The sequence below is a fragment of the Passer domesticus genome, chromosome 3 (assembly GCF_036417665.1).
Source record: "Passer domesticus isolate bPasDom1 chromosome 3, bPasDom1.hap1, whole genome shotgun sequence".
NCBI classification, from domain to species: domain Eukaryota; kingdom Metazoa; phylum Chordata; class Aves; order Passeriformes; family Passeridae; genus Passer; species Passer domesticus.
In genome coordinates, this window is record NC_087476.1 from 56,385,854 (window position 1) to 56,439,072 (window position 53,219).

Sequence of the window (53,219 nt, forward strand, 5' to 3'; positions counted from 1 at the left end):
GCTAGTATAAGTGCCACTTACAGCAAGGAGGTAACTGTTCAACAGAGCTGGCATGAGTTATCACGCTGTACATCATCAGAGAGGTGTGAGAAGGCACAGCTGAGTTTACTGTTTCACCTGATAAACTAAGCCCTGGAGCAAAGGATTCCCTCCCTGGCTGACTTCTTGCTCATTCCCTGATGGCTGCCAGCCTGGGAGATGTCTCATAATTAACCTGCAGTATCAAGGTCATTTCCATGGAACATCCATGACACTGGTTGCTCCTGGTTACTTCCTCTTCAAACACGAATACTTTAATGCAGTCTTCCACTGAGACACCACAGTATTACAACACAGCTGCACAAAACTCTCCAGCCAGCCTTCATTGTGGGCTGCCTCAGGGGGCCATCCAGCTTTCTTCTCTCCCCACTATACTTTCCCATAGTCTACCTTGCACAGGATTTTATCTGATAGAAAGTTAATCCTGTAAAAATAGAAAACTTCAGATAATGAAGCATTTGCTTCAGTCTAAAGAGTGATTTCCTTTTACAGGAACCTGAAGCTACAGCTGAACAACAACATAATGAAAATGCATCTTCATTCCGCCTCACTGCTGTAATTACTGAACAAAAACCATGTGCAGTGTCCTAAAGTTCAGTTACCTTGGTTTTACTGCCCTCTTACTGATAGTCCCAAGCAGCCCACAATTCCATGCTGCAGACTGTCCAAGCACAGGAAACACCCTCCCCACATCTCCATCTCCTCTTCATTTTCCAAACAAGAGATTGCAAAATAAAGGCATAGGAGAACTAAACCATGTAGTAAGGAAGTGACAGAAATGGCCTCTGTGCCTTCTCTGTCTGACGTCAAACAGCATCAGGTAAGTTAGAACCTCAAGAAGATCCACATCCTTGGCATCTCAGTCATACTAGTGAAGGCAGCCATGCAGCCAAGTTAGAGTTGCATGGAAGAATGGACACCAGGAAGAGGAGAAGGCAAGGAGAAGACAACCAATTTTGTAAACTATATAGGTATAGAATAAAATTGCAGCACAACCGATAAACTTACAAGTCAGGTGCCAAATCACCTTATTTGCATTCCACGTTTATGTGATCATAGCTACTTGCTTATATTTGCACATTTGCCAAATATATATCTAAAGATGCAATCTTCAAAACATGTCCTAGTCTAAACAGGAAAAGCTCAGGCTGACAAAGCAGTCAAAACTTTGAAATGATAAGGGTTCATCTCTTCATCAGCAAAAATAATTTTCCCAACATCCAAGAATGACTGCACTATTCTAAGGAGTATGTGCTAGAAAAAGTTACACCTTGAAAAGAGCAAGCATGTGGAGACAGGCCGTGGTAGTGTGTGCTTGCAGACATTTTGTTTTGAATTTCTCCAGACCTTTAAGGTTATGCTGAAAAAAACATAAGCTTAATCAAAATTCAAGCAAAATCAGGGTTTATAAAGATTTTCTTCATAACTTGCCGATGTGATCAGCTATTCAGAAAAAAAATAAATCAGCATCTGTTGTGATACAGCCATCCAGAGCCTGAAAGAACTGTCAGAGCGAAGACATCACACCACTCTACCCCACTTTGGCTGTGTGATTGTAATGACTCAGAGCCTGAAGCCCATAAAGAACAAAACCAGCCTTAAGGCACTCTGTAAAAATGCTGGCGATCCCGTGCAGAGTATCTGAACTATGGTAAATCAGAGTCCTGGTTTCCAAAGCCATGCCTGGCTCGCCTGTGTTCACCCGAAGGCGGGGATCGGTGTCTGTAGGAAGCCACAGGGTGGCAGCGCTGCCCCACGCCGGAGTGGGAGAGACAAAGCATGTCCTCGCAGCCGATTCGGAGAACTTGAAATCCCTATTTTTGACAAGCGAACCTAGTCATGCATTTCAAGGATTAAACTGAATCTAGCAGAAGAAAACACGCCAACTCTAAAGAATTCAAAATTTAAATTTCATAGTGTTCCTTCCTTTTATCCTAATTAAATTTTCCTACCACATCATATAAGCGAAGTACATAATTACAGAATCTCAGTTTCAGAAAATTTTCAATTCAGTGAATACTCTGCAGTACACCCATATAAATATACAATTATGTAATTTTCATATGGAGACCAATATTCTTTCTAAACTTGAAGTCAACTTGACATCTGTTTCATTCCTCAGCCTGGGTAGTGAGTCCTTAATGGGCCACCTTGCAGGCACATTCCTGGGCTCCCATGTGAAGCACAACAGCTTTTCCAAGAGAAAATGTAACTGTAGCTGAAAGGTAGCGCATCACAGGCTCTACTCCCTACAGACAGCACAGGTGGGACAGTGCCAGGTTTAGAGGACTGTCCTGGACAGAGAGAACCAGTGCTATCCAGGCACCCACACTGTGTCCACATGTCCCATTCTGTCTGTTCTGTTCCCCTAAGTGTGCACCATGCAGTGACCAGATTCCTGCTGCAGTGCAACATGCATGCACGGAGCAGCAATCGCTGCAGCGAGCCCTGCTGGCTCCTGTCAGGCCAAGGCTGACCGCTCGGGCCACTCAGAGTGTGGGCAGCGGCCAGGCCAGAGACCAGGGGGCTGCGGCAAGCTGAGGAGGGGCCAAGGCCCACAGCAATGCCTGGTGCGTGTTCACAGAGTCTGAGCCGAAAACTGCATCAGCCCTCCAGCGGCTCCGCTGGCAAAGGCGCTGCCTCGGACGTGGTCGAGCTGGAGCCTTTTATCAGTTCTACAAGCTTTAGGACACGAGACAATGGCAGAAAATGATGCACAGGAAGTTCCAGCTGAACGTGAGGAAGAACTTCTTTACTGTGCGGCTGATCGCGCACTGGAACAGATTGTCCAGAGAGGCTGTGGAGTCTCCCTCACCGGAGATACTCAAGAACCGTCCGGACACAGTTCTGTGCCCTGTGCTCTGGGACGACCCTGCTTGAGCAGGGAGGTCGGACCAGATGACCCACCGCGGTCCCTTCCGCCGTGCCGCGCTCTGCGAGCCGCGCGGAGCCGCTCACGGCGGGCCCGTCCCGGGGCGCACCGCGGCTCCGGGGGCGGCGGACGACAGCGGAAGCGCCGCAAGCGCGGCCCCCTCCGTCCCCTCCTCCCTCCCTCCCTCCCGCCGCCGCCACTTCCGGCGGCCGCTCTAGCCGCGCCGCGTCTATGCCCGCGGCGCTGGGGCATGTTTATTGTCGCGGCGAGTCGGCCCAGCACCCGGAACGCCGCCGGGCCACCGGCACCCACTGACCGGCACCGCGCCCTGCCCCGCCCCGCCCCGACCGCCGCCCGCCCGCCCGCACGGTAACGGCCGCCGCCCGCCGACGGGCCGCGCTCCTCCTCCCCCTCGCCGCCGTCTCGGGTCCGCGGGCCCGGCCGCAGCCGCCGCCGCCGTTGAGCCCCCGCGTCCCGTCCCTCTCCGCCGCCCCTGCCCGGCCGAGGTGAGGGAGGCGACGCGGGCCTCGCCGCGGCCCTGCCGCTGCCTCCCGCCGCGGTGCCGATCGCGGCCGGGCAGCAGGGCGTGCGCGGCCGGGGCCGCCGGGGCAGGGAGAGGGAGGAAGGGGCAGGGCATCCCGCGGGGCACGGCCCGTTCCCCGGCCGGCCCGCGCCCGGCCCCCGGGGCTTTGTGGCGGCCCCGTGCCCTGCGGCGGCCAGTGCCCGCGCCAGCCGGCGCTGCCGAGCGGCGGAGCTCGGCGTGGCCTGGCCGCCCCGCTGCCTGCGCTTTGTTTGTGCCGTGCTGGCCGCTGAACTTTCGGGCTGGGGTTGAGGGGGGACAAGAAATAGTTGTTGGCCAGAGCGTTGTGACGCTGGCGCATTATAGGGCTTTCAGAGAGATTCCCAGCAGCGGGAATAGGAAGGGTACTCGTGCTTCTTTAGCTGGGGCGCGCAAATGGTAAAAATGTTTGACTGGGAGGGGGTGAGAGGCTTAGCCGTAAAATATTTTGTTACAGCTAAACATTTTTAATTTTCTTACAACGTTTTATCATGTTGGAATGGCCGCCGAACTTGTTGGTTCAGACTTTTGTCGTACTTACAATGATTTTCCACATATTATAAAGACCAAAAGGTTTCTTCTTAATACCTGTCATTTAAGTATTCCTGGATGTTCTAAGGGAAAGATGGCACAAACTTGAGTTCAAGTGCATCTTGCTCTGAATATAACCTCAACCTTTTGATGAGAGAAAGATTTGAGGAAAATGGCGTGTAATGAATTATTTAAAATATGCTTTCTTGCCTTGCTCTGTATACTTTTTGGTTTTATTCTTGCAAATGGATTTGTGTTGGACAACGCTACAGAGATGCAGTGGGCTTATCCAAGAGGAGGATTGATGTCCTATTTGCTTATGGTATAGCTGGTATTATCACTCTGTGCATGGATCTAATTGAACAAATCCCTGCTTTGATACTGGCTTTGCACATATTTGAAATTTTTCTCCCCCAAAATATAAATAATCATGACTCTGCAAATCCTGAAAGGTGAGAATAGTAACTTCAAGATGGCCTTTTGCTTTAGGCATGGTTTAACTTGCCATTGCAACAGAAAGTAAAAGCATGCACCACTCGCTCAGTGCCTGGAATGAACAAAGTTGTTAGGAGCTGAGGATGTTCTGCAGACAGTAGTAACTATGTTGCTTTGTTTTCAGGGAGTCATTCACCAGCCGCTGTGACCTTACTGTGTCTAAGGATTCCAGCAGATTTCAGAGGTGTGTCACCTCCAGCTTTCCGTATGGACCTGTTTCCTGAGGGGCTGAACACAAATCTTTAAAATTATATCTTCAGTGGGAGGATGTAATCATCTCTCCCCATTCCTAGGAGGCTTTATTTATTCTCCATTCTCATATGGAAACGTCCTGTAGAGGTTCATATTAACTTCTTTAAAGATGCCTTTCAGGCATTAGTTTGATAAATGTCTACTGACACAGTAGTGGCCCATATCCCTTCAGCTGGGCTGTTGGAATTGTTTGTGGAGTTGGTCAGTTTGTGAACTGCTTTGGAGAAAGGTTAAAAATAACCAGTAAAAGTTGCTTATACTTAGGCTGATGGTGAAAAAGGTGTTTATTAAACTGTTCTGACATTAACATAACCATTGTTGTATATCCCCCATCTACCTTTATAGTTCTGAGTTTGTTGGATCAAAGGTAGTCAAGAGCTTAAAATAATACTTTGTTTATATACCCCATCCCAAGTGCCTTTCCTTTTTCTTTGATGATGGTACTGTGGCTGGTTTGGAACTTTCTGCTGGCTTTTTTAAGATTGTAAGATTTCCGTGCAGGGTGTTTTGTCTTCACGTGTGTTTATAGAGTATCTAAAATAGTACGTCTATGATTCTAACAGTGGATATAGAGGTAATGCTTTAAGAACTTGAGTGTTCATTCCTCCCTCCAAAGTATTTCTTATTCTGTAGAGTTTCTCTAGTTTCAGTGTAGGATACATTACAGTGTCAAATATCCTTGCATTAGCTTTTGTTGTTGTTTTTATTTTTGTGTTATCATGCTTAATCTACCTACTTCTTTTTTTCCTTCTTTTTTTTTTGTCTTAGGGTAATATTCCAGATATATCCTGAAATCTATGTTGAAAAGAAAGAACAGTCCTCTAAAATTTCCCTGATAAAACAAAACAATTCAAACTTCTGCAGAGAGGTATTTCAGCTTGTTTCCTCTGTTGGGATAGATTGTGTTAAGCTGGAGAAAAACAGTTTGAAATCAAAGTTAGCTAGTTTCTTGTGTTTGAGAAAGTCAAATGAAGTACATAATCTAAAAGAAATGCTGTAAATGTAGACAAATTATTTTCAAATTTAGCCTATTATTAAATTAGCATTAGCTGGCAAAACATAATTTGAGAAATGAGATTTAGACTGCCAAAAATCTACAGTTCAGATGAGAGAACCTTCAAAGGACAAAATTAATCAACAAAACCTAAGCTGAGCTGAACTTAAGCATTTGCAAATCCAGAACTGGAAAGAACCTGTTGTTTGGTTTCTATTCAACCTCTCTGTTCTGCAAGTGTAACTGCATAAGTATGGAATATAAATAGGCTTATAAGGAAGGAGCACTGTTTTCCCCATTTTGCAGAAAAGATATGGAAATGCAGAAATTCAGGTTTTGGGAAATAACAGTCAGTGCTACGGTAGTGTGTATGAAGAGCAGAGAATACAAGAGACAGCTGGGAAAGAGGAGGATCAGAATGTTCCAGCTGGTCATGCTTGCTGGAGATATGCGTAAATAAGAGCAACATCATTCTTTCTTGGACATTGTTAGACCTTTTTTGCAAATATGTTCTTCAGATGATATTTTTTCACGTAGTCCATGTATTTTTATTTTTTAAGAAAGTTTAAGTTGCTTTTGTTCTCGTGGTTCTTCTGAATTTGAAGTTATTCAAGGCTTCCAAAAGAAAGGTAACAGGACGTCGTCTCTGTAGATTGTTTTTTCCTTTGTTGTAAGTAAGGTGTGAGACATTAATATGAATTCTTAAGTCAAAGATTATGATATGTTAACACTTGCTTACTGCTTGATCACAAGTATCCAAGCCTCAAAACATTTTGATTTATCCAGTCTTTCCAAACCATGCCTTGGAAGAGTTCAAACATTTTATTTGTATGTTTAATAGGAATGGGTGTGTTCACAATCATTGACAAAATATATACAATTTCGAATTAAAAAGCCCCTCCCTTAGTATCTGTTGTCTTGAGCTTTCAGAACATGGCTAATTAAAATGGAGGCACACCACTGTAATCTGTGTAATTTTTCTTCTCTTAATATCTATGCAAGTAGATTGTACTTCTAACCAAGATACGTTGTAATTGCTGGAAACATCCTTACTGACAGCTCCACAGCCGCCTTTTTGCCTTAATAATAGATCTTTTCCTTTTAAATTGTAATTTTCCTCTCTTTTCAACCACTTTTGTCTTTGTTCTGAATGAGCATGTGACTTTTCTCCCTGGATCTTTTTAAGATAAGCCATGTTTTATGGGGACATTATCATACAATACTATGGTTTGCTTAGATGTTAATAACCTTTCGATGGTGTTATGCTCGACACTGATGTTCTTCCAGAATGTAGAGGCTGAGTGTGCCAGCAAATGCTTGCTGATAATTGGGAGATACTGCTGACTGGAGGTGACTTGTTGACAATCTTTCCTGGATTCCAGTATGAGCAAGGAGTTGGAGCCAGGGTGGAAAACAAATGCCTCTCTGAAGATGCCATGGGTTCCAGCTCCGTGCTGGCCCTGCCTGCATGCCATTCAAAATCTGCACATGTGCTATCTTTGGATCTGGTGCCATAAATTACTTTCCCAATCTGTAGTAGTCCATCAAAACCAGATGGGATAAGTAATTTCTAACTTTGAGGATTCATGTAATTTTTGATTCAATAAAAAAGATTTAAAAAGGGATCAGGGAGTACTAATTAGTTACTGTTTGTTCTCTTCTTTGCCTGCATTCCCTCCACCCCCACACATAACCTTTGGTTTTTATGTTTTCCTCTTGCTGTTTCTTCATCTCCTCTGTATTATCATCCATCTTGCCTTTTCTTATATTGGACAAGCCAACAATTACAGAATAATTCTTTCAGCAGGGAACAAGCTGCAGAGTGTAAGCAGTAACCACCACAGCAGCAGACGCAGTACATGAGCACATCTGCTGGGTAGTTTGTTACTTCTGTGTTGTCAGTGAGTCCTAGTCAAAAGATGCACCTTGAGGTCTCCATTACCTACTATGTCATGATGTTTAGGAAGGCAAGTCAGATGAAAATACTGATAATAGCATTAATGTTCTGTCTTGAAGATTTTTAATCTAGAACATAAGGGTAAAATATTCAAAGTGATATAAATACATCATAGTCTGTTAGGTATGTTACTGTTCTTGATGCACAGTGTCCTGCTTCTTCCATGGCAATGACCATGTAGAGCATTTCACATATGTGACAGTTTTTCTTTGGTTTTTTTTCTTTACTCTCCTTTATTTTGGATGAAATACTGCTAAAATATATAAAGTCCTTTCCACTGATACCATACCAATGATCTTGCTCTTGTCCCCTCTCATTTCTTCACCTGACCTCTATTTGAGATGCCTGCTGTCTTGGCTTGGTATGGTTACAGAAGAGATGTCGGGTGTTCTTGGGCTGGGATGAGTGGTAGCCCAGCTGCTGATGTTAGGATTCTCTTTCCCAGCTGAGGTGTGTGTGAGGAGTGTCGCCTCTGATGAGCATGGGCAGCCTGGATGCTTCCTGGGTGCCGTAGGTTTGCAGTGCATGCAAATCCTGTGCCTTCACAGTTAGCCATGCTTTTCCTCAGGAACATTCCATCTCACTCTGCCTGTGCAATGCCTTCCTGTGGGCAGTGCAGTCAGCCAGGCTACTGCTACCAGGACATTTTGTGTAGTTTGCTTTGAGCTATTATTGGGACAGACAGGCCAAGAGTGCTGGATGAAGATGGGAAAGCTGTGGTAGCAAGCTGTCTACAGACTGCAGTTTGTGTAACTGGTGTTAGTTCAAAGTTACTCATAGGCTTATCCATTCCAACACAAATGTCAGACTGTTCAGAATTATCAACTTCAGCAGTCAGAGAAGTGTATTTTCCTGAGGTGTCTAATGACATCCTCAAACGAGCTGAGGAAAGATTATCCACTGGAGCTATGGAAGAAGTTTCAGTAATCTTTACAGTGTCTTAATATACTTGGTAAGAATTGTAACCTATTTAACTGGCAATTTAAAAAACTCTTGTATATGTGTGTGTATATGCACTTCATTTCTCTTAAGTCTGGCAACATGGCTTTGAACAAGTTAAGTCCTATTTTCTAGCACAAAGGATACAGACCTCCCCCTCCCCTCACATTGTTAAATGAGTCAGAGTGTAGTGACTCTGCTTCTTGTATCTTTTAAGGGGCAAATGTATACAATGGCATTAACAGGCAATTATCTATTGGTATGTTTAATTTTATAATTTTTGCTTCTCAGGATGTGATCTTCGTGGTGAGCTGGTGGGAAAATTGAGTTATAAATCACCCCAATGGATGCGGACAGTGATGTTGCACTGGACATTTTAATCACAAATGTAGTGTGTGTTTTTAGAACAAGATGTCATTTAAACTTGAGGAAGATTGCATTAGAGGGAGCAAATGTGATATACAAGCGTGATGTTGGGGTAAGAGATTCAGCATACCTCAATTTATCTGTTTTTAGAAATGTTCCTTAAGCTAAACATTCTTCTGCTTAATACCTGTGAATGATGGATAGAGAAAAGCAGAATTTTCTTTCTCTATTTCTCTTGCTGTAGGTATTTATTAATGTATTTACAATACATTACTTGTACAGAAATGGGAGTGATGAAATGCTGTCTCAGGAGACAGCACTTGGTGAGGTGAATATTTGGTACAAGGTATGTGATGAGGCTTCTTATACTCAGGGTCTGTTTTGCCTCCCAAAATTTGATAGCTTTGTCAAGAAAATATATCTTAATACAGAGTCAGCAATGTCAAATCACTGTAATAAGAAAAAAAATCAGCATGGTGCTTGTAGTTTTCAACTTTTTATTCCGTGAAAAATACCTTCATTTAATATATTTTGTGTACACTGAATCATTGGCTATTTCATGCTTATTTTGCTCTTCTCAAGAGCTGGATTTTTTAATTAGTGAAAGAGATGAAGGAGCAGTTCAATCCTATCAAAACTAAAGGGAGTTTTAGTGTAACTTTAGTTGATTTGGGTAACAAGCAATTTTTTTTTTTAGTGTGAAATTTAATTACTGCTAATGACCAATTTTTCTATTTTTCTTTTTTAGAAGGTTTTAATGAAACTTAGGAAACCTAGGATTACGGCCACAATTTGGTCCTCAGGAAAAGTTATTTGCACAGGAGCCACAAGGTGAGTTCATGAAGATTCTTTCTCTAGCTCTAAATCTTTATGTATTTTAAAATACAACATTGTAAATGAAGAAGAGGTAGTACTTACTGCTGCTTAAATTGGCCCACACTGGAACACATGTAGATCCTTGTCAACCACGTATTTGGAGGGAAGTTTTCTGTGTGAAGGTTTTGTGTGAGACAGTGTTCAAATCTTAAACAACATCAGTTTAGCCTTCTTGTGAGAGCAGCAAGGCAAACTGCCTTGTTAAGAAAATCCTAAAGAGATTTGAGAAGCCTTTAAGAATTCTGTGTGTTTAACTAGAAGTTGAGACTTGGGAAGGGATGACCTTTCCCGAGGATATCTCTTTATTTTTTCACAAAACCCCACCTGAATTTAATCAAGTTTTACAGTGTTGAGGGACTGGAAAGAAGCAAAAGCAGACTCTCAGTTCAGAGACATCTCACACTCACTAAACTCTTAAGAGCTGAATTACTTTTAAGATATGTCTGCATTTTGAAGTGAGGATAAGGTAAAGTAAATTAGTAAATTTGCATACTTTGTGTCTGATCTCTGTTCCAAAATTAAAGAGGATTGTTCCTGATGTTAACTCCAGACTACCCATGATCATATTTATCTTTTAAGGGTACTGAAAATCATGTATGATTAAAACATGTCTCTCACTTCAGCTTGAGCCAAGTGCCAAGATATTCTGCAAATAGGGCATGAAGGACTCCATTGGAATGTCTGTCTAGTTAAAATGTAATACTTACAGTAGGATGAAGTGAAGGCTGTCCATGAGATCATGGTTGATGTACTACATTATATAATGGTTCATTTTGTAGTCTGAGTAGCTATTGTGGTGTGTGTGTGTGTGTGCACAACTATATACTCTATTTCTGTTAATGCTAGGTCCTTTTTTTTCCTCCTTTATAGTGAAGAAGAAGCTAAATTCGGTGCCAGACGACTAGCTCGTAGTCTACAGAAACTAGGTTTTCAGGTAATTCTGATTGAAAAGGACTTGCATGACTCAAGCAATGCTAGCAGTTTATTTTTTAGAAAGAAACAAAGAAGAGGGAGCATAATGATTTAGCAGTTAACGTGTTTTCACTCAAATGGCCCTTTTGTGTTGGAATACATTTTCCAGATGCTGGTTAAAGAGAAGCTGTTTTGCTTTGTGGATTTGAGTTTTGTTTGGCAGCTCAGAGCAGTGCTTCTTCACTGGATAATGAACAACAAAATTAGTTTAATGTATGAACAGATGTGTCTTAGATAGAATTTACAATATCTCAAAAGATTTATTTGGAAAATGCTGAAACTTTACTGTAACTTGAGCATAATTTTCACTCATTTCTAATCGAATAGCAAATACATTTCCATCCGAATAAGGGCAAGTTTGAGCTTCTTAAATTGAAAAGTGCTCCTGCACTGTCATGCTGCACAGCTGGAAATATGCCAAATAAAATACTTAGGACAGGAAACACCCTCTTTTATCTGGGTTTGGGTTAACATTACCAGTCAGAAACACCACGTGCATTTCATGGTAAGGGTTGAAAAACAGCAACATGAACCACTTAAAATTACATGATTTGGTGCTCTAAAACTTCCTGATAGTCTGTTGTGCTGTTTACACACAGGTTCAATTTAGGGACAGACAATGAAATAGACACAGTAGCTGTCATTTTCAGGGAAAGACTACTTTTGATTATACTACATAAAGGTAGTGGTGCCAGCCTATGCTGGTAATGCTGCATCAGACCCCAGCAAAAGTGTGACACTCCTACTGTCACAAATGTGTACTTTGAACCCAGCCCTTTAAAGTTGGAATGGAATGTTAAGTCAGTGAGGTGCACAGTACTTCCAGTGTGGACACACCAAGTTTTCTCATAAAGTGAGCAGTTTGTATTTTGAAGATAAAGTTGATTTAAGGCTGAGTTGCTTCTTTCTAGCTATCTTTCCAACTATCTTTCTAATATCTTTCTGAGAAGTGTAGATTGAAAAAGAATGGCCATTTAAAGTTCAGGCAACCTCAGAAAATGAACAAAAGTTTTCCCAGTGACATTGCCAACACTGACCTGTCAGAAGTGTGGTTTCTTTGTATAGCATTTATCTGTTGGCTGTTTTGTTGTCATTGAAAGTGTCTGTGGTAGAGAATAACTGAAAGTTATTCAAATAGTTTGAGTTGGGTTTCAGAAAGTTACAGAGTAGAAAACCAGTTTCCTCTACTGGCTGCTGGACATTTAAAGCAAAACAGTTGTCACCTATTTTTTATTCTTAGCTTTAAAGCAAATGGTATATAGCAACAAGGCATTAAAGAGGTTTGCAACAATATTTAAGCTTTTTCTCTGCTTACTTTGATGCTCCATGAGCTGTTAAATTTAGTTTGTTTTCAGTGGGGAGGTGTTTAGTACAACAGTTTGCATTGTTTCTGTGTCTCATCCTTAAACTGTACTATAACCATACTGCTGTAGTGACCATGATACAACTGTGAGGTATCTAGTTCAGCAGATACTCCACCACAGAAGGATAATGTAAATGTTCTGAGTCCATTAAGTACTCTTTAGATGCCTGTTAGAAGAGCATCAGTCTCAGGATTCTAACTTGACTCATCAAAATATTCATAGTAGCCTTGTCTTTTTTATTTTTGCAACCCATGCATCTGACTTGCTGTAAATTTCTAATGTCCTCTTTTCCCATCTCTTTTGAAAAGGTAATTTTCACAGATTTTAAAGTTGTGAATGTTTTAGCAGTGTGCAACATGCCCTTTGAGATAAGATTGCCAGAATTTACGAAGAATAACAGACCTCATGCGAGGTATGTAGGATTTTAAAGAATTTTAGTCCTGGAATACTTCTTAAGCTTTTATTTTTCAGTTCTAGATCTGTCTTTTTTACTTTTCATTTTGTTTTCTAGTTATGAACCAGAACTTCATCCTGCCGTGTGTTACAGAATAAAATCTCTCAGAGCTACCTTACAGATTTTTTCCACAGGCAGTATCACAGTTACAGGTATTTTAATGTCAAAAAATAAATATTTAACTTGTTGGGAATATTTAACTTCAGAGCCAGTAGGTTTGGGAAAGCAAAATTTTTAAAACAGTCAAACAGTTATGTTGAAAGGATTTAGTTTCCCCGTGCTAGCACCTAGTTTGTTTTTGAGCAAAAGTGCCAGAAGAGTTGTAAAGCAAGTATTATTATTGGTAGGTTCAAAAAATTAGTTAGACTGAATGTACACAGTCTGGTTTTTTTAATGGATCCAAAAGTAAGGTAGCACTTAAGAATGCAGATAATTATTGTTTATTTAACTATTTGAATTTTCTTACGTTTTTCTTCTGTTTGCAGAGATGTTAACTGCGCTGCATTTAGTATTAACATCCCTTTCATAAATACCTATTTCCAAGCTGCAGATTTATGGAAACTCATAGGATAGTATAGCATTTTGTATAGTATAACATAAATGAAGCTGACCAATATTTACAGTTCTTCAGACTTGTGCTCTCTTCTGTTAAAGCTCAGCTGAGAACCACCATTGAATCACAGGCATTAGTGATTTTTCCCATGTAATCAGAGACATGGTTTTCCTGGGTCTTGGAGAAGCCAGTCATTTTTTTCTTCTCTCTTCATCATTTTCATTTTTCATTCTCTTTTCTGTTTGCTTGTGAGATGTCCACCACCAGTGTCCAGATACAAGAAGTCAGTTTTTCAGAGCATACATGTTAAAATGCTATATAACCAAAAAAATCATTTTGTATCACTTTAGCAGGAATTATGTCTTGCAGTTGTTAGAGCTCAGCTACTGGTTCAGAAGCTGGATAAAGATTTCTTTTTACATCTTAATTCAAATGCCTGTGTTTATGCAGAACATTTCCCACAAGATATTGGAAGCAGTGTTTTCTAAAGAAGACAAACTTCCATCAGATTCAGTAATCTAAAAATGAAGGGCTAAAAAGTATTTCAAGATTGCAGAGTATGTTTGGAAGAGTGCAACTGGTCTAGCCTAAACTAGAAACTAAATTTAAAATAAATAAGAAGCAGTATCACTGCAGTAATAAAAAGCTCTCAGCATGTCTTGTCAGACTCCTAATGAGATTCAGCTTCTCTCTAAGATTCTTATTACTTCATTGCTTACAAAATCACTTCCATATTTTTAGAATTTTCCTTTCAAATAGGAAGGCAAGTATGGTAAACATAGGAGTTTCATATCCTTCTAGTTTAGTTGTTGCAGTGAGCTTGAAAAATTAACTCAGACCTCTGTTGATTTTTCTAGGCTTCTGCTTTGCCTCTCTTCTAGAGGAAAAAATGTCCTGAGTCTTATGCTTCTTATTCGAAAAATTATTTAAATTACTTTTCAGCCGTAGTGCACTCCTTCTCAAATGTGTTCAGATGAAGTTTCCTTTAAAGATTCATGTTTCTGTAGTACTAGTACTTATAATACTTGCCTCTGAATTTTGAGATACATAATTAGAAAGGTTACAAAAAACCCTGGAAGGTGAGTTCTTTTCATGAGACAAGTATAAAAAGATTTTGTTACTTTCTTAAAAGATAATAAAAATCACTAGCGTGTAACAGAAAGAAGTATTGTTTCTTTGACTCCAAGATGAAAAATGAGGGGGTTGTTTAGGGGGGTTTGTTGTTTTGTTTTGTTTTTTCCTTCTCTTATATGCCCTGGAATGATGATCCCATTTTTACATCTCTTCAGCCTTAGAGGGAGTAGCATTTTTTTGCTGGAACTATTTGCCTACTCAAAATCTCACTATTTGAAGGCTGCTTCTTCTTTCCTGACAACTTTCTAATAGCAGCCAAATTTAAGGAGGGTGCAGTATCTACCCAGAAGACAGGTATCTTTCACTAGGCTTGTTTTATCTGGGTGCTTCACTCAACCAGTTTGAAAATATAGGAAGAATCCTATTCTTGTCCATTTGCTTTCTGACTGAGCACGTAAAACAATAATTACTTAAGTATCTTATACTTAAGTTATTGTTTTTGGGAGTAATTTTGAAGAGTTCTCTATACTTGGAAAAAGCTTTTGCAGTCTAAAGTGGGGTTACAGAAACCCTGCGTTCCTACTCATCAAAGCATGTGAGAAATTGCTGTTCTCTTTTACCTGCGTCACCAAGCTTCTATCCAGATATCTTCCAGCATGCTCACTTATTTGCAATCTTAATTTTTCATTGTGTGGTCTGATACCACCAGTAAGCATTGCTAGGTCATTTTTCCTTTTCTTTGTCTGGATACTGACAGATCATATCATGTTAGATAACATTCATATGCTTCATCCTGAGATGATAAAACCCTTCCCTGGCTTGCAGGTTTTGTCCTCAGATCAATGATGAAGCTATTTGCAAAACCTGGGATAGAAAGTAATAGTGTGTAATTTTCAAACCTATAATAACCTTGCTTGAAATGTACTTCAGCTAAATCCAGCATTATTTAACAGTAGCTTTTGTTGGTAGGTTTTTAAAGCAAGAGCGATAAGTGGCTAGGCTTGAAGAAATACAAATTCCTAGAAGATTGACATAAGTAAAAGAACTAATTTTACCTCTGCCACTCAGCCTCTTCTCTGGGCTGTTTAAGCCAATAAATTGAAAATCAGCCAAGCTGTTATGAAATTAAATGACAGTATTATTTAATCGTAATCTGTCCATTGACAAATGTAGAGCATCTTGCAGATTTACAAGAAAAGACTTTCACATGAAAAGTGATCAGAGAAAGTTTGTTAAGTTAGGAGAAATGGGGGAAAACTTGTTATTGTCTGTGGTATGAAGTTGTGATTGCTAATAATATTAAGGTTTTTTTAAAGGTACTGTGGTTATTTTAATTTCTGATTCCCTGAATTTTCTCTTCCTACTGCCTTTTTTTTTTTAAACTGTGTCTTAGGGCCAAACGTAAAGGCTGTTGCCAGTGCTGTGGAACAGATTTACCCATTCGTGTTTGAAAGCAGGAAATAAATTTTGTAATTCACCACTTGATGGTTAGGTTCCCTAACCGAGCACCTTCAAAGACTGCTGCACATTGGACTAAAAGCAAAAAGGAAAACTGGACCAACCATAGCAGAGGAATACAGACTCTTTTACTTGCTCATGGCCACAGTTTAGACTCCAGTTCTTTTGGATTTTCCTCTTAACAGTGCTGTATTGTAAAAACAGAAGTTTACAAGATATGAAATTGCTGCTTTTAAAAAGACATTCTATTTATTTTTGCAGTAATTTCTGTGTATTCATAAGCAAAGCTGTCACGATGTGCACTACCTTTAAGACATTTTTTTTTAGCTTGAGCTTGTGTTTTATTTGTGAATAGTCTTTTACATTTTTGTATGCTGAATATTGGGCACCAAAGAAGCTGTAAAAGTTATCTTTTTCACCTGATGAATGTGCACAAATAAAAGTTTGGAAAATATTTCTCTTCATACCTGTTCTGTTATATTCCTTCCCTTTTTATATTACAATTAAAATTGTATAGTTGCGAATTAATTTGAAACAATGTAAGAATAGTCTTTTGCTGATACCTTCTGTTTCTGTTTGTAGTATGTGTAAAACTTTGTGCTTGGGCTAGATTGAAATCTATAGTAGTTACGTATGTTTATCTGAGGATGAAATTTGGTTTGTTCCCAGTTCTCTTAACTACATGCCAGACTTGAAGTATTTTCTTGTTGTTACATGAAGAGAAGACATTTCTAAATATAAAGGTCTACAGCAAGTGTTTTCCTGTAGATGAATTGTAGAATATGCTGAGTTGGAAGGGAGCCATCAGGATCACCGAGTCCAACTCCTGGCCCTGGGCATGACACCCCAAGAGTCACACCCTGTGCCTGAGAGCATTGTCCAAACGCTTCTGGAACTCTGTCAGGCTGGTGCTGTCACCACTTCCCTGGGGAGCCTGTTCCAGTGCCCAACCACCCTCTGGGTGAAAAACTTTTTCCTGATACCTATCCTAAACCTCTGACTCAGCTTCACGCTGTTTCCTCAAGTCCTCTCACTGGTCACGAGAGTGAAGAGATTGGTACCTGCCCTTCTGCTTCCCCTCGTGAGGATGTTGAAGACCACAATGAGGTCTCTCCTCAGTTTCCTCTTCTCCAAGCTGAACAAACCAAGTGACCTCAGCCCCTCATAAGGCTTCCCCTCCAGACCCTTCACCTTGTGACCCTCCCTTGGACGCTGTCTGATAGCTTAATTACGTTATCAACTTATGAAGCTACTGTAGAAAAAACAACTGCCTTGTCCACCTACTCAATGCAAAAGAAAAAAATTTAAATGTGAACTTCAGGAAAATTGTTGTGCTTCAACTGGAGAAGATGTTGTGGTCACTCTAATGCAGCCCCAGCCTATTGTTGAATGATTAACACAGACCTTTTCTACACTCTTCTTACTGTATACTGTTTTGATGACAGGAGCTGCCAACAAGCAGTGAAGCTTGATTCTGGCATGTATTATTATTGGTATTAATCTTGGACTTGGAAGCCAGTAGATGTTTCTCTCAGTAAGTGCACATTTGAAGCAGAAGAGAGGTGAATGCTTAAAAGTAACTGCAAATGCTACTTTTAAAAAGATACAATAAATATGTATAAATGTATGTATGTCTTTTTTCCCTATCTCACTGAAGAGAAATGTAACGCTGCTCTTGCATGCTGCAGATAATGTTCAGTCCTAGGGGGTGTTAAAAATAGTAAACTGAGCTGTTACTGTACCAGAAATCACAGCTTCCAAAGAAAGGTGGAAGAACAGCTGGAGGAAGCAAATGCCTGGCATGACGGATTTCATCTGCCTGATGGGGTGATGTAGGACTTGGGGTGGTCTGTAGTGATTTTGTGCAGAAAGTATGTAAAGGAAGGAGTAGTATGGGAAATGCTGCACCAAATCCTCTCAGAACAAAAAGAAACAAAACTTTGCCATAAGCTGTAAGTGGTATGTTCATAAAGGCCTTTTGGAACTCTGTAGGTGTCAGAGAATGGTTTGGGTTAGAAGGGGCCTTCAGGATCATTTAGTTCCAACCTTCTGCCATGGGCAGGGACACCTTCCACTACACCAGGCTGCTCAAAGCCCCATCCAACCTGGCCTTGAACACATCCAAGGATGGGGCATCCAGAACTCCAATCTGTTCCAGTGCCTCACCATCCTCACAGTAAAGAATTTACACCTAATCTAAACTTACCCTCTTCTAGTTATAGGTTACCTTCGGGTAGTGGCAAGTTGCAGTTAGGTCTTCTCTTTTCCAGATGAACAATTCCAATTCTCTCAGCCTTTCCTCACAGGACCTTTCATCATCTTGCTGGCCTCTTCTGGATTCATTCCAGCAGGTCTGTGTCCTTCCTGTGCTGGGACCCCAGAGCTGGATGCAGCACTGCAGGTGGGGTCTCATCAGGGCAGAGGGACAGAATCCCTCATCCTGCTGGCCACGCTGCTTTGGATGCAGCCCAGGATACAACTGGCTCTCTGGGATCCAAGTGCACATTGCTGGGTCATGTCCAGCCTCTCACCCACCAGAATCCCACAAGTCCTTCTGGGCATGGCTGCTCTTGGTCTGTTGATTCTCAGCCTGTGTTGATACCAGGGGTTGCCTGGACCCCGGTGCAGCACCTTGTTAAACCTTTATTAAACCATATGAGATTTGCATGGGCCCGCTTCTTGAGCTTCGAAGAGAGCTTATAACCATGAAATTATGAGGTTGAATTCAATACAGCATGCTATATGTAGCAAAGCTTGCTACACCTAAGTTTTCCAGTTTGTGTCAAATAATGTGGAACTTGGCACTCCTGACATAAATAAGGATTTTTGTGCATAGTCAAAGAGCAATGAACAAACCACCATTAGGGAACACTAGTTATTATTATTATTACAATTTTAAAAAGGGAAAAGCAGAAGGTATTTGAACAATGAATAAAATTGTAATGGGTTTTGAGGGACAAAGTGTAGTTCCAAACTGATGAATGAGGATTTGGCCATTACAAACTACAATAGCTGTTGTAGATTAGGCTTGCCTCTTTGAATCAAATTACAAAGCTCTTGAGTGCTACCAGTGAATATCTGGAGCTTTTATGAAGCATATGTGTCTCCTAAATTTATCTGTGGAGAAAGAGGAACATTTTGCTTTGTTAGTACTGTCACGTAGTGTGAAATCTGTCTCTTAGAACAAAAATGAAAGCTAATAATGAGCTGCAATGTATTAAAATGGGCACTGGTTCTTTTGAAGTGCTGCCTAGATCCATGCTAGCAGTTTGAAGCCTTTGTAACAATCCATAACAGAGCCAAAAAGCACACTACTAAACTTGCAGGGTAGTATTGAAGAGAATAACAGCAAATAAAAGATCCCTTGAAATGTGTGCCCACCTGTCCTTCTAGCTCTAAGGGAGCCTCAGACTATGAAAACTACATTTTAAAACCTCTGATGATGAAGGGCATCTCCTGGTGTATGCTTATTCTCAGGGATATCACTCTTTTCCCTACTGCTCTGAATAGGTCCCCACCTCAGTTTGGAATAGGCTTTGCTGCTGATGCTTTCTCCTGTGCGCACACACAGCCCCCCTTTCCCATCATCACCAGTTAGCATTTGCTCCTTTGCTGTGTTGTGCTGACTCCACCCAGGCTCTACCAGCACCTGCATGCTCAGTAGGAGATCCAGGCCAGTGTGTCCCAGCAGGATGGCTCTCACCTCCAGTGTGGGGAGCAGTGTTTTGGATAGACTTACCTGTCAATCAATCATCTCTTCCTCAGTGGCCATGTTCCCTAGAGCACTGTTCATCTGTCCCTGGTTTCTCCATGTGGATCCCATGCAAAACTCCCCAAGCGCTCAGCTGTAGCACTGGCAGTGCCATAAAAAGTTCATTTCACGTTCTTTAGAGAGAAGGGTTGGTTCTATTTATACACCCCACTAAGGGCAGTAGATTGATAACTCTGACTCATTGCTGGCTTGTGGGTTGTCACAGCTACTGGAACTTTTCCTGCCATTTCTAGCACCATTTTATCATTCTCTGACTTGCAGTTAGTGTTACCAGAGAAATTTGTGCTTTCATTTTCAGAATTGTATGCTGCTTTTTTCACAGATTTGCAAAGTTTTGAATTCCAACCCAGTCTTTCCCAGCTTAGTGTTGCCTGTGTATTTAATAAGCATGTTCTGTTCTGTAATCCAGTCCATTGATAACGATACTGAATAATTTTGGATCTGGGACAAATTTCTTTGTGGAGTGCTTCCGAGATCCAGGGATGTGATTTGTGAAATGTATCCCTTTTTCCCCTTGTATTTTCATAGTTGATGAGATGGTGAGTGCCAGCTCTGTGTCATCAGATGCTTTGTTATAAAAGACTGTACAATTATGGCTACATTTATAGGTTATATAAGGCTAAGTCTGTAGGACTACAACTGAGACTGTAGCTATAATGATTTTAAAAATCCTTGACTAGAGCAGCATCACTTGTAGGAGTCTGTCATTGTCTCATCAGTAAAACCAGTATTGTAACTATCCCTTCTTCAGAAATATGACATTTTTATTTGTTTCTTCACTAAATAGATGTGCATAGGAAAAGTTTAAGAACAGTTTGCAATTATCCCAAAACCTGTAAACTGGGGGGACAATTTCTATGGTATGTTCTAAGTTAAATTTGTTTTTGTAAGAACATGCAGAAAATTTATTACAGCAGAGGTTTGACTGGGAAGCTGCAATGCTGAGAAAGATTTTGCAGAAGCTCCTTTCACTAAATACAATGTAATAGAATTTAAAACCCAGTACAGGCTTGGACTGTGTGTGCAAACATCTGTTTTCTGGAGGCAGCTATCAGAAAACAGTACAAGCCAGAGCAAATGGGGAGGCAAAAGGAAATGCAAATAGTCCACTACCTGGTAAAGTCCAGGATCAGGAAATAGATTCATTTCCTGCAATATAGTCTTAAAACACAGTAATACTAAATATTACTGGATTTAATCCCAGGCAGTTGTTAGTATAGGAATTATGTTGGTAGCATATTTGAAAGACTATCCAGAGTCACCTTAATATTTGTTAATATTCTGAAGTTGATTCAGTAGAATGCATGATACTGATAACCGTCCTCCAGCATAAACATGAAGCAGGTAAAGAGATTTTCATAGACATCAGTGCTATAAATTGAAGGCTCTCATCCTGAGGTAGCCAAATTTTCAGTGACTAAAAGCAAATAATGGCCCTGGCTTCAATTGGGTTTTTTTTCAGGTTTTGAACATGAGCTCACTGTCTTGACTAGACTTGTGCATATAAATCTGTGATGTCAGTATCTAGAAGTGCGACCATGTGAGAATCTGATCAGAACCGATCTCCTTTGTTCTGAAGTAAAACTTTATTTGTGTCAGTAAGTCACATTTCCTTCAGTGCAGAACACAGTCAGATGGTTTTAATGCTATGAGACAGCAAATAAAGTGGGATCATGTGCTTAGTTCAAACAAGTATCTGCACTCCAGCTGACTCTGTCAGTCTTCCAGCTGCCTCAATGAAGAAATGCCACTTTGTGGCTACAGAGACAGCCAACATGCTTTTAAAACATGCTTTGGGGTTTTTTTCTTTAAACAGAATCAATTATTTATCTGCTAATATATATTTATCTACTGATCACTCTAACATCTATTAACTCACTAAGAAAAAAATACCCATGTTCTTTTATGGGAGCCATATGGATAACCCTTTGTAGAGACTTGTTGAGTACTTCAGGATACACTTGCTAAACGGTAACCAAGAACTGGACATAATTTATGATCTGCAGTGATTATGGTTCCTTCCTGAACTCCCTGTGTGCTGCCATGTACCACACAATTCTCACTTTCTGAGTCCAAAAGCCAAAGTCTAGTGTGCCCTGTGTTGAGAAATAAAATTATTTTGGCATCAACTCTGGCACCTTCAGTTTCCTACTTTCCTAGAAATGAGAGGCCAAAGAAATCCTCTCTCCTCTTTTGTAAGGCCACCATCAGTTTGGATTAATTTATTATGCAAATCATAGAATCAATAAGGTTAGAAATGAGCTCCAATATCATTCAGTTCAGTCTTTGACTAAACACCACCATGCCAACTAAACTACGCACTAAGTGCCACATCCAGTCATCTCTTGAACACTTCCAGAGATGATGACTCCACCACCTTCCTGGGCAGCCCATACCAGTGCTTAACTGCCCTTTCAGTGAAAAAATTCTTCCAGATACCCAGCCTGAACCTTCCCTGGTGCAGCTTGAGGCCATTTCCTCTCAAACTGTCACTGATTGCCTGGGAGAACAATGTCTTTTCAGCTAGTTGTAGAGAGTGATGCATTTAATGTCCCACATTAAACAATCTGACAATGTTTTCTGAGGAGTATTTCCTAGGTCACTGAATCCTGGCCCTACGGAGAAAACATATGTAAAATTCCTCTTACAAGTTGACTGTACTCTGCATTATAAATAATTTAGTTCATCTGAACAAGATCATTTTTCAAATCTTGTTAAGCTGAATCCTAAATTAATTTATAAAAAGTTTGTACCAGTAGTTCCGCACTAATGCCATCCTTCGAATTCCATAGTTGTCCATTTTTTGGACATAGCACTGGACATAGCATTTTTTCCATAGCATTGTTTTCCCTAACTTACTGACAGAGAGTTGTTCACTCTTTTCAGACCCATTTTTGCTAGCTTAAACAGACCAGTCTTTGGTAGGCTCCTCCTGTTGAGACTCTTTCTTTTCCGTGGCACCCTGATTCTTCTTTGCACTTCTTCCAGACTGAACTGTCATTGAATATGAATAGGAGAATTGTGTGCAATATTCCAATTTCCATTCACCTCCTGTAGGCAAGAGGTAATCTCAATAGATCTGAGGGATGCTAGTTTGAAACAGACAAAGTCTAGATTTCCAGTTAGTTGTAAACTATAACAACCTTTAATGTTGGCTGTAAACTGCCAATGAAAGAAGTTCTACCAAGAAATAAAAGAGAAAATATCCTGCGTATAATAACAATACCGCATGCCCCATAAGAGCGTGAACATCACAGGGCATTTTTCTTTTTTTTTAATCAGTCCTGTGGTGAAGGCTGCTTTGCTTGCCGCGCGTCTAGTAGAGCTGCTCTTTCTCTCTCTTGGCAAGTTCCAGCGGCACCAGTTTCTCCCTGCGCTGGCTCACCCCGCACAAGGGCGTCCTCACGTATTTCCTGCAGAAGCACAAAACCCCGCACACGTTGGCCGGGGCAGGGATGGGGGCGCGGCAGGACGGCAGAGCGCACCCCGGACAGCCACCCCAGCGCCCGGGATGCCCCGGGATGGTCCGGGATGGCCCGGGATGGCCCGGGATGGCCCGGGATGCCCCGGGATGCCGGCGCTCCCCCGCCTGCCCGCACGGGGGCGGCCCCGCCCGCTCCTCCCGCAGCTCCGGCTCCGGCTCCGGCAGGGATGGGCGCCTTTCCCGAAGAGGAGGGGAAGGGACAGCCCCAGGGCCGGCGGCAGCACGGTGGTTAGTCCGTAAAATAATTAGTCAACAAATAAGCTACTTCAAGCCTGGCTGAGTTGCAAATATTCTCCTGTAATCTAAAAGTTAGAAATACAGGATGATACTAAGATGTTCACACATTAATTACTTTTTACTGACAAAATAACGTATCTAGACTCATAGGTGAGTTTAGGTCAAAAAAGGCCTCATAATCATCAAGTCCAGCTGTTAACTGAACACTGTTATCTTCACTATGAGACTAAGTCCCCAGGTACCAGATCTAGATAATTTTTGAACATCTCCAGGGGTGGTGATTCCACCACTTCCCAGGGAAGCCTCTTCCAACCCCTTACCACTCTTTCAGTAAAGAAATTTTTCCTAATATCCAATCTAAGCCTCCCCTGGTGCAATTTGAGACTGCTTCTTCTTGTCCTGTCACTTGTTGCTTGGGAGAAGGGACTGACCCTCACCTGTCTACAGCATTTAGTAAAGACACAAAAAAAGCTCATCTACAACAGCTATCAAAATCCACAAGGAGCCTTGAAGTGACATCCAGAACAAGCCAGTTTGCAATACATGATCTCTCCTTCCCATTTCCTGCATGCAACCCAAAACAAACAGTCCTAAATGCAAGATCAGAGTCACCCACCCATCCAGGAATGCCAGACAGCAAAAGTGCTGGGGAGCCAGCCTTGGCTGCAGGTGGTCCTCTAAGGGGTGCTCAAAAACCACCTTGCTTTAGGGCCAGTCCTTCAGCACCAACAAAATGTTTGGTTGTTTGCTGAGATCAACATGTGCAAACTCAAGCCTTGAGAGAATCAGAATTTTCCTTTCGTTTCCTTTTTTTTTCAATAGTTTCCTTTTTTCCAATGGTTTCTTTTTCCTTTTTTTTTTTTTTTTTTTTTTTTTTTTTTTTTTTTTTTTTTTTTTTTAATACATGGCGCTGAAAGGCTTTGTTCTCTGGCACTTGGGGGATGCAGTCCATGCTTGGTACTTACTGTTTAGCTAGTTCCATGGATATTTGCTCCAAAGAGCATCCTTTTGTCTCTGGTATAAACATGATAACAAAAGCCAGTGATGCTAGACTCATTATTGTGTAAATGAAGCACACCCAGGACAAGCCAATGAGCTCTACAAAGGAAGAAAACATGTCTTTTTTAATTTTCAAATACTACCATTTTTCTTCCTGTTGCTGTATTTTATAGGATACAGCCCCTAATGCACAGGAGAAGTTAGAAAGAAGCCAGGCTGCTATTCTTAGCTCACATACATTGAAAGAGTGGCTTTGCTTTTTCTAATATGCCTTATGAAAGAAAATTAATGAGTTCCTAGTGGTCCACTTAGCATGAACCTATTGGTTTATTTTATTTGCAATCACTCTGGATGAAAACAGTGAGTAGCCATTGTTACTGGTTTGTGGGAAGGCAGTGGAGATCATGAGTGCCTTGGATTTTTGCCGGGGTCTCTTTCTGGTGCACATTCTTTCTTGGAGTAAATCCAAGCATTTTTCACACTATTACAGTTGTCTCCAGCTAATCCTCCCCACCTGTCAGTGCCCAGCATTTCCACTGTGAGTCACGGGTGCTGTGCCAGAAAGTGATCCAAGAGTGAACACTTAATGGGGCCATCCAAGAACTAGAGGTTTCCTGAGCCTGCAGTCCAGGGCCAGGTAGATCCTTGGGCTGAGGGATGCACTCCAGCCCCTGGAAAGTAAAGTGTGTACAAACCCAACAGCGTGCTGCAGCCCCCTTAGCTCTTTTCCCTGCTAAGATAAACCTGGGCAGCTCAGGCATTTGCCAGTTGTGTCATGAGCTGAAAATTGCAGCTGAAGCTCCTGATCCAGCTGGTACCTCTGCATCAGCACCTAAGTGCAGATGCTGCTGGCCACTGTGACCTCCACGTGTATTCATTTGACAACAGATTTCCCAATCCTCCTTTCCACCACAAATGAGGTATGCATATTTTCTTGTACTTACACCTTCATAAATCCAGATTAGACCCATTTAAGCCAAGGGAGTTACTCGGGCTTTGCAGTCTTTGAAACTGAGACCAGGATAACAGAGAGATGTACACTAACAAGTAAGGCTGCATGACAAGAGGGGACCTCCCGGTGAAAAAGCTGACATTGAGCACCTGAGGTGTGCACCAGGTGGTTTTGGGGACATTTCCTTAGGAATAACTCAAGTCTGGTCCAAGGACTGAGCAAGTGTTGGCAGCCAGACTACCTACAATATGCATTTTCTTGTTTGGTTTTGTCCAAAAGTTTGTGCAGTTCAGGAGTGCAGTTCTGTGATGCAAAATGTGGGGCAGTGAGTGGGAGTAACTGGATGGTTTCTTTTTGAAGACCCTTGATCCAATTGAAGTGAGACTGTGAGCACAGTGAACTTTACCTATCATATTTTTCCTAGTTTTAATCAAAATAGTACTCAGAATGGAGGATGTGTTTTTTTTCTTTCTCTCTTTCTCGCCTTTTTTTTTTTTTAAAGAAAATGCAAATGTGAAACCCAGTTTAGTTTTAGTTTAGATCACATTTGTTTCCAAATCTGTCTCAAAAAATATCTAACGGGATAAAAACTACCTTGACTATTTGTGAGTTGATTGTCTGGCTCTGGTGGAGAGTAATGTAGACATAAGGGAAACCTGGAATTTCTGCTTTCTTATATATTTTGATTTTCAGCACATAATTTTCCTCACAATAAGACTGAAAACTAAAATTTGCAAAGCCTCATATAATATAAAATTAGATAAACAAATTTGCTAATCAACAAATTTCAGCATCAGCATTTAACGTTCCCCTTTGATTATCATCAAATTAGAAGTCATACATGGTAGTCTTCTACTTTCTTGCATTCAGATGTGAAAGACTTTTACCTGACAAAGACATTTTTTTTCTAAAGAAAATTTTCTGAGAGCCGAGACATTCCTGTGAAAAGGAATTAATTAAATGGGATTGTGTTTAAAAATGTCTGATCAGAAAAGCTGTGGTCTGTTCTAGAACAGAACTTGCATTGATTTCAGAAGATGCAGGACTTAATCCTAAACACTCTCAGCCTACCAAGGCAATGGTGCTTTTAAGACCTGAGTTTCACAGCCTGTGCAGTGGATGTGCCAGCTGGTCTGACAGCCAGCACTGTGGGGCTGAAGCCACTGGCACAAAGGTGTGGTGAGAATGGTGAAGTTACACCAACACCTAAACAGAGATCTTGTCTCCTGGGCTTTCACAGCTGCAATTTTAGCAATGCTTTTGTATAAGAGAGATTTATTTTGCCCACTAGGAGAATATCAACTTGGAAGGACACAGAGAAATCTTACCAGTTACAGTCAAAAACGTCAAGGAGATGAGGAGGTTTATACCCCAGTTCATGCTAGATGTCAAAGCCATGGCCCGTCCTCTGATCCCACCAGGAAAAATTTCACTCAGAACCAACCAGGACACTGAAATACAAGGAAAAAAATGTTTCTTTGGAAGAATGGCTCTCCTTGCTGTAATTCTAGGTAGTCCATGGATTCAGGCGACGCCACCTGAAAGAATAAGTTGATTTTCAGGGAGTTAGTTTTGTGAGGACCCACGCTCTGCAGACAGCATGTGCAGTAATCAGCATCACCTGGGATCACCATCCCTTCATCCCTGTCCAGTGGGTGCCTGAGCCAGTGACAGGTGGCACAGGACTGGGGAGGTGAGCTCTGACTGCACATCTGGGTATGAAAGAGAGCTCTGACTAAATAACTCTCGAGTGACATAACACTAATGGAAGTGGGGCAGCAAACCAAAGCAATCTTCAGCCTCAGAGGGGCACTGTGTGTTTATGCCACCTTATAAATCAACCTGCCACACTGAACTATGCTTGCTATTCCAGCTCTCTGCTCCACATAAATGAGATTGCTGAGGTATAAATGAAGAGAGAGGGACTGATTTTTGACTCCTTCATGTCACGCCACACCACACCACAGGTGATCTAAATGCTGGTGCTGCTAGCTCCCAAAAGCAAATTCAGACATGAAGAGCTGGCTGTATAATCACCTCTATAGCAAGAGAAAAAAAAAAAGACATATTTTTGTATTGTTCCTGATTTATCAGAAAACAAATGAACAAGAACCTATACACAAACAAACCCAAAGCCCAGCCAAAAACCTGCTTCACCCGCTCCTTTTGTTGACAAGCAAGATGCATTAGCAAGAGGTTTCTGCGTGGAGAGGTTGTGAGTTAGCAGATGACTGGCACAAGAGCAGGAAGGTACACATGGATGAGCTGTGTCTTCAGGCCCTTGGCCATTATAAATCACTCATCTGTGCTGTTATTTCAGCAAAGTGACAGATAGGAGTTTACCCAGAACACTTGCACTGGGCAGTCTAGAAGATACATTTTAAAACCAAGCTCCTGTATGTCCAAGTGTGTTTCACTGGTAAAGGTAGGAAAAAAAAGGTGCTCCAGGAGGAAACTAAAAAGGACTAGCTTAAATGGGGAAAAAACCCCTGAGCTGAGAGTCAACAGAGCAGATTTGAGCAAATTCTAGATTTCTTAGTACCATAGATTTGATTTTTTTTTTTTTTTTTTTGTGGACTTGGCCCAGATTTTTATATTACTTAAAGAAAAATAAAAAAAAGTTTCACTTCCCACCATGCGAGTGACCCACAAGACTGATAATTTTATTACAGAGAATCAAGACCACTCTTTATAATGGCCTAACCCTGTTGGGCATAGTCAAGTGGCCATAACACAGCTGCCATATCTAACAGCAGCCATAGAGAGGCTTCTGGTTTCTTTTGGGTTTTTTTTGGTTTTTTTTGTTGTTTTTTTTTTATGACTTGGATCATGTCAAGCTTTCACACACTTGCTGCTGACAAGACAAATGTTGGTGTAAAGAAGCACCCTTGGTGGATTCTATGGTGTGCCTACAGACAAATTTGGAACAAAGAAGAAGTGAACTGACTTCTCAGGCAGAAGGCAGCTAGCCCTGCACCTGAGCAAAGTCATGGGGATGTCATGATTGTATTCAGCACGCCCTCAGCACCAGGGCTATTGAAACTAGTATTGTTAATCACAACATTTCAGGAGCTGAAAAGCAAAGCAGCAAGTAAGTAAGAGGCAAAGGAGCCACTCTGAGGTGTGCATTCACAGCCCCTGCAGTTCATCTCCACAGGACAGCCTGCCAGCCAGCACAAAAGCTCAGCTGCAAAAAGTGTTACACATCAAAATCTGGCAAAAGGGACATTTACCATCACATTAGAACTAAAATAAAGGTTGAAAGAATCCAAACCCACTTTCTGCTGGGCATAACAAAGCAGTGTTCTGGGCACTGGAGGATGGGGTGCAGCTGAAATGTGTGGCGTTGCAGCAACTCCAGTACTCCAGTGCAGTTTTCCAACAGACTGGCCCTTTCAGCCTAACTGATAATTCGTCTGGAGGTTTGAATCATGTTGTTTTCCTGTTAAGAAACCAAAATACTTGAGGATCTGCATCAGCTGTAATAGTGGTTAGCTGCTTTTATTGCAACCACTTATTTAGTTTAGACAGATGCCACAAAAACACCAGGACTGCTCTTCATGTCTGCTGATGGTCGCTACACCCGCTGGCATGGCCCTGACCTCTGCTTAGGAGTGGATAAGCTCATTCCTCTGGGAGAAAGAGCAGTTGTAGAAATCTGACACTACTGTCTATTTACTCCTTTCCCCAAGCTGAAGCAGCAATAACCATCGATTCTTTGCTTTTAGCACCTCTCTGGGATTGTGTTTACTATTTGTAGCTTTGCCAAAAAGCAGCAGCTGCTGAAGGTATGGCAGGGATGTGACTTGCTCTGGGGAAGCCAGCAGCCAGTTTCAGGCTCCCATTCATAATGACTGCTGCTGCCTTCTGTGCTGTGCACACACACTGCAGAAATTTAACCTTCACGCTCCCAAAGTCGCTGCCAAGCCCCCCGTGTGCTCTGCCTTCCCCAGCCTAAGCAGTGGCATTCTGCAGGGGAAATCAGCCTGTCCTTGAAAAGAGGATCTAAATACCACCCCCCATCCCCCAGCCCCCATCTGCTGTGTAATCCAGCAGTATTTCCAAAGGATGCTGCAATAGCAATCACACTGCACACACTCTGTAGGTTTCAGAGTCTGCTCTGGCCACCCCTGGCTGGTGTCAGTGGAATGGATGGGAAAAGAGCTGGTGATCCCCAGGTGAGATGTAGGCAAGAGATGAGGCTAAGGGCTGGGCAGCATGATTCTCTGTGCTGGATTCAACAACTGCAGGGTTTGTTGCTGCAGGCAGAAACTCACCTTTGCTGACCCACAGTCTGTTGTGTGTTGACAGCAGTTAAGAAAAATTGTGCAGCTTAATGGTCCTTTATCGTGGTACAATATAGAGAAAACAACACACACTGCAAATGCAGACAGGAATACTGCATTGGCTCAGAGAGCTTAACTGTTTCATTAAATATCACAGAAACTAGATGGCCTGATATTCCTTGCCCAAGTGGAAAGAGAAGAGGATTCAGATATAATATACAGCCCCATGACCAGGATGGTGACATCCACATCTAAACAAAGTCACAGGGGCTGAGTGAGCAGGAAACAGAATAGTAAGGGAAGATTTCAGCTAGTCCCATTAAGATTGAATAAATCATGCATAATTGAGCACAGTGCTGGGAGTACATTTTACATACCAGAGATGATGGTTCCTTTAAGCACTTTGTTGGATGTTTAATGAGAGAAAAATGGCAAATCATGCTTCAGTGCTGAGCCTGGGTAGTTCAAGATGCAACCACGAGCAAGATGCTTTGTTACACTGGTAATAACATTTAAAATTCAATATTCTTGTAGAAAGAGAAAAGTCTACCACATTTTGTTTTGAAAGGAGAACAATACTAACATAACTCCCCTTTGTATAAAGATCAGGGTAAGGGCTTCCATGGTGCTCCAGAGGATGTTTAAACTACATGGTTGAAGGTTTAAAATATACATACAACCAAATTAATTAGAAATAGCTCAGCACAGATAAACTACTGAATGAAGAAAACTATTAGAAATAGGAAAGTGTCTTTAGAAAAGGTGTACATTGTGCCCAGACAAAAAAAAAACAAAAAACCACAGTATGATTGCTGAAATGTTACTTGCAATATCATCATCAGGCAGCCAAATGTTTAATTCCTCAATATTTTTCTTGAAGTTTTCTAAACTACAGATAGGCAGAATACAACTGTGCATGCTGCATGGGCCTCTTCTTCTGCATTGTCTCTCAGCACTTGTTATTGGCTGTAGGTTATATGGTTGGAGGCAGGGTAACACACTGATTAAGTGGACTTTTTGTTTGAGCCAACATGGCCAAACTAATGAACTTTATACCTGGGCTGTAAGCAAAGAAACATCTCAAACTTCATGTGACATCTTCCTTCTTTACTTCCTTACTTCTGTACTTCCTTATTTCCTTACTTCTTTATTTACTGGTATGCAGTAAATAAATTTTAAAAAGAGAAATTAACATACATCAGAGAAGCAGAAAAATCTGAGAATAACTGAGAAGTACCGTGAGCTTTAGGGTGCTCAACATTCAAGTGAGGTACACGAATGAAAAACGTCCTTGTTTTGACCTTTTCCTGCTGCCAGGAGGTAGAAGCAAATTGGAAGCTGCTCAGCAGCTCTTATTAGTGAAATATTAGATTCCCTTGGTATTCATTTGTTGCTTAGCATTTTTTTTCTTGTACCTGCATTGTGTGAGATCAAATTCTTTATGGTGAGATTCAGAAAATGGTCATTGCAATACTTGAAAGAATTCAGGCTTCTGAAGTATATAAGCTCTGGAAAGTGATTAATTGGACTTACAGCTTAGGAGGGAAGTGGGCAGAAGTACTTTATATTTTGAAAAGGAAGCCTGTGTTGCTAACAAAACAAGGTCCAGGTGAAGATAAGGAAGGGATTACCCCATGAAGTAACAGACAGACCATCTAAGAGTGTGTAACAAATGATCGGTGCTAGGGAAGGATGCAAACAAGTCACTGCAAAGCTGCCATGAGATGGCAGGACTGGCATGACTTGGCCAATGACTGGCTTTCCCAAGACCTGATTTTTATTCCAGGTTTATTAAACCAAACAGGTTTTCCATTTTCCTGGCTTCTGGCTTTTCTGAGTATCCCCAGAAATAGCCAGGTGGCCACCACTTCCCACTAAAGGCCAGGTTCAGCAGTAAGCTGATCTTGATATCAAAGGGCACGTTGTGCATCAAAGGGGATTGCAGGAGCCTTCAGAATATGTGGTGGCGGTGAGGTGTGTGCCTGAGAGGACACTGGGACAGAGCTGGGCTGGAGGGACACATATGCTGCTGTCACACACCAGCACTGTCCCAGCAGGGCTCCAAGCACCCACATAATGTAACTCTGGCAAAGGCTTGCACAGAAGATCCAGTGAAAGTCATCGGGGGGGCTGGCAAAAGTGAGGGATGCTTAAAGTGGAAAAAAGGAGAGGGTGGGAGGGAGCTGGTCCCTTTCCAAAGCAGATAAAGGAGATGGGATATACAAAAAGTGGACTTATGCTCTGCCCCACAGTTTTGTGCAAGAGGACAAAGTAGATGATTGTGACTGGCCTATGACCAGTCACCAACCTATGACCTTGCTTAACAAGAGATATCTTTCTCTCTGGCTCTGCCCCATAATATGAAACTGAAATGGCTGCTCAAAATTAATATCTGGCAAATACAGAGCCAATGTGCAGCTATATTGCTTTGGAGAGCATGGAAGCTGCCAGCAGAGAGCCAGCCTGAGAGGGTCAAGTCCTACCCTCTGTCTGCCCATCAAAAGGAGTGGAATTACTGTATTGCTGAGCTATGGGGGAGTCAGGAGAAGCCTCAGCTAATCTTATGCCTCTGGCTGCATCCTGATCTCTGCAGATGAAGGCTATAAATACGTACTTTAATTCTGTGGCTGCCAAGGTGCTTCTCTCCAAGCAGCAGACTACTGGTTGCAAGATACCTGATGCCACTGATGATCTAGAAGGAGCTGATGTGGTGCAGCAAATTTAAATTCTTTTTCTTTTCTTCTGGTACACCACAATTCTGTTTCTAATGGTTAACCCTTTAGGCTGACTCCTTGGAGTAACATTACTAGGACAAATGGGATTTAATCCTTTTTTTTCTCTGAGGCTGTATCAGAGTACATAAAAATTGTTGCCCACTGTTTGTACTATTTTCATCACTATCTAAGAGACAGGCTGAGCACTCCCATGTGTTTCTTTAAGGAACTTTGTGGTGGGCCATTGAAATCACTCATGCCTCCTCCAGTTTATGATAGAGCAGCAAGAAGGGTTTGAGGGAAGATAGTGATTCCAAAACATTACCTCCATCATCTGTGCTCTGAGAAGGAGGGCAGTGAGATGCAATTCACATCAGATTTTCCTAGTGATCCTTCCTCCCTTAACCTTCTCAACACTGTAGGGCTGCATTTTAATGATTTTTTTTCGTTTTGTTTTACTATTCAAATTTTCATCTCCATGAACTTGAAAGAAATGCTATGGATCATATGGGCTTTCCTTTTAAATGCAAGGTGTTCAATATATTCTTAAATCTGTTTTCAGTGGTCCTCAATTACTCTTCATTTTCATCTGGAAAAACTAGCCACAAATGAGATTTCTTAGAGGTGATCCCTATCTGAAGGATTACTGGGCAAGTAGTGATAAATACATAAGGATCTAGAAATGGTAGAATTCTAGTTGATGTGATTTGCAGACCATCTTGCCCAATAAAAGTGCTCAGCAGAAAATCTATCAGTAGAATTGTTCTGTTTCAGCTGGTAGAAAGACCATTTTCTTCTGAGTAGCTGGTACAGTGCTGTGTTTGGGATTTAGTATGAAAACAATGTTGACAACACACTGATGTTTTAGTTGCTAAGTGGTGCTTACCCTAAATCAAAGACTTTTCAGTTTCCTACGCCCAGTTTTCCATTCCCAGTGAGCAGGTGCACAAGAAAGTGGGAGGGAGCATGGCCAGGACAGTTGAAAGGAACTGGCCAAAGGAATATTCTATACTATATATAGAATATATATTCTGTTCTAGAGTATCATGCCCAGATTATAAACTAGGAAGATTGGCTGGGAATCACCGATCAGTGCTCAGGAAAAGTCTAGCCCTCAGTCAGTGGGAGGTGAGCAATTGTGCTGTACATCCCTTGTTTCTCATTTTTTATTCGTCTCCCTCTCTGCCTCTTCCCTTTTCATCACAGTTATTGGTATTACTGGTATAATAATTACTATAATTAGAATTGTTCTTTTGGTTTGTTTATTTCTATTATTAAACTGCTCTTAACTCATGAGGTTTAACTTTTTTTTTTTCCAATTCTCCTCCTTAGTGGGCAAAGGGCAGGGGAAAGTGTGAGCGAGCAGCTGTGAGGTACTTAGTTGCCATATGGAGTTAAAAAAGAAGAATGCATCATAACTTTGTTGTTGGCAGATATGGTAATAGTCTGTATGTATTTCCAGGTACCCTAAGGAAAGTTGTTTTGAACTGATGCATGAGATGAAAATTCTGTTTGCATCTGGGCATCACAGTCACCATTTTTCTCACCCTTTGTTATGTAGACACTCAAATTCTCCCATCAAGACAGAACAACGTGCAGAGTGGTGGAAAAGATTTTTTTTTAAAAGGGAGAAAAAGGAAAAATTTTAAAAAGCTTTAAAGGGAGAATATGCTTACTATAATAAAACATATACTGCGATCCAAAAAAGGCCTTTTAATTAAAACCTGAAATATGTATTCCTATTTGTGGGTGTTTATTTGTTCAGAATATTGAATCCAGGATAATCCTTTGAGGCATTTGCAAAGGAATGACTGCAGAAGCCAGAAGCTCTAATTCATGAGGAAGTTCTGTGTGAATTAGTTCAGCTTATCACATATTTCTCTTCTACAAAGTAGGCAGAGGAGAAATTACTCAGTTGGGTGGGATAAGTGAACCTGTTTTTCCAGTACCCAAGGGCTACTGGTGGTCCTTGAGGGGTTGCACAGCGGAAAATACCTGTTGTGACACAGCAGCTGGGGGCAATTTAGGCCTTTGCTCTTGAAAAACAGAGATTTTATTTGTGCACATGCCTCACAAAACTCCTAGTAGAAAGGATAAACAACATTTTACAATAGTGACTTATTTAGTGAGAAGCCTGTAGTGATACAGTTTTTTTTTAAGTTCCTTGCTGGAAATGGCTGCCCACGTTTTGCTTGGTGGCTGCTGGAGGAAGGTGTGAAGGCTCTGGGTTTAACCACCACAAACTGTCTTTTACTTATCTTCCATAAGAGTTTTCTGTACTTAGGGTCGATTTTCCAAGGCAGCAGAAGCTGGGTGCCCTCCTGCATGCCCTTTCCTTTTGAGAAAATATTCCTGGCTTTCCTCCCAGAGCTCAGTGTGGCACAAGAACTTGGATGCCATGGGAGAAACAGTCTCCTGACTTCATGCACTGACTTACTGTGCTCTCTGTGGTTTGGCTGACAGTCTCACCTTCCTCAGCAGAGCCATCAAGTTATGTGATTGATTACACATTTTTACCTTTTCAGCATAACTATTTTCTCATATTTTATAATACCTGTTTTAGTTTCATGAACTTTACAAGTTCATAAAATACTGACTTTGCACTTGAAGTCCTACTGACAGTTTTAGTTTCTGCACAAAGCTAGCCCAAGATCAGCTTGCCTCTAAAAAATTCTTCCCCAGCCCTCTTTCACAAAGGAAACTGGATTTTACGAAGCTTGACAGACAACCTGCAAACATTTTACAGATTTCAGTATCACAATGGCCTTATTTCCTAGAACATGGTTAAGAAAACCAATATGAGCTAAACTTTAAAACTGTGCATAATTTTAAGCACAGGCTCCATTTCTCTTAAGCAACACCTTTGTGTCAATGGGTTTACTAACACAGAACTATTAGTAAAGAGATATTAACACTATGCAGAGCACCAAGCTCAGGATACTGACTCAAATCCCTCTTTAAGTGGAGCATAATATGCCAAACCACAGGAAGTCACCTACCTTTTCAACAGCAGATTGAACCACTGTCATTGCAGAGACACAGGAAGAGTGGCTGGGGCATGCTGTGGTCTCTCCCTCTTTTCACAGTAGCCAGGGCTCTGTCTCTCAGAAGGCAAAGCCTTTGGCCTGATTCACCAACACTTTCCCTCATTAACATGTTAGAGTTACAAACAGGAACATAAATGTCAGTGAAAATCATGTTTCTCATTTCAGGTGCATTTCAATATACAGTTTAAATTCAGTGTTGGGGTTGAAATACAATAACATAATAAAGCAATTAAGAAGCTCCCACTGACATTCCCATGTCTTGTTCTCACACAAGCAATTTTCCCTTCTTATGACCTTTTTGACACTTACAAAAGCCCCCCAAATTTGTAGGTTTTATCAAGTAAGATAAGACAAATCTATTAATCTGATATTTTAGAAAGCATCTCCTGCAATTTGAAATCCTATAATTAATATCCAGCTATCCAAAAATATCTCAAATTGGTTTGCACTTCACTACCAATCAGCCTTTGAAAAGGCAAACCTATTCCTGGGATAGCTCGATGTGTTTACAAGAGGCTTCAGATGAACTTTATATGGGGCAAGTGGGCAATTTACAACCCTTGCTTTATTTTTCATTTTGGTATGCCTTGCCTTTGTACTGCAGCTTGGTAGTACAGACACAGTGTGAAATAGAGGCCATGTGAAGCATTTGAATAGCACAGGAATGATGGACTAGATAAGCACGTGGAGTGTCATATTCAAACCACATGGATGCATGCATTAAAAGATGATTCAGTACAAATAAACAGTGCTAGGAATCTTGTCATAAAACAAAGAATCCAAGATAAACTTTTTTTATTATCTGAAATAGGACTTTCTGTACTGTTTCTCAGTGAAACATGCATATTCCCAAGGTTTATTATCTTCATTAAATTCCAACATAGCATTTAAGCACTTGATTAGTTTTGAATACTTGATTTAGTCCCTGTCACTATCCTATTTTCCAAAATAAACCACAAAAAAATCATAAAATTGAAGCTTCTAATTTCTGTGAATTATAAGGTCAGGCCACAGCTGCTGGGAAAATGTAGAAACTCAAAAATAAAACATTGTAAACAAATGTCATGCAAGGCAATGTTGAGAATGAATGTCTGTTAACATTAGATTCCTGTGCACTACAAATTAATACAACATACTTTTAGAAGCCTGAAATACTGCTTTAATGTAGGAGATATTGAGGCAAATTCTAGGTATCTGATTTTTTACCGATGTTTTCCAAGACAGTGCAAAACCATTAAGCTTATGATATTTCAAAACACGGGAACAGCCAACTAAGTCCATGGAAAGTTCAGGATTTCCACACGGACAGTTCTCATTCCCACAAGATTTTCTGGTTTCAGGTCAAACATTTGGTGGCCAAGATTAAGCCCAAGAGCATTAAGGAGCAGGGAAAAAGCATCCCATGCAATCTGGATTGTCAGGGTGGCAAGAGATGACCTCTGTGATCGAGTCCCTGGGCTGTGCAGTGTCGTGTCAAACCAGCTGTTCTGGGTTTTGTTACAGGTGCATTTACTGACTGAGGTGAAAGACACGTAAAAGGTTCAGCCTTTAACTGTGCTAGTGAATCATGCTTTAACTCAGGTAGCCAGTTAATCTAACAATTACAGGACCAAAGTCAAAGGAACTATATCTGCCTCCAGTATAGTTCTCTGGGCCTTATGGCAGTGTTCCAGCTCTGGGTCTTGCTTTGATTAATCCAATAAAACACATAGAGACCACCACAAACCACTCAAGATTGTATAAGAAAGACACTGATGGACTGAGGATGGATTACTTCCTTCTTCACCTCCATGGATTTCACTTTTCTTGTGAACCCTTCAGCTTTCATCCAACCTCCTTGATCTTTCTTGCCTGATCCTTCTTCCTTCTTCCCGACTTTCTCCAACACTGGTTTAAAGCTGCATTTAAATGCAACAGCTCACAATAAGACACAGAGAAAACAAATGAGTTTTTAGATGAGAATGGAATAGAATAGAATAGAATAGAATAGAATAGAATAGAATAGAATAGAATAGAATAGAATAGTTCAGTACAAAGGGACATACAATGGTCGTCTAGTCCAAATGCACGACCATTTCAGGGCTTACCAAAAGTTAAAACATACTGCATGTGGAATGCTGTCTAATTTAGTTTCCCGGTCATCCTAAAGTTCCTTTAACAGCCAGTAAGGAAGGGAGCATTGTGCCAAAGGAAAGGTCACAGATCTCACAGGTTTCACAGAACATGCTGAGTTGGAAGGGACCCACAAGGATCACTGAGTCCACCTTTTGAGTGAGTGGCCTGTACAGGGATCGAACAGGGGTTGAACTCACAACCTTGGTTTTATTCACACCATGCCCTGAGTAAGAGAGTGGGGATCTGAAAGCCCCCATTGGTGGAGAAAATATTAGCCTTTTTGGATAATCTGAGGAATCTGGCTCCTGCATCAGTTGGATTCCCAAACACATTGAAACATCTGTTCCATTTTAGGTACAAATTATCTCAGTTTTAAAGTATTCATTCAAGCTGATATAAATTTAACTCAGATATACTCAATATGGCAAATCTGCGTAGATTTAAACTAGAAATAGACATCTATCATCCTAAACTACACTTTCAGCAGTAAAAATTTGCTCTTAAGGTGTGCCTTCACTAGGGACTTGTCTTTACCAACTTCTCTGCATGGGTTTTGCTCCTCCCAGGGCTGATGATCCACACAGACAGCTCCCACAGCAGCAAGATGGTGCATCACAGTAAGGCTTGCTGGAAACCACAGTCCCTGCACCATCTTGGGGGAACGCAGCCTGGGGACCACAAAGACACAATCCTGGGTCTTTCATGTGGGAGGAATTTAACCAGTGTGAAACTAGTAAAACACGAAGGCAGGCTTGGTGGCCTGCCAGCCTTCCCTGCATTAGGACAAAGGTAAAGGAAGTGACTGTAGTGACCACAAGCCCCTGGCTTGTTCACCTGTGTCTATCCTCTCTTGTGCCTGCTCCAACAACTTTGAATCTGCCTCTCTAAATGCCTCTGCATCCACACAAGGAGAGAAAGGAGATGTTAGGGATCCCCAAATGCAGGAGGAGCATTCATCTGAGGTGGCTGTGAGTGAGTGGCTAAGAGTCCATCAGAGAGCCATCCTGGGGGGAAGCACTGTCCCCAAAACTGCAATGTCCCCATTTTGTGGCTCACCCTCCCCTCATACATGCCCTGCAGACATACTTTGCATCCACTGGGAGTCTGGACCTCACAGCCCTGGGCACTGGCGTGCTGCTCCCAGGAGTCAGCTGGTCTCCTATTTTGCAGGTAATGTAATCACTTCAGGAGCTAAGAAGAAAGAGTGATGAGCACATGATTTTTTTCCAGTTTTCCAATCAGAAATGTTCACCTGGTGGCTGAGGATAGCAGATGGCTGCAGAGGCCATTATATCCCAGCCTGAGAAGGCTTCCCGTGGAGATTTAATTTAATTCTTTAACAGGTATTTAGTAATACCAAAGTACTGCCAAGCCTACAAGCACCCACTCATGGGAGCTATGATTCAATGGGACTGCAACACTGACATGGAAAATAAGGGTTTGAAGTAAGCTCTAAACTCCTCCTCCAAGACCTGGTTATGCACTTAATATGCTGACCATAAGTATGTTAAAAATATTTTTTTATGTTTATATCTACATGGAAAGGTAAAGGTATTTCTTTGTGCCAAACCCTGAAACCAAGGAAACACTTCTCCAGCTGCAGACACTGACTTGCCTTGGGTGTGCTGTGGCCACAGCAATCTGTGTGTAAAGAAGGCTCTAAGTGCTTGGGTCTGGGACATCCCTGCAGCTCCAAGCTGTCACCTGAAAGAGGAATTTGTCTCCAAGAAAAGAGCTCTAGAGTTTATCCCTTGACTTTGAAGAGGCACAGAAAGCTGGCAGCTGCTCTAGGACATGAAGTAATAGAACATCTTTGTCCCAGGTTGGCAAAGATGTAAGTACCTTTGGACTTTATACAGCTACATTTTGGAGTTTTTAGGATGATTCATGTCACAAAATTGCCTCTCAGTCTCACTTGTAGGTGTTTTTGTGGATTTTCATCTGCATGCTCAGCATGAAATGCCATGAAGCCAGCAGAGCTGATGTGATTTGCTCCAGCAGATTATCCCAAAGTTCACTGGCCAACTGCCTAAATGCTTTTGCAGTTACACAGAAATGTGTTTAAAGAACTCACAGAGGAAGAGCTCTTGTGCAAAGCACCAATGACATGCATGCAGTCCAAATGCATACATTTGACATCCCTCACTCATTAAAGGTGTTCCTCATTCCACACCAAAAAATCCCTGAGATGTTCACGGATTCCTTTGAACTTCACTCCCACAATATGCCCAAGCCCTGTTTTGCTCACTTGCCTTTAATTTGCAAGAACAAATTCAGACTGGGAAAACAGACTCTTTGGTCCAGAATCAGTCTGCATTACCTGCTTCTCAGCCTAGGATTTCTTGGAGCCACTCTGACTTCTTTTTGATAAAGAGCATTGCCTCTAGACCCCATTGCATCCCTGCATACCTGTGTGTGGTGCTACTGTATTTCTTACAGCTACTTACTGATGAGAACACCTCACTCAGGGGGATATGCAAGAAATATTGGGGGAAGCTGCCCCTAGCTAGTATTTGATCATAAATGCTACAAAAGGAGAAGGTCAAGGCAGAAAAGCAGATCTTTGGTAATGGGTGCAATCTGACATCTGAATTTTGTTCATCAGGTCTGTGAGGAGAGCAGGAGAGCTCTGGGCACCCACTCTGTTTCAGAGAGGCTATAGCTGCCCTACAGTTGCTAACCAAGAGAACTCTCTTGCACACGCTCTATCCAAACATAGGAATCCTATATTTACAGCCTCATTTTGGAAAATAAGTCTGACATCCCAGGAGCATAGCTTTCCTTGTTCCAGCATCCCAACATGTTGCACCACACACAGTGGTGAATGAAGGAAGTGACACCTCTTTTTGAGAAAGGATGTCTAGTTTTTGCCTCTCAAATGGTTTGAACACAGCAATTGGCAAATGAGATGCTCTGAAACTATTAATTCTATGTCATTTAGTAAGTGTTCATGCATGGTCATAGCCCTGATTAGATTATTTGTGTGTTTCCTTTGTGTTAAATTAATTTCCAAGGTCACACTGAGTGATCACATTTTAGCTTGGGTGATCTACGTCCACACCACACTTGTCTCATCAGCCTGCACTCGCTGATTCCTGTGAAAGGCATAGCAGTGCTTCTGCCAGGCTCAGGCTTCTCCTGTCCCTCCCCTGTCCACATACAGCAGGTTACAATGCTTCCCTTTACAAGCATGTGCTGCCAAAAAACCAGGAGCTCCTCTCACACCCCTCACCCTTCATACGGCAGCTGGGAGTGGTTTCTTTAGGGCTCTGCAGGCATCACTCCCTCGTGAGAACTGTTGATCCTTGTTTGTCCTTTCTGACACACAGACAAAGGGTAACCCAAGACAAACAGGGGTGTCAAGCAAGGCCCCTTAGCTAATGACTGCATGCCTTGAAACGCCTCTGCAAACACCCCAAGAGAAATGGCATGTGGTGTTCCATGGTGTGATGCAACACTGATTTGTTGCATCTACAAAACGTCCTCATAATTGTGTGAAATTGAGTGTGAACAAGCACTTGAATTGCAGTTCATCAAACATAATTAAACTGAAACACAGCAGCAGAAATACCCCTTTTATCTTGTGTAAGGGCTGATAATATAAATACAGAGCACCCCAGAATCAAAAAATTGACTAAGCAGATGCTTGCTAGTCTGTGAATTCTTTTGTAATGCAAAAATGACTTTTATCTCTCACTGTCTATTTTTGAATGCTCATCACTGTGCTGCCTGGGTGTTTTGATAAAAGGCAATAAATATATTTAGCATATGCTTAGTTCATTTTAAAAAATCAATCTACTTCATGTAATTTGGCAACAAAAGAGAAATAATTTATAAATGTCTGGTACACTAATCTGGATTGTAACTCACTTTGACCAGAATAAAAAAAAAATAAAAAGGCTAAAAAAAAAGTACAAAGTAGTTAAAAAAGAAGATGATAGAGCTCAGATTGTGTGATCTCTCCTGTGAAGAGTGTGTCATCTCCTAATGGTTCTACATAAAGTCTCTTTTATCCCCACAGAACATAGTGCAGCATGCACTCAAAATAATGTGGGTGAATTTATTCCAGAAATGGCCTTGTGGTGTGGAAGGAAAAGAGCAAGATCTTCTGTGCTCTACATCCAAAAGATGTTGATTTGATCTACAAAGACAGGCGTCCTCAACACCACCCTCACCTTAGCCAGCCATTGCATGGAGGCAGGCATTGCATTGAGAATCAGTTTCCCACTGAAAATTCAGTGGTGCAGGTGTTACAGAGCTTCTGTGCCCAGGTGCCCCAGGCACAGCCTGGACACAGCAGCCAGCAAGTGCAGCCTCGATGCCTCCTTCCCACTGAAAACTCTGGTCCAGACCACAGGCCAGATTTAGAGATGAAGAACATAACCATGTTAAAACTATTTACTTTATATAAGCAGAGGGGCTAATTTTTTTTCTTTACACTAAAAAAGATCACTGAGGGTAAGAAAGCTAGGTTTTGAAAACACATTCAGGGATTAGGGCTCCAAACAGGAGATGTTGTAGACTGTACATGAGACACAAATTTTAACCTTGCATCCCATTCCAGACTATTCAAGCATGATAGATCCTTTGAAGATTCCAATAATCTATTGGTTCTCTAACCCTTGCATTTTCTACACTTTTTAACTAAAATTTTAACTGAACAGTGCACTTTTAAAGGCAGGAAAATGCCTTGAAAGGATTTAGCTGCAACTTGAAATGCCTGTATCCCTACTAGGTCTGGCCTTCACTTGCTAGACAAATGCATCTGTCAGTACAAATTGCTTCACAGTGGCTTTATACATGATTTCTCCATGATGGAGCTGAGACGGTGCCTGTTCTTTCCCATTTTCTGTTTGAAAGCATTTGAGCTCTCAAGTCAGGAAAGAGGTCAAAAAACAAGCACTGGCCCCAGAGACTTCTCAGATCAGCCTGGAAAACACATCCGTTTTTGTAGCCCTCAAGAAAATAGACACTGTTCTCATTAGCTGTACATTAGGCCAACTCAAATGACTAAGAACCCATTTACAGCCAGGTCACCAGGAAAGCAGACTTCAGCAGGAGGCCAAGACTGAACATGTGACCCCACTCTAAGGGTCATTAAATATATGTTTGAAACGCCCAAATAAAAGTTCAAGCAACATTTTCTTTTCAGGGTTTCATCCCTGGTTTTGAACCTATGTCACAGAAAGCAGAACCCAGCCCCAAGACAATCTTCAAGGGAATTAATAATGCTGTAATAACACAGTCAAGCTTGCAACCCTGGCAATGAATGCTTATCTCACACTGTGAGCAATGTTTAAAATAAATAAATACTGCAGGGGAGTAGTTGTTAGTGCAATTGTTGGGTTGTATCCTTGTGGCAAGCTTTTTATCATAATAGTACAGGAGAGTACAGTTTGTTTGCAATGCAAGTTTGAGCCAGAGTGCAAAAGCACATGAAGTCTGTTAATAAATAATGGACTGGGCATGTGGGTTTTGCAGAATGACTTAAAAAGTCAACCCCTTCAAAGTACAACATTATGCAAGTCCTATTGAAACAAAACAAAAGAAAAGATTTAATTTTTAGTCCCTTGGAATGACAGACATGCTCTCCAGGAGAGAGTGAGACCCATGCAGGTGTGATGGCAGATGCAGCAGTACAGTGCCAGATGTACAGGAACACACCTTAGTGTCTTCCCACTTGTGTTGTTCCACCCAGGCAGTGGCAATGGAGCAGCGTGCTCTTGAATTATGGTACCTTGAATGTGTTTTCTATAGCTGAAGACTATTACACAGTCAGAAGGACAGATCTTCAGACAGGTTGGTATTTTGTAGATTTGACAATGTCATACCATACAGAGGTCCAGAGCTTATTATTATCTTGGGTTTAGGAGCTAGCAGCAGCAAATGCCTACATCCTAACCTTCCCAGTGGAAGGACACAATAGACTAGAAAGAGGAAAGATAGCCAGGGGCTCCATAATTTTTGCTGTACAAAGCTAACAGCAGTAAATTACTGAAGAGGGACCAGTTAATTACAGTGAACAGAAGGGAGATCAGGTCATTGGCCTTAAGGAGCAGGACCTCTTCCTAAGAAGTACATGCCAGGCCTACCAGGATGGTGTGTGACAATACCAGTGCATATTGGCAGACAACACTGCTTTGCCCAACTTAAGAACTGCCTAATGCCAAGCTGAGCATGTCATCCCAGCACTTAATAATCTAAGTTACAAACAGTTAGAAAAATTAAACACTTACTTGGTCCAAGACCTATGGAAAATGCAGCAACATAGACAAGCAGGCTGGCCAGTGAGAGCCATTTCAGGACAACAGGAACCTCCCCACTCTCCACATGAGACCCTGTTGTGCTTTTGCCTCCTGCCGGGGCAGTCCTGTTCAGTTCTCCTGTCCTGGCAACATCTGGGCTTTGTACATCAAATGACAATCTTTCCGTTGAAGCCATGCTAGCAAAGAGGTCCTTGAGACTCCCATTGGTGACAGTGAAGTTTCCTGGTCTCTGGAGAGAGAAATCCTCTGGAGACTGGCTTCTGCAGACCTTGGTTAAATTCACATGTATGTTACGGTTCACTAAGCCCATAGTGACCAATGATATTGCCATAACAGAAGAGCCAATACACAGAAAAGTTTTACTTCCAACTTGATCCACAAAAAATGTGGCTGGGACTGTGCTGACCACCTTAACCACTCCAACTCCAGTGGAAGCCAAGCTGGCAGCTTCATTGCTCTGGAACCCAACTGACTTCAAAACCGTCGATGCATAAAATAAAATGTTGGGTTGCCCAGTTGTTTGCACAAAAAACACTAGAGTGAGCCCTACCAGCATTCGGGCCCTCATGTTGTTTTTAGAACGAAACAGGTCCAAGAAACTATACTGATGTTCATCTTTCAGGGAAGACTTAATCACAGTAAGCTCTTTAGTAGCATCTGATGTTTCCCGTAGCCTCTCCAGTACTTTTCTCGCCGCTTCATCGTTATTTTTCATCACAAGAAACCGAGGGCTTGGAGGAAGGAAATACATGGCAATAGCCTGCAAAGCACCTAATGGAATCACCAGGCCAAACATGTACTTCCAGCCATGAGATATGCTGGCAAAAGCATAATTTGAAATATAGGCAAAGAGAATGCCTATCACAATCATGAGTTCATTTAATGATACAAGGAGGCCTCTTCTGTGCTGTGGGGCGATCTCAGCGATGTACACACACGTTGCAATTGATGATAATGATATGGAAATGCCTATGGCAATCCGGCCCACAATGAGTATCTCGTATGATTCATAGGGCAGCAAAATCAGACTCCCCAGCACAAGTAAAGATGATGCAATAATAATAGCAAGTCTCCTTCCAAATCTGTCTATAAGAAATCCACCAGTAAGGGATGCAAATAAGGCCCCAAAAAGCAGGGAACTTACAATGACTTCCTGCTCTTTGCAAGAGAGTGTTAAAATGCTGCTCATCTGAAGAAGAGCCCCGGAGATAAGGCCCAGCTCATAGCCCATCAGAAGTCCACTTATGGCAGCAATGGCAGAAGATAGAAAGGTGAATGTTCCACAACCTGAAATAAGAGGATAAAACAAAAAACCTTGAAAGAGTGATTTCTGCAACATTCTGACAATTAATAACTTTGTTTGATCTACCAGTTTAAAAAAATTCTCTGTAACTTTTAGGCAAAGCAGTTAGGTACACAACCAGCAGCAGTGGTGACATAAAAGTTATTTACATAAAAAGCTATTTCTGAAAAGAAAAAAAACCAAACCAAATTAATATTAAATCTTTAGTTTTGACACCTTTGTGTCCCTTATCTTTCTGATCAAAAGTCAATAAGGTTTTGATCAGGTGCTAAATAATTAAACCTTCTATTTCAGAATATTATTGCAAAAAGAAATGGTGAGAAAACAACTTTTGCCTTGAGATTTTTCAGTGTTTTTCCTAAACAAAGAAAGAAAGTCTCATCTACTCAACTAGAGTACCATGAGCAAGGAAAGCACAAATTTCTCAGCCAAACTGCTTCAACCTTGACTCAAATAAGTAACAAGTTTTCCCTCACCACATATTATTTCCTTTGTTTCGCCTGAGGATGACATGAAAGCTCTTGGTACCATTGTTTTTACTTTGCCAAACTGGAGACTTATTCAGTGAGCATCAGGCTGATGCAGGTATCTGGGATATTCTAGGGAAACTGATCTTTGAGGTAAACTCATGAACTCTATGGGCTTTGCTCACATCTAAACTCAGATTCTTTGGAGTATCTTGATCAAATATTTTGCATTGCTTTTAATGTCAGGAACAAGAAACAGATGATGAAAACAATGCAGATCATATGCCTTTGAATCTCTCCTTTAAAACAAACTCAATTTATACAATTGTGATTCATTGTTTATTGTTACAAGATAGATTTGACTGATCATATTCTACTAACTGTGAAGCCTTTTGCACCCTAAACCTTGAGGAATATATCAATTTGTTATTGTTGGTCTCGTTCTTCCTCCCAGCATGATTTTCCTCGCATCATGATGTTGGCTGCCACACAACTAGGAAAAGAGTAAATCAACTTCTGATTTTGCAATTAGTTAAAGAGATGGAATGTGTCGGAGGAGAGGTGGCTTTTGCAGCCTAACAGAGTCCGTATTTAGTTAATTCTCCTGGAATGAGTGGTATATGGTCTAATTAGAAATGATAGACGGAGTTTGTTTATGTTTAGCTCATTTTTCTAAGGCGTTAAGGCCCTTTGATCACACTGACTGCTCAGAGTTCTTTGCCAATAATTTTCAGCACATTGGTGAGCATCAGCCCCATTTGATAGAGGATATTACATTTCAAAAGCAAATCTTGAATAAAGAAAAGGAGAGCAGCCCTAGCAGTACATCTGCGCTGCTAAAGTAAACAGTGCCAGAGCCCAGGCCCAGACCCTGGCATGTGGCCACATACCCTACTAAATTGCTGGCAGGATCCCTGCCACATTTGCAGCCCAAGCCACCTTGTGTTGTCCTAACTCCCAGAAGCAAACAATTCCACCACCCCACCCTGCAGCCACTCCACAGGCACATGGGTTATCATGGAGAGTAGCACAGTACAACTGTGAATATAAGCAATGCCTCAGAGATCAGGGGAGATGGGCAGGCCCATTAAGTCTCTTAAGATAAGTATCACCTATTACCTCTCCTAACTTTGAGCCAAACAGCAGAAGCCAAACAGCAGCAGCCCTGAGATGCTGCGTGCAACAAATGCACCTCAACTCACTCAGCCACTGAGCTGGTGTGGCTGGCAAACCAGAGATAGACAAGAGACAGGGGAGAAGCACATGGTTTTGTCTTGATGGGTTGTAAGGACGCAGGGGGAATGGGATTATTGTGAAAAGTCTTTCAGAAGGTGGGGGCGGATGGTAGATTTATTGGGAATGGAGATGGAACATCTTGAAGAAAACAACAGAAACAAATATGCAAAATGCTCCAGTGATAGAACAATCTTTTTTATATTGTTGTTGTTCATATCTGTTAATATTTCTAAAGCTTTTTCTTCTTTTATATCTGCACTATCTGAGATAATTTCACTTCTTTTAAATAGAAGCATGGGTTAGGTCCTGCTGTACTTCCTTCACCCATTGAACAGTACTTCAGTGGAAGTACTGCTGACTACAGCCAAGCTGCTTTGTGCTGCATCCTGCAATGCACACATGCAGTATTTGTTTTATCATTGCAAAACATAATTTCTCCTTCCCCTTTATACTTTTGAGTTGCCTGCTTGCTGTATATTATTGTATCTGGAGAATATACCCTTCCAATGAATCCTGGCTGGGAATCTGGGCTGATAACAACACAGTGTTGTGCTGAAGGAATGAGCACATGAGAAACTAAACTGCTAATTTGATTGCAGTGCTCTGCCCAAACTACTCTTCAGTGCTGATGTTTGTGCTTTCTTGAATATCTCTTGAATATTTTAATCATTGAGCCACATATATTTAATGTAGGATTTTACCTCAATTTATATATTATGGATAGAGAGCACTGTCTTTATCCAGTCTGACACTCACAAACAGCACAACATGATCCTTCAGACACACTTCAGTTACGTTTTATCTGAACCAGGTGATTTAGAAGACTCAGCTTTGATTTAAAAATGTCTAATTACTGAAAACCAATGACTTTAAGTCATAGGTCATCCCAATGGTTAATTGCTTTCACTGTAAGTTATCTGTAAATAATTTCTAGACTTAATTTCTGCAACTTTAGCTTCCAGCCATTAGATCCCATTCTCCATTTCCCCACACTTAACTGTGTTCTAAGTACAAACTTATAGCCTGTCATTGGGTCATCTCACAGACATTTCCTTTTTTAGCTACTTACCCTGTGAGGCTTTACAAGTTCGCCAATCCCTTAAGTATTTAAACCTCTGTTCTCTGAACTTTTTCAGACCACCAAGTTCTTCAGTAAATTGTGATCTGGACCCAGTGTTCCTGCAGTGATTACATAGTGACAAAGAGAAACTTGGCATAATTTTTTTCAGTCCTGGTGGACACTTCTCTCTCTACTTGTCCAAGGATTCTCACAGACATGTATAGAAGCTTATCTTCTGGTTATCATTCAGAGAAACCTACTTCTTTTCTGACTGGATTCTTTCCAAGGAACTGCCTTGCCTTTAAACATGGCCTGCTTCGTTTTATCCTAATGAGGAATGCAAATCACTTTACATTTGTTGGTATTAGGGTTCAACTTACCTAACTGTGAGACATCTACATCATCTCTAGATTTCTCTTGTAACCACTTGAGAAAAACAGGCACTTCTAGACGTCTGAATTAGGGCGGATGCCGACTTCCCTCCATTGCCTATAAAAGGAAACTGTGTGGCTTGCTCAGATGCAGATGTCTAAAGTTAGCAGAGAGGAACCCCAGACAGCACATTCACTTGCAGTCAGCAGGCCAAGGCATCCAAATTGCGTTCAGCCAGTGGCATGTCCCATTTATTGATCACCCATCACCTTTATCACCCTGTTAAGTAATCTGCTATTATTTTCTTCCAAGAAACTGAGAACGGTAAGTAACAGAGGGGCAAAAACTGAGTTTTAGGCTCTTCAGCAGAAACACAGCAGCATGGACAGTGTACTCTATTGATACTTTGAAGTCTGTGTCCTGCATAGTTCTTAATTCTTAAAATGTTGGGAGTGCCATTTTTGTATGTTTTCAGTTTCTGAATGAGAGTGTCATGTCAAATATCTTGATAGAGTCCACCACCAGAGCACTGTTCTTTACAATCCAAACTGTGCTCATATCAGCCTGTGGTCCTTGGATCAGAGAAACTGAGATGGTTATTTATTTTTAGTCTGAGAGTCTGTGCAAGCTGGATGTAGAGATTGGACACCTGGGAATTGATAGGGAAGCATTCAAGCCCATATATTTACTGCTTCTCCAAGTAGAGCAACTTGATCAATGTCTTAATGTTTATTTTTTTTTTTTTGTTTTTACTAGGTCAGCTGGTATCCTTCTTCATGTGTCCAGTGACACATACCCACAGTTGTACAGAAATAGTGGAGGGCTGTAACTAGAGCACCTCTGAATGAGAAGCAGATCCTGACGTGATGCAGAGGGAGACACATTGTCCTTCTGCATTAGCAGCAACAAAGTCAGTATTTAACTTAGTGTCTCTTGTCTCTTACAGGCACTATTCCACTGAAAAACACTGTTGTATCACCATGAGGTTTTGTTTTAACTGGGGTACCCAAAACTTGCCTGCTCACCACTGCCTGCTGAGTTAAACCTTGAAATCTCTGCTGAGTTTCCCTTCATGACCTTCCTCTAGGCAAAATTCCCTCTGACTTCAGCATATGTTTTGCTTTAACATTTCCAGATAAAAAATGTTGCAGTAGTTGTACTCACAATCCTTTTAAGTGTCACTTTGAATGATGCTGCTGGCACTTCTTAGGCATTCCTTTTTTTTTTTTTTTTAACAAAAAGCTTCTTTATATATTTATACATATATTTCTCTTATTTTTATGAGATGCCAACAGAACATATGGCAGTGTACAGCCCAGGGGAATAAAATATTTTAATGATAGCTACCAGAGAATTTTCTCCTTCTGTCTGCCACTAACACCATGGCTAATGAGTGTGTGGCTGGTATGTGACAAGTGATTGGAAAGTCTATTCTCCAGTTTCCCATGTAAACAAAGTGGTTTCTCACAACTTTTGTTCTAGCCAAAAGCAGCCCTACTTGGCAAACAAACCTATCTTTAAGAACATTTGTTGGAAGTGTTTATGCTTGGTTCCTGAAAAGGAGACCAACTGCAGTTGTACAGCAGCACAGTGTACCGACGATGAGGCTGGACGGGGCCAAGTACTAAGGGTGTGCCCCTTTACTCACTTTCAAGCACATATTTGGGAAAATACATTCATTCCAAAGGCACAGTATTTGGTCTGTGCATGTATTTTACGGGCATTATGGATAATTGATCAGGGAAGATCTGCAAGCAGGCTGATTTGGGAAACAGCACTCTTCACCCACCTAATGGGAGGGAGAGATATGGGAAAGGAGCCTTTTCCAGATTAGTTTGGCAGTATCATGCTCCATGTTAGTCCAGACAGAGATTTCTATGATGTAGCTTTTCTTTGCTTTCTCCCAGGAGATCATTCAGGGTGCATAGAGAAAACTGCTGGGAAGGGAGTAGGGATATTACTTTATGTAACTGGTGCAAATATATCTATTTTGAAAGGAGGAGACTCATCAGTCTCTTCCACCATGCTACTTTCTTCTGTTTACTTTGATTTAATCTGAGATGAGAAACATCTCTGTTTGGAAGGGAAGGAAAGTATTTTCCTGTCAGGAAAGTTCTTTAAATCACTGTAATTTCTTTGATCTTTTTAGACCTTTGGAAATTGAATTCAAGTTCTGTCAACCATTGGTCAATAAGCACAGGATAGAAAACCCTAATGAGTTGAATGCATTGCCTAGATATAAATCCACAGCATGGAATATCTCTTTTTTTCAATAGAATTATTTCTACTTTTATCTACAATAAATTTTAAAACTATAGCATCTGTATTTGAAAATTTTAAGCTGTCTCTAATAACGTATTTGTTTTCCACCTGAGTGCTGTCTGACATGCAAAAAGTGTGTCTTTCAAGGGATATAGTATTTAAATTTCCCAAGCTGTCATTAAACAATATTTGCTGAAGTGTGTAACATGAGGATCTTTTTTTTTTAGGATAAATGTTTGATGGCATGTATTGGAAATTGCTGCATAATTAAACCATGGTTTTGTGTCTCATAAAAGGTAATTTTCCCATTTTCATGTTATCATGATCTTTACTGTGCTGCCACAGCCAATTTCTCTAGCTCATCCAATTGTTGGGTATAAAGAGATATATCTCACCCTGTTGCTCTATTCCAACACCTGAGGTTTCTTTAGATCCAGTAGCTGCTCAGTGGGTACATTTCTCCTATTAGCTAGAATACATCTGACCTACTAAAAATAATATCAAGGCCATGTGGGATCACAATCATTTGACAAATGGGAATCCTCCCACGCAAATGTGAAAGGCAAAGCCAAAACAAATACTTTGTAAATTGAACTAAAAGAGAAGGTCGAAGGAAACAAATGTACCACTCATCTAAACTCCTCCAGTGGTGGGAAGCACTGAATACTTTGTACAGCATAAGCCATAATGTACTTTGTAAACAATATTCAATTTCATTAACAAAAGCCCCCTGACAATGATGGAAAGACAGGGAATGCAGATCCCAGACAGACCCAGCATGGCTATGTCCCCTCTTACTGCTCTGCTATGTAATTTCACTATGTCAAGAGGCAGCCTGTCCCCTCATTACATTAAATGGTATTTGGGTTTTGTTTTGTTCATTTCTAGTAAGAATCAACAAGTTCTTTTAATTTCTAACTATGTAATGATATATTTCTCAGGTTACTGCTTTGATTTTTGAGGGTAAGGACAGATGTGCAATTTGCATGTACTCTTCTAACCTTAACCCATGTGCTGCAGAAACTTTGCTATCTGTTTATTGCTGTCCTATAACCATCTGCACTGCTCTCCTCAGTCCCAAAGGCAATGTTAAATGTGTCTGCACACCTACTGACTTTCTGTTCTTGGTCATGGCTAACCTCTGATTCCAGTATCAGGAGACATTGCTTGACAGATCACTATCACACTCCAACAAAGCATTTGTGCCTATGGTTTCTGAATATTTTCTTGTATTAATCATTCCTCAAAGTGAACAAAATCTCCTTGGGACATTGTCATTTCTGGCTCATTACCATGCTGTCCTGTTTGGGTACAGCTTTTAATAAGGCATAATAAGCCTTGTGGCTGAGAAATATCATGATTGTGGGACATTATCCCCTTCATCTTATCATCTGGGAAAGAGTTTGAAAATGCAAAACCATGCTGCAACTGAAAAAACTGGCTGGGTAGGACAGCAAAGATGAAGAGCTATGAAATTCAGTTTCTGCACTTAAAAACTTATTGCAGAATAAAAGTTACAGCTAATTTTTGAGGCTGTCAGCACAGAAACCCTGTTTCTTCCTGAAATGCTAGGGAAGTAAAAACAGGAGGGAGACCCTGTCCCCTCACCCTGACCTGTTGCCCTGCATGGACAGGTGCAGTGCCTGCCTGGACTCCCTCCACTCACGCCGGTGAAAGGGATGAGTGTGCAAGGACCAAACCACTGTTGTTAGAGGGCAGCAGGTTCTCCTATCTTTCAGATGGCTGATCTTCATAAAGGAAAATTATTTACACAACAGACAGCACCTACACGAGCAGTAGGACCAAGGCCTTTTAGGGAAAGTATCACACAAACCTTCATTCAAAATTCCAGCTGGCACTCCCCGTCCTTACTCACATGTTCCCCTCTCGCACTTTTGGAAACTGAGAAGGCACGTCCCGGGAGTCCCTGGGCTTTGGGGCCGCTCTCCCCCTGGCCCGAGCATTATCCAAGAGCTGGCACTCAGCTCCTGCCTCCTTACCTGCTGCAGCCGGGAGCCGGGAGCGGCTGCAGCCCCGGCTGCGCTCCTCATCCTCCCCTGCGCCCATGGTCTGCCTCTGCTGGCTGAGCTCCTCCGTGCTCTGCCCAGGTACCAGCACTGCCCCTTCGCACCTTGCGCGGGAGCACTTCACAGCGCCGCGCTCCTTCCCCGGCCGCACAGCAAAGGGCAGGCTGTTTTCCTCATGGCAACAAGTTCCTGAAGCTGGCTGAAACCAAATGCAAACCACAAAGTGGTTCGTGAACAACTTTGTTGCTATTTCAGAAGGCTTTGCCCTTTGCAGTGACACAGGCTGTTGCTATTCTGGGGAGCCTATTGCAGGCGAGGGGAGGGCCGTCTGTCGGAAGTATTGCTTTTGCCTTTGAACAAATAGTTGAGACATCAGACATCTATCCATGCACAGCTCCATGCACATTCCTTACTCATTCACTTACAGGGGGTCTCTCTCTTTTTCCTGTCTCTCTTTTCCTCCTCTCCCTGTGCTCATACGCACAGGCTTTTAGCAGAGAAGGCACACTGAAGGGGAGGGTTTGAAGTGTTTCCTCTGTCAGCTAAAGTTAGGGCACTGAGCACACACACACACACACACACACACACACACACACACACACACACACAGACACGGCACCACTTCATTCTTGCAACTTATGAGCAAATTATGGTGAGAAGTAGTGGAGAGGAAAACAACCATGGCAGCCTCTTGCAGCCTGTGATAGTAGGAACCAGGACTTTACGTGGCAAAGATGCACATGATATTTTACAAGCAAATGCAGGGCAAGCCACCCTCTTTTCCATGACAATTATTTGAGTCAAGGACTTGATTTTGCTTGCTGCTGGGAGTCACTCCATCCTTGCTTGCTTCTGTGGCAGCAGT

The 53,219-nt window shown here is 41.5% G+C and overlaps 2 protein-coding genes and 1 long non-coding RNA gene across 15 annotated transcripts; 2 read left to right on the forward strand and 1 right to left on the reverse strand.

Annotated features, from left to right (window-relative positions):
• The first annotated feature begins 3,092 nt into the window (after positions 1-3,092).
• On the forward strand, positions 3,093-17,382 carry TBPL1 (TATA-box binding protein like 1). 9 transcript variants are annotated; one of them, XM_064413235.1, is made up of 10 exons: positions 3,332-3,417; positions 4,621-4,680; positions 5,517-5,616; positions 8,930-9,116; positions 9,249-9,350; positions 9,753-9,835; positions 10,751-10,814; positions 12,525-12,628; positions 12,728-12,822; positions 15,691-17,382. In XM_064413235.1, the coding sequence occupies exons 4-10, from the start codon at positions 8,982-8,984 to the stop codon at positions 15,759-15,761; spliced, it is 654 nt and encodes a 217-aa protein (XP_064269305.1). In that variant the 5' UTR covers positions 3,332-3,417; positions 4,621-4,680; positions 5,517-5,616; positions 8,930-8,981; the 3' UTR covers positions 15,762-17,382. The 9 variants fall into 9 exon arrangements, with proteins under 9 accessions (XP_064269310.1, XP_064269311.1, XP_064269309.1 ...); XM_064413236.1 differs by lacking the exon at positions 3,332-3,417 and adding an exon at positions 3,662-3,869; XM_064413240.1 differs by lacking the exons at positions 3,332-3,417; positions 5,517-5,616 and adding an exon at positions 3,093-3,280.
• A 3,712-nt stretch (positions 17,383-21,094) lies between these two features.
• On the reverse strand, positions 21,095-52,564 carry SLC2A12 (solute carrier family 2 member 12). 5 transcript variants are annotated; one of them, XM_064413231.1, is made up of 5 exons: positions 52,459-52,564; positions 43,598-44,914; positions 26,528-26,650; positions 24,214-24,346; positions 21,095-22,940 (listed from the first exon to the last, which is right to left on the reverse strand). In XM_064413231.1, the coding sequence occupies exons 2-5, from the start codon at positions 44,856-44,858 to the stop codon at positions 22,844-22,846; spliced, it is 1,614 nt and encodes a 537-aa protein (XP_064269301.1). In that variant the 5' UTR covers positions 44,859-44,914; positions 52,459-52,564; the 3' UTR covers positions 21,095-22,843. The 5 variants fall into 5 exon arrangements, with proteins under 5 accessions (XP_064269301.1, XP_064269300.1, XP_064269304.1 ...); XM_064413230.1 differs by having other exon boundaries at positions 52,328-52,559; XM_064413234.1 differs by lacking the exons at positions 21,095-22,940; positions 24,214-24,346 and having other exon boundaries at positions 26,601-26,737; positions 52,328-52,559.
• On the forward strand, positions 31,674-33,935 carry LOC135296643 (uncharacterized). The gene is made up of 2 exons (XR_010358675.1): positions 31,674-33,327; positions 33,662-33,935. It is a non-coding gene; the product is annotated as an uncharacterized LOC135296643 (long non-coding RNA).
• Positions 52,565-53,219: the final 655 nt, after the last annotated feature.

Bases quoted from the DNA above. Each gene is read 5' to 3' on its own strand.
- TBPL1 (XM_064413240.1), top strand. From the start codon at position 8,982: ATGGATGCGGACAGTGATGTTGCACTGGACATTTTAATCACAAATGTA. The intron at 9,117-9,248 runs GTAAGAGATTCA...CTCTTGCTGTAG, and splicing joins TATACAAGCGTGATGTTGGG to GTATTTATTAATGTATTTAC. The intron at 10,815-12,524 runs GTAATTCTGATT...TCTTTTGAAAAG, and splicing joins TACAGAAACTAGGTTTTCAG to GTAATTTTCACAGATTTTAA.
- SLC2A12 (XM_064413230.1), bottom strand. From the start codon at position 52,394: ATGGGCGCAGGGGAGGATGAGGAGCGCAGCCGGGGCTGCAGCCGCTCC. The intron at 44,915-52,327 runs GTAAGGAGGCAG...CTCTTATTTCAG, and splicing joins CCGGCTCCCGGCTGCAGCAG to GTTGTGGAACATTCACCTTT. The intron at 22,941-24,213 runs GTAAGTACCAAG...GTGCTTCTGCAG, and splicing joins TCCATGGAACTAGCTAAACA to GAAATACGTGAGGACGCCCT.